The sequence below is a fragment of the Lepisma saccharinum genome, chromosome 7, assembly GCF_977018435.1.
Source record: "Lepisma saccharinum chromosome 7, izLepSacc3.1, whole genome shotgun sequence".
Taxonomy (NCBI): Eukaryota; Metazoa; Arthropoda; class Insecta; order Zygentoma; family Lepismatidae; genus Lepisma; species Lepisma saccharinum.
In genome coordinates this window covers 36,017,477-36,089,565 of record NC_139235.1, presented here as the reverse complement: position 1 = coordinate 36,089,565, position 72,089 = coordinate 36,017,477, and the positions used below count along the sequence as shown (strand labels likewise).

Sequence of the window (72,089 nt, the reverse complement as noted above, 5' to 3'; positions counted from 1 at the left end):
ACAACTATGTAGTAACCTTGGTAAATTGTAAACAAAATTATGATATAAAAGAGCTAGACTTTTGTAAGCCTACGGGACATTCTCCTGGTTGCCGAAAGGCTGATGGTTCAGGGGACGTTGGGTAATATCTTGCTTCAATCTTCGGATTGGCTGGTGTACTTGTACTCCATTTGGCAGATATTCCACAAACCCAACTCTGAATAAGGCGTTCTCCTGCATCATCAAAAGACCAGGGTTATAAACTTCCGTACAACTAATAGGTTTAGGCCTACAAGTTGCATCGGGTGAATTGTCTGTTTGAAAAAGTGTTTGTATAACATCAGAAGTTTAAATAAATCTTCGAGTAAAAGGTCTTAATGATCTTTCATTTCAAACCTACATAGGTGATAATTAAAAATAAATCCTGCACCACAGACCTCGCAAGGGCTTGGTCCTACTAACCCTTAGAAGCCTTTGAGAAGTCCGATAAAAGGGTTATAACTAGACTAACATAAAGCCCTAAAGGCAGAAGGTGCGTGTCAAATAATAATTACAACATCCAAGACTCATGCACATCACTCTTCTCTCACACACGCACATGAAAACAAACACAAATTGTATTTGCAAACGAATGTTCCACGAACATTAAATGGAAAGTACAGTATGTAAAACATGGGAATGCATCTATTTTTAATATACGTGATTTATGTAAATAGACAAGACATGAGAGAAATTAATATGCATTTTCTTCTTCAGGTATTGAGAATATATTTGAAGAAGAAAATGGCTGACTGAAAGAAAGAGAGTGTAGCGTTATTGGCAGAGTGTTGGTTAGTGTGCAGAGTAAAGTGCTGCAGTGAGAGGATTTCGTTCGAGTGCCAAATAGTTCGCATGGACGACGCTAGACAGCGCACGGAATTGAGAGCTTCATCTCTCGAGCGAATAACATTCGAACAGGCAAAACGAGCGGTATACGCTCGAAGCCCAGTAGTACACGTCATTTGTCTGTGGTGGTGGAACCTCAAATATGGATCGTGAAGTGAAAGACGCAGTGAAATATAAATTTAAGTGGACTTAGCCATCATCGCCTTGTTAAAATGTAGTCTAGTCTATCTTACCAATACACAGTGATATATTTTGTGGGTTAAAACTACCAAGGTGGATATTTTACATACCGGGTGGCCAGAATTAAAGTTACCCAACTCAGAGCCCTCTGTAGCCTGTTTGAGGCATCGTAGAACTCTGAACTTTGGTGAATCCACTATGCAGACCACGGGGAAGAGAATGGCGATAAAACAAGTTCAATTTTCCGCCACCAGGTTGAAATGTGGCGCTGTAGCCATGATGGGTTGTACAAATAATCACGTTAAGTGATTTAGCTGAGTTATTAATTAGAAAGACATTTGTTAGTGGCTGGAAGTTGCGAGAAAATAATCTCTCGTTTATTGCAAGATTGCAAGGTAAAGGCAAATCCATAACCAATTGGAGCAGTTTACGTCATTATTACAACCCATCATGGAAGTACAGCGCCACATTTCAACCTGGTGGCAGAAAATTGAACTTTTTTCGTATCGCCATCCTCTTCCCCATGGTCTGCATAGTGGATTCACCAAATTTCAGAGTTCTACGATGCCTCAAACAGGCTACAGAGGGCTCTGAGTTGGGTAACTTTAATTCTGGCCACCTGGTATATGTGTCTACGATTATTGTCATATTAAAATGATATTCCATTGTATAAGCTCGGGCGATCGAAAGTAGTCCCATGCAGTACTTTAGTACAGAGCTTCCATCAGCGAGACCTAGGTTCAATCCCAACCAAGGGCAAAGTTTTTTTTCTTTTCCATCAGCGAAGAAGTGTGTAATCTTTATTTCCAGGCATATTGAAAGGAGGACACACGTCAAATTTGATCTTTTAATCTGTCCTTTCATTATTTTAATAGGCACTCTATCACAAGAGGCATTTAGATTCTCTATCTAAAGATATATTCTCGAGAGGTCCCGTAGCTACGATTCTCCAATCCCTTTCACCCGTCTGCTTTATTTACTTTGTCTGTTCAAAGTATAGTATTCATAACAAATCATCTCCATTGCATAATAGACTTAAGCTCCGCTTTGAGTTCAGCACCCGAAACACCAGATCGTCTTTACATAGAGACCTAGTAATCCCCAAACCTAACAAAAGCAGATTTGGCCAGAAGTCCTTCTCGTACCTAGCAGCGGTAACCTGGAATTCACTCCCGACGAAGGTCAAACTCAGTACCAGCAAATCGCAGTTCTGTCGTCTTCTACGTTCACATGCCTATAAATTCTAACTCGCAGTAATGTTATTTTCAGTGCTTACCCCCCCCCCCCCCACGCACATAAGATTTAAATTTTCATCCCTACCCTTTTCAAACAGTAATTCCATACACACCCATATCGAAACCCACACACCCATACATCTTCTTTTCTTATAAATTACACTTAAACATTCTTTATTTCATTGCCACTATGTAACACTCTACATACTCATGCAAATTCATATCATTTTCCTTACATGTAGCTTTTCTATATTTTCTGACTACATAGGGCATCAAGTCATTATTTGTATTAATATTGTTCTAAATGAAATGTTGTATTGTTTAATTGTAACCCTATTGAGATAATAATCGTTTATTTTAAGTGTTGAGCACAGTATGAAACCTAATACAGCACTAAGTCAAATACAGAAGTACAAAGTTACACGAATAAAATACGTAAGCTGTAGAATAACATAACATAACAAGTTATCATATTTACACTTCAAGTTACAGTTTTCAACGAGATCTATTATATCTCTGATACTAATAATTGTTTATTGTTATATAATATTGTGCAATTAACTGTGTATTGACCTAATAATAATAATAATAATATTTATTTAAGTGATGATAACGATTAAACAACCAGGTATATCACTACTTTTTAAAGGTGACTGTTTGCAGTCAGAAACCATAATTCATTTGCATATTCAAGAATAGGACGAACTATCGTTTTATACAGGAATATTAAGGTATCTTCCTTTTTAAAAACTTTCCATGAGAAAAATATTTAACCAAGCATTCTCTTTGCTCTTTTGCAAATTTCTGAAATGTGCTCATCAAATATGAGAGAGGAGTCGTCTATTAATATTCCTAAGTCTTTATGACTGTCGCACACTTGAATTTTATTTTCATAAATAAAATAGTTGGAGACTATATAATGAACTTTCTTAGTACATCTTAAAACTTTACACTTTTTCAAGTTAATTTCCATTTCATTAATCTTGCACCAATATGTCATTCTATCGATAGCAACCTGAAGTTGAGCGACATCATTATTTTTTTAAAATACTCTTAAATTTTTTTATATCATCTGCATATAGTAAACATGTGCTAGATTTAAAACATAATGTAACATCATTGATAAAAGCAGCGAACAGAATTGGTCCAAGTGGCGACCCTTGAGGTACTCCACAAAGTATTTCTTTTTTAGAAGAAGTTGTTTCACCAATCTTAACAGAGAAACTTCTATTTACTAAAAAGTTGGAAAACCATTTCAGAAATTGTGGTGATAATCCCATTTGGTCGAGTTTGTAAATTAATAGCTGATGGCTGACACTATCAAAGGCTTTAGCCAAGTCAATAAATAAAATATCGGTCTGGGATTGCTTCCTAATGTTAGATTTAAGAGAGTCTATTAAAACGAATAAATTTGTAATAGTAGACCTTTTTCTAAAAAATCCATGCTGATTTCCATCAATATATTGTTTAAAAGAAAATGATTGATTGATTGATTGATTTGGTGCATTAAGTCCACTTTGTGCATTGTAAGGCTAATCGGGACTGGACCTACAGTTTAAAGTGGGATCCGAACCACTATGTGCCTCCACCGGGTATCGAACCCGGGATCCCTTAATTACAAGGCTGCGACGCTACCACTGCGCCATCGGGGAGGCCTAAAAAAGAAAAATACAAATAGTCAGCAATTATGTGTTCAAAAAGCTTTGGCTTTTCCATCTTTGTTTTTAGTTACAGGTACAATAAACACATTTTTCCAGATATCTGGAAATATTTCAGAATATTTAACAATATATAATAATAATAATAATAATAATAATAATAATAATAATAATAACCAACTCACGAAACACCATGAATCTAACGAAAACACACAAGCAAACGGGAACTTTATCCCTCTGATAGTAAGAACAATAAAAATAACTCGCACTAAAGGTTCCAGGCTCGAGTTCTGACTTTTCAGCGTGGATGATTATTTTTGTGCATCCCTTCATCATCTTCATCCGAAAATTATTCTTCATCGTCGTCGAGATTAACCTCAGGAGAAACCAAAGCGACTCAAAAATATGAACAGTGAAAATGCAAGACAAACCTGTCCATACATTTTGCCCCATGTTGTTGGAATTGCCAATCTTCACAGCAGCAAACAGATGAAGATTATTACACTTACGATAGATTGTTGGACGTATAAACAGACAAACAGACATAAGGAATGAGAAAGAATAAAACGTAAGAACATAAACATCAGAATACCTTCGATTTCTGGTATTCTTTCTGCTAAGAAGAATTAAAACTTGCAATCAGTGAATAATGCCATGCTGTAAACTGTGGAGTCCAGTATTATTTCTTCTAGAGGAATGCAAATTTGCAACCAGTGGTAATATTATTCTTTCTGCTAGCAGTACTAGCAAGTGTGCGTACTGCGGTCTGGGGCGCTGTGGTTTGCTTACAGGGGCGCCACGAAATGTTCCAATATTTAATTTAATTCCAGTATTTATTGATTCAATGATATGATTGTTCCAAATATGTGATCATTTAGTACTTTTTACACATAAAATGTTTCTAAATTTGAAATATGTGTTTATTTTTTAACTTAAGGCAAGCAACCTAACCATACTAACTGAACTTTTGCAAGTGTTAGATAGGCCTACATTCTGACTTGAGCGCCGCGGAAAAAATCTTGAAACGCTAAGGGCACCGTGGAACGAAAACGTTTGGGAACGTCTGTGCTAGAGGAATGATGATGTAAGGTAAAGGAACAAATACAGTTTCATCATATCATCACTTATCCTCATCTTTGCGATTAGCCAGAAGTGACAGAAAAGCGAAGTAAAACCAATCAATCATATAAATATATACATACAAGTCGAGTAAATTTGCAATCTTGCTTACTGTGAGTGCCCCTAATCAATTTTGGGTTCCTTAATCTGGCACTCTGCTCCTCCCTCCCATTCTTCTATTTTTTTCTGGAGTCGCTACTGCTATCTCATATGGTGGTGGGCCTACAAATTTAGAAGGACGTTGACCTTATTTTCTTAAAGTATATTCTACATTTTACAACAGGAGTTCAAGCAAAATTTTCCATCTGGGGGATAAGGGTGAATTTAGCACCAAAATAAAAATAAATTGAGCTTCTGGGGGTGTTCAGGATGTGTGAATAAATCACCGTTTTGCAATCTTTTTTTCATTGTAGGAAACAAGGCCAAAGAGGGTCATGACCCCACCAACCCCTCCTCCTGGGCACCAGACGCTTTCGCCCTTGAAAAGGGTTGATCCAGGAGGAACGACAAGAGGCTTGTTTTTCCAGTCGTTATCGCACAGCGTTTCAATCTCATTAGGGTGGATCACAGCGGATAGGATCTAAGAGAACAACCACTTCCCGCGCTGATAAGCTCCCTGTCCGTAGGTGTTCCTACATACCGCTGCACTGCAGCACTCGGGGCCTGCTACTAGTACGAACCGGCTTGTTTCCAGGCAAAAGAACCAGAAATACCTCAAACGGATCAATATGAGGCTACCGGAAGTACGGTTGCGCGCGCTTTCGTCTTTCACCAGCTGACTGGAAACGAAACTCCGTTCAGTATTGCCAGATAGAGTGAAATTGAGCCAGAATATTTGGGATGGTCGTAGGGTATAAATTAACCGGGGGAGGGGGAAGTTCAAGGTAGAGGATAACCAGGATATCTTTTCGGGTGGGGACCAATTTTCGATAAAATAAAAAGTGTTTTGGAAAATTGTTTGGTGAAAGTAATGTACCTGTCGCTCTATGTATACCACTGCAACTAGTCTTAAAATAATACTTCCGCCTGACTGTCACAGAACACATCAAACTCTCAAAGCAGAAAAGGTTCGATATGCTCAGTGTTTTCCACAGAATATGTGTAAAATGTTGTAACGTGAGTAATTCGACACTTAATTAAAACTTACATTTAAGAACAGAATACTTTTCTTATGACATCAATACAATTATGACGTAAATGTGTAATCGTACCAAATGGGCCGCCCTATGTAGTAGAGGGGTTAGGACAGCGCGCTACGACGCCAGGGGTCCCGGGTTCGAATCCCGGTCTGGGCATGGGTGTTCTTTGTGAATGTCCACTCATCATATCGTCACTCATCCTCATCTTTCCATTCCTAGTCAAACTGTGTGCATGTATTCATATACAATATTAATGCGTAATTAATAAGAGAGAAGGGAGAAAATATTTAGCTTCCCATTTTTATGCTCGTTTTTGCCTAATCTAGTGTTTCTTTCTTATCCCGTATCTTTAACCGTGATTTACGAGCTTTGGCAGTCTTCCCCTTCCAGCAAGTGTCCCTTGTCTCTGCATGGGGACTGTAAAAACAAGCTCGCAATATCCGTCTCACGATTTTATTTGTAACTCTCTTCTTTTCTCTCCTATTATTATTATTATTATTATTATTATTATTAAAACCGTGGCGAAGTGGTTAGCACATCGCGCTACGACGTCAGGAGTCCCGGGTTCGAATCCTGGCCTGGGCATGAATGTTTGTGAGTGTCCATTCCTCAATTTCATCATATCATCACTCATCCCCATCTTCGCAAATTAGCCAAAAGTGGCTCAAAAGGCGAAGTAAAATAAAGCAAACCAATCAATCTCTCCTTATGTTTCTAGTCTTCCTTCCTCATATCTCATTCTAATATCTCCTTTTTCCTTCTATCTGATTACTCTATCTCTCTCTACTTTTCGTCTTTCTCTTTATATCCCTCTCTCTTTCTATCCCATCTTTCTTTCTCTCTTACTACCCCCTTCTACTATTACAATTAATATTAGAAATAAAACATCCACTATCAATAGAAGTTATATTAATGAACCAAACTATTATAGCTTGTTTCATTACATTAACATTCTTAAATTTTCTGCATGACTTGTTATGTATTATTCCTAGTATTTTGGGGAGGAATACGTGGCTCTATTTATTAATACAACAAGACTTAAAACAAATGAAATATTTGAACTAAGAATGAAAATATTAACAACAACCATAACCTAATTCCAACTTGTCTACCTCTTCATTTCTATCCCCCTCTCTCTTTAAACCCCACCTGTCTCTTTCTATCCCATTCTTATAATTTATTTTCTTCTTTTCTCTTTCTGTCTATCACTCTCTCTCTCTCTCTCTTTCTTTCCTCTTCTTGCATGTTTCTAGTTTTCATTCCTCCTTACTCTACAACCTCTATTTTCCTTCTTCAATCTCATTTTCTGTATTACTCTTCTTCTCTATATCCCATCTTACTTATTATCCCCTCTCTTTTTCTATGCCCTTTCTCTTTCTATCCACCCCTTCATCTCTATCTCCTCTCTCTTTCTATCCCATTCCTTCACTTACTTTCCTCCTTCCTCCCTCCATCCCTTCTCTCTCGCTAGCCTCATCTATCATTCATTTTATCACCCTCTGCCTTCCTATCCCTCTGTGTGTGTCTCCCTGTCTTGATAGAGGCGTTGCCACTGATCGAGGGAGGGGGGGCACCAGCTCACCATGAAGTATCCCTCCCAAATAGAGCCGGCTGAGTGGTTAGCACACCGCGCTACTACACCAGCCTAACACAACCACGAAAGCGTTCCGCGCTTGTGTCAGAAAACGACATACGGCGCTCGACCAAGAAGGCTTTTGAGTCAGGTGCGATGAGTCATACCCCACCGTGCCCCGAGCTGAAAGGGCAGAGGGGAAGATTCGCGAAGGCTTCTGGCCGAAGGTTCTTCTCTTTGTGGTCGATCTATAGTCAGACACCCTACCCATTGGACCTCCGGCTCTTATTTAAATGTATTAAGCGCTAAAATATGCCTCCAGTAGAGGAAATCCCAGCTCCAATAGAGTATTGTTTTTCTTTGATTGCGTTGCGAGTTGTCTTGCTAAAGAATCTTGAATTCATCCTTCGATTATCGCTCTAGTGCGCAAGTCAAACCTCTTTGGCCGAATGCCACAGTCTGCCTGGCGGGTTGAGAGACACCCGAAGTGACCTTCACCTTACGGCACAGGCGCCAAAAATGGGGGGAAAGTTGCTGCATTGCCGTGAGAAGCATGCATGATGTGCTGGGACTCAAACACGACTTATTTTTGCTCCCGTCTGCTTTGATTCCAATTACTTCCCCTCCCCCAATTCTTGTGCGAGCACACGTGATATTAGAATTGAGACAAAGCCACTTGGTAACACTCTCGTTTTGTGATCAAGGGGTCCCTGGTCGAGGCACATTGCACAGTGGTTCGGATCACACTATACAAAGAATCTGCAGGTCTCCAGTCTGCATTATTTAAATAAATAAGATGATATGACTTTTTAAAAATATACAGGGTGTACCAAAAGTCCCTTTACCCCCGCCCTTTGAATTGTAGACACACCTGCAAAATGTTATTTTAACAGCATGCGTATGATGAGAGGATGGTATACAATTTAATCAGACCAATGACCACTATTTACGCCAGAGGATCTGCGTTCACACCGCCATTTTCATGGCACAGTATTATTTGCCTCCAGGTGCGATGTGAAATCCTCCGTAACATAAAATGTCAGATCTGGATTTCGGGGTGGCCATTTTAAGAGAATTCCTCAATGATGTGTTCAGAGACAAACGGGTTGGACGAGGATCGCCAAATTTACTAGCGCCTTTAAAATGGCCACCCCGAAGTATAAATCTGACATCTTGTGATAATGCGCTACGGGGGCACATCAAACAGAAAGTCGCCCATAGTCGTTATCAGACAACTGAGGAACTTCAAGAAGCTGTTCGCAGTGCGTTTGCTTCCTTCACGCCAGCCATGTTACGGAGGATTTTACATCGCACCTGGAGGCGAATAATACTGTGCCATGAAAATGGCGGTGTGCACACAGAGTAAATGGTGGCCATTGGTCTGATTTAATGGTATACCATCCTCTCATCATACGCATGCTGTTAAAATAACATTTTGCAGGTTTGTCTACAATTCAAAGAGGGGGTAACGGGACTTTTGGTACACCCGTATATCGTGTATGCTTTAAGTCAACCAGCCGTATTTGTGAAAGGCATTCTCCTATGCACGTGTGGACTGCAGACCCTTCCAGATTGCGTAGTGGTGACGTGTAGTCTCACTATACCGCAGGGGAGATCCAGGTTTGATTCCCGGAATGGGCAATTTTTGGTGGGAATTTTACGATCAATGTCACCCACGCCCATTCAATAAAGGCGATCTTATTCTAACACCTGTGGGCTATCCTTTCGGGCAGGGGCGTCGGAACCGGGGAGGCAGGGGACGACTTGCCCCCCCCCCCCCCGGTCGCATGCTAAATATGAGACCTTATTTTTCCAACTTATCTCTGGTTTTGAAAAATAAATGGAAAAAAATAATTTTGTGCTAGTTGGATCAACGTAGCCTCAAGTTTTCGCTACCAGCAAGAAGTACGTGACACAAGGATTGACGTGCAGATTAGAATGCAGCCACGTCTCCACAAATAGTGTAACGTGGATTTATCCCCTTAGGAATTCGCTGCTTCCGTTTCCAGGTTTCCATTGAATCTACCAGGTTTTGTACGTACAGGCGAGGTCGGTGTGAAACAGTAAACGCAGTGTACACCGGTGGGAAAGGAGTGGGAGACGAGGGGCAGAGGACAGTTTAATTTTAAACCTCTTCTTTTTCATCTACAACTACATGGCAAGGGCTCCGAATAAGGAGGGGCACATGGAGCTCGAGCCTTTTAAGTTAAAAATTCAAGATGGAAAATATTCGAGACGACCTTTTAACAATAACAATAAGATGAGACTAAATCATCCAAGAATTGTCGAAACGAGACCCAAGAATGAGACAGACCTCTGTAAAATCTAGGAGAAGTGAACAGAACGGGTATTTACACTTCAAGACGAGGCCCAGTACAAGAGAAGCATTTACAACTGGAGACGACCGAGAACAAGGTAAACCTCTCCTTCCAGGCAAAACGAGAGACTGACAAGTACCGTCTCGACAGAGTTGGCAAAATTTGTGTTTTTTTCGAAAAGAACAAGACCCTAAAAACATGGTTTAAACAAATAAAACGTTTAAAACATAATGCCAAGAAGACTTATTTTCTAAGAATAAAGATTAATAAGGAATATGTTAATAATCCAGGGAAGGACTATGTTCCTAGTTATAAAGGAAACGCTTGACTAACTTCTTAAAATACTTATTTTTGTTAATCTTAAAAGTTAAATTTCGCATGTAGGCTGTTCAGGAACCTTCAACTAATGCACAGTTGTCAGGTCCCATCCCCGTGGTAGCTACTCTGTTTCACGGAATACGACATTTTTTCGTGAATGCAACAAAATATTGACATTAACAACTGTGTGCAGTGTAATAAGTGTGGAACGAAACTCTTTCTTCCATATAGTATTCAATTTTAATTTTTTTAAACGCTTGTAAAAAAAACAACAGGCGTTTTAAAAGGGCCCGTGGGTACACATCACAATATGTTTCTTTGTTAACTGATTATGCATTTTCAGCCACTCAACAGATTTTTGTGCAGAATAAACAAAATGACAGGGAATGAATGAAAATACAAAGTTAAAAAAAACACAAATAACCACAAGCTATCAAACATCAAGTATCAAAATGTGTTTTAAACAAGTCTGAAAAAAACAACATGTTTTAACACGTCTGAAAAACATGTTTAAAACACATTGTTTTAAATGTTTTAAACATTTGTAAAAAAACAAAACCGTGTGTTTTAAACGTTTAAAACAAGTTGTTTTAAACACTTTTGTTTTAAACATGCCAACCCTGCGTCTTGATCATATCGGTGCTGTTCCCTCAGTGCCATGTTTAATACATCCTTGTTAGTGTTGCCCACGAGACGAGACTTTGGCCTGTCTCGTCTCGTGGAAATGCTGTCTCGTCTCGAAAATATTCGTTTGTCTTATGGCACATGGTCAATCTCGTCTCGTCTCGAATTTTTAAAAGGCTGTCCCGTCTCGTCCCGTGGGCAACACTAATCCTTGTATGTGTCCTAAAAGGTTATAATGTTTCATTTCATTCCCCGTGCGTGTAACACGTTCCATGTAGGCACATTTAGGGGGTATCTGCCATTTTGGAGGTGATGTGATCAGCCCCGGTCGTCTTTACCCCCCCCCCCCATCCTCCCTTTCCAGCGCACGGTTGTCTGTAGGTATCAGTTTATTTGTGGTTGGACGAGCACCGGAGCCACTTTATGCGGAAACAAGACCGGAAAAATTCCTAATTTTATCTAAAATTATGGCAGTTGAGGTCTTCAGACACTTTGTGATAAAAAGAATTGATTGATTGATTTAGTTTATTTTACTTCGCTTTTATGCCACTTTTGGCTAATCGGGAAGATGAGATTGATGAAAGGGCATTCACAAAGAACACCTATGCCCAGGTCGGGATTCAAACCCGGGACCCCAGGATTCGTAGCATGATGCGATAATCACTATGCCACAGAGGTCGGCATGATGAAAAGAAGTAAGATATCTTAGGGGCGGGTGAAATTTCTTCCTCTACAGCCTACCCCTTGCTACGAAAATGTATGATCAACATGGGCACTTTCTTGACACAGTTATAGTACCTGCGGAAGGAGAGATTTATTTATCCTCCCCTCGGTCTCACCTCCCCGTTTAGCTAAATGTAAAAATAAACGACATTAAAAAATCAACCGAGCATCGAATAGTGGGTTATTTATGGTGGTTTGTCAAACACATATCTAATAAATAGCTATATAAAAATAAATGACAATATATTAACAATTATATATATGCTTATGTACATAAATATGTGCATAATTATGTAATTATGTGAATATGTAATACACATTGCCCATTTATGTATGAATACACACACACACACACACAGATATATATATATATATATATATAGGGGAGGAGGAGATTGTATAAATTGGTTGGTACGAGGCACATCCAGAAAGTAAGATTCCCTATTTTTTTTAAAAAAAAAACCAACACAGTTTCAGGAAACCATTTATTGGCAACAGGTAGAGCAAAGGTTCAGCTATTTTTCAACATAGCAACCACCAGAATTGAGACACTTGTCGTATCGTGGTATCAACTTTTGGATCCCACTGTCGTAGAACTCTGCCGCCTGTGAATGGAACCAGCGTGTGACAGACGTCTTCAGCTCTTCGTCGTTGCCAAAACGCTCACCGAAGGACAGGAATTTCTTGAGGTGCAATAAAACGTGAAAATCGCTGGGAGCCAGATCAGGACTGTAAGGTGGATGATCAAACAACTCCCAGCCAAATTCCGTCCAAACAGCTGCTGTGCGCCGAGCCGTATGTGGACGAGCATTGTCATGGAGGAGCACAACACCTGCAGTAAGCATGCCACGCCTCTTGTTTTGAATGGCACCTCGCAATTTCCTTAGTGTTTCACAGTAATGGTCAGCGTTCACAGTTTCACCTCTGGGGAGGAAGTCAATGAGCAGAATGCCCTTCCTGTCCCAAAACACGGTGCACATCACTTTCTGTACCGACAGCGTCTGTTTGAATTTCTTCTTGACCGGAGATCCACTATGCCGCCAATGCATTGACTGCTGCTTGGTTTCCAGGGTGAAGTGCGAAATCCACGTCTCATCGCCCGTGACGATCCTGTCGAGGAAATCATCGCCGTCATCATGGTACTGTTGCAGGAATGTCAGTGCTGCTCCTGAACGTTTCATTTTGTGTTCGGGTGTCAGGTTTTTCGGCACACAATTTTTTGAACAGCAGGCGCTGCGTGACAATCTCATGCAACACGGATCGCAATATCTGCGGAAAAAGACTACTCAACTCCGTAATCGTAACCTATGATGTATGAGCAGGTTTACTTTACATTAAATATTACAAAAATAAACTATAGCTAGATTTACTTACATGTAAAATGTAATTTCCTCAGCTTACCCGTCACTTCTGTACGCAAAATTACATACTTCTTTATGGAAGACGAATGTTTTGGTCTGACTTTACCCTTGCTGTCACGTGACCCAGCTTCAGAAAAAATGCACAGGGGTTGCTTCTTCCCGTTCTTACCTCCATGAAATTTCTTCTTGGTGAGAAGGGCCATGCAAGTCATTGCTACTTGAGCTACAGAAGTGATACAATGTTTGTGTTTAGCTTCCATGATTAAATGGGGCGAAAACCGTGTGGCTGTTATAGCTTCTCATTAGGAAGGGAAGTCAGGGAGAGAAATTTTCAAGCTTCGAAAAGATCCATGTATCGTACTATCCAGCATTTCAGTGACACTGGAACAGTGAACGACAGGACTATGCAGGGACAGCAACACACCATTAACTAGTGTGCAACTGGTGAAATCCGTGGCAGCCTGTGTGTACAGAAATCTTGTATGGAAGCAATCAGTGATGGATGGCCAGTGGCGGCGATTAGGGGGCAGTTGCCCTCAGCCCCATCCACCTTTTTGCCTAGCACTATGGCCCTTTAATGCTAAACCTTATCTACCAAGAGAAAGTAACTGAAGGTGTAGGTAACACAAACTCAAACAGGGGTGGAACGTCCTGAATTGGGGAGATTTGAATGGTGAAATACAATTTCTTTTTCTACGGGAAAAATTGCCACACTTTCCATGTCAGCACTGGGGACATACAATGCCCCAACCTTACCAACTGGCTCTACAGCTCTGGGTGAGCTTTGGCCTCCTGTACTATCAGCCTCCAAGCATCTCGGTCCAAAATCTTCTCCCTCCATCCATGGACTCCCATTCTTTGTAGATCTTGTACGACACTATCCCGCCATCTTAGTTTAGGTCTGCCTCTTCTTCTTGTGGAGTACATTCTCTCATACATGATTCTTCGTGGCATTCTATCCTTATTCATACGTTCTATGTGACCCATCCAACTAATTCTTCTGGCTTTACTAAATCTTGAAGTTTGTTACTGCTTCAAATTTCATATCATCTATTGTAAATTGGTGACAACATTTTTGACCTTGTTTTGGTGTCAGTAGTATGAATTTAGTTTTGTTCATGTTTGTCTGTAACCCAATTTTATTTGCTTCTTCTTCTAATATTCTATATGTTCTCTCTAATTCTTCTTCTGTTCTGGATATTATAACTACGTCGTCGACATATGCGTTAATTTGGCTAAGTTTGGTAAATAATGTTCCTCTTTTGTCTATTTTGCTTATTATTCCATGTAGCGCTATGTGACATAGCACATAACATAACAATGCCCCAACATTGGTATATATAAAGTTATTGATGCGGATTGAACAAGCAGGAAAGCCTAAACCCAATTTTCTATTGGTTTCCTAAACGTATTCTACACCACCACCACTAACATCATGCGAATTTCCCACAGAGCAAAGAAACAAGCCTTTCCAAAAACACTGAATAAGAAGCAAAGACTAGGCTCTGGAAGAGAAGAAAGTGTGTGGTACTGGGAGAGAGTAAATCGGGCCTGGTGCTTTTCTCTCTCCCTGCAAAGTAAGGTACTTTGTTTTACCTCACCACAAACTGCTCCCCAACCCTTTGCTGCTTACCCTGGCAGGTGGTGTCCCGGCAAGCTCACACTGCACAAGTACTCATGAGGTCTCAAGTCTGAAGTAAATCTATCACTATAGTAAAAATACTCCGATATTAATATTAATAACAACCTGTGTCATAACAGCCCGTGGAGGGTCAGGGCCTATCTACCAACATCTGGCCTCACTCCACCTTTGGCAGATCATCCAACCAGTTTAGGGGTGATGTGTGGTAATCCCCAGTTGTTGTAGGTTTTCTATGACCGGATTACGTTACTCACTTGTAGCTGTCCAAGTTCCTCAAGATGCTGGGTGGCCTCCGGTCCCATGCACAGGCCAAAATCTTAGGAAAATAGACACCCGTTTTTCAAAGAATAGATGATCACTAGTGTGTAAAAACTCCTAAGCCTAGTTGTGATAGAAAATCCCCTATAAGTTTGATGAATATAGCGCTAACCAAAAATCTAAAAGTCGGTGAGGTGTCCGTAAGTAGGCCTACATTAACTAACTCTCTCTCTAGCCTTCTTAAACGTGAAGGTTCATACCTGCAGCAATACAGGCCTTCCATCTGTCCCTATCCTGAGCAAGATCTATATACTCTTTTCCATCCCTACCGATTTCCCTTAGGTGAATCTCAACGTTGTCCCTCCATCTTCGTCTTGGCCTTCCTACAGGTCTCTTACCATCAGGTTTCCCAACAAGAATCCTGTAAACTCCTCTTTCCTCTCCCATTCGTGCCACATGGCCTGCCCACCTAAGTCTTCTTGATTTAATTATTCTAATAATATCTGGACATGAATTCAAATTATGTAGTTCTAAATTATGTAACCTTCTCCACTCACCTGTCTCCTCATCCCTTTTAGGCCCAAATATTTTCCTAAGGATCTTATTTTCAAATACTCTCAATTTATGTTCCTCTTTCAATGTAAGGGACAAAGTTTCACATCCATATAATACTACATGCAAAATTACTGTTTTGTATATTTTAACTTTTAGTTTCTTAGATACTAAACGAGAAGACAAAAGTTTATGAAGAGAGAAGTAACATGCATTTCCTGAATTAAGCCTACTTTTTATTTCCTCTTTAATATAATTTTCATTTCTTAATATTACTCCTAAGTATTCCTAAGTATTTGAATTTGGAAACTGGTTCAAACGAGTTGTTATCAATAATTAGATGTTGATTATTACCTAACACTTGGTTTCGGCCTGTAAGCATATATTTAGTTTTCTCTTTGTTAACTTCCAAACCTATCTCTTTAGCAGTTTTGAAAAATATTTTAGCATTATTTTTAATTGTATTTATATCATCCCCTAATAAGTCTACATCATCTGCATATGCTAACAACTGAGTCATACCATTTAATTTTAGTCCTTCGTTAGTTTCTTTTACCTTCCTAACAGCATATTCTAAGGCAAAATTAAAGGGCAATGGAGACAATGCATCTCCTTGTTTTAACCCATCATGAATTGTAAATTTGTCAGACACATTAATACCCACACGAATTTTACAATCTGTTCTTAGGTATTCCAAACTCTACTAATATATTATATAATTTATCTCTTTTGACCAAATCATATGCTTTTTTGAAATCAATGAATAGCTGATGGACATTTTGATTATATTCCCACTTTTTTCAAGTGTCTGTCTAATGTGAAAAATCTGATCTGTAGTTGATCTGTTACGTTTAAATCCACATTGATAATCACCTTTAATTTCATTAGCATATGGGGTTAGTCTTGTTAAAAGAATGTTAGATAATATTTTATATGTCGTTGAGAGTAGAGAAATTCCACGGTAATTATTACAGTTCATTTTATCACCTTTTTTTAAACAGGCCTACATGTTAATCTGTTCAATATTGCTTGCTTTCCTATCGCCAAGATAATTCAAAGTACTGGTGTTGATTTTTTGTATTGGGTTTTCTCATGTTAATCAAGAACCACTGGGAAAACCTTTATTTTTTAGTGAAATTGTTTCTTAGTTTTCTACCGTAATTAAAAGTAAGGAAAGATAACCTGTTATTGTTTTCTGTCATACATTAAAATTATAATAATACTAGATATTAGTTTATCTTGATCAAACTGTAATTAGAAACAAAGCTAAGAATAATAAACTAAAATCACGTCAAATCGTTATAAGCTTGCACCTTAGACCGCATGGCTACAGTTCGGGACCTGGTATTAATATTACATATCCACAACTTTATAGAGTACGTATTTTTGGAAGAACCTACTTTAGTTATGGGATTAATGGTAAATTTACTATTTTCTAAAAATGAGAAATTTTATTTACACTATTTACAAAATTTATTCACAAAATGTTGTGCAAGTAATTGCACTTGCAAGCCATTTACCAGTTACATTTGCCATTGGTGTGTCATATATATGAAATTAAGTTCATTACCATAATTTATTTTCCTGCATTCCAGGTCAGAGAAGAGTAAATAGACTTCTCTGCCCAGCCAAGTACCTGCATGAACAATTGGTGAAAAATGTGACATTTAGAAAACACTGGGTTTCACTTTTGCCTCTTGCACATTCGAATTTTCACCTAATGATTATATGTGTACACAACCCCACCAGTGTCTCTGTGATCATCATCATCTTCTTCATGATCTAAAGCATCTTCATCTGAGTTGCTATCAGAATCCCCATGATCAGCATCACGATAATTCATCAATTGCTGAGCCCTGGGCAAATGGTCACCGATTTGTACACCCATCTGCATGGCTAATTTTTCAGCTGCATGTTTCACCTGCACTTCCTAGAAGGAAAAAAATGGAAAAAATATAGAGTAATTTGTGCAATTTGTATTAATTTCACTTTTTAATTATTGCTTTCTTTTTGGAAACACAGGACCAGTCGCCAGAGCCTTGTTAGTCTGCAAAATGTAGTCCAGGGTGCACTACGTGGATATCTCACATTGCAAACATAGTGATGCACCTGGACATATTTCATACATCAGATATACAAGATATGCAGATTACACCAAAGTGATATACAAAAAACAGAAGAAATCAGATTTTCTGATGGGGACACTTGGAAACATCCACACCAGACACAAATTCACAATAGAACTAGAAAACCAAAGCAATATCAACTTCTTGATTCTCAATATCAGACAGAAAAGCAACAAATTCATAACCAGTGTATAGAAAACCAGAAAAAGATAACCAATGCATTCATGCAATCTACAACCATCCACCCAAAATGAGGTGATCGTGTGGCTAAACTTTATCTTCCTTCTCTTACTGCTCCAGGGAGGAGTATCTGAGAGAAGACATAGCCAACATACCAGATAAGTCATAAAACACAGAACATAAACTACACATGGTGTAGCAAAACAAACTCAAGTCAGTCCACTAAAATTACCAACAAATGGTGTTCACCCCCCTTCAAAAAGCAGACATGTACAGTGCACAATGTGAGTGCATGGCACAATACAATGACCAGAAAATTCAGCATGCCTTAGACACTAGGAAATCCCACCTCACCACTGAACTTGCGAAGCATACTAAATTCAATAACCATATAATATGAAAAGTATACACAAGACATGTAGCTAATATACACAAAATAAAAAGAAATGGAAGGTAAACTATCAGCTTTGCTTTTATTTGCAGCTATGGCTTTTATTTTTTTCTATTTCTGTCTTTATATATGACCAAGTGCAAGAAGATGTAGAATATGACTAAAATAAGAGTAATTCAGCCCTGACATAGTTTTACATAACTATTAAATACCTTAAGAACATGCCGAGAAGCATATTTGCAGCATTATTTGCACACAATCACAACATTTGTATACGGGTTGTTCAGTTCACCTAACATACCCACAGGGGTGTATGCTCTGTACATAGCCACTACACAGATTTACATCATTTAATGAGGTGACAATTTTTATTGAAAGTCATGATTTTAGTTTGAGTTTCCATGGAAATGGTTTTGGGGGGAAAATAAGTGATGGTTCAAGACTGGGAGAGAGGCAGGATTGGGTAGTATAAGGTCTGAATTTTTTACTGTGTCGTTCCCGCATAAAGTGGCTTCAGCACTCACCCAGCCTCAAATTAATGGGTACCTAAGGGCAACCCTGAGGGGTAAAGGTGGCCGAAATATGGTGCTGATCACATCACCTCCAAAATGGCCAAGATCTAGAATATGTGTGGTCCTACCCCTACATCCTCAAAATTGCCTTCATGACATGGTGCTCGCAAGGGGAGAATCTTTACCTTTACATGTAATATTCTTTCTCGTATAATGCTATCTTTCATAAAATGGAAACAAGCATGTTTCAGACAGGATTGACCGAAGATAGTATTTTTATTAGCCTTAATTTAAAAAAAAAATATTTTGCCACTTGCCACGATTACCGACAAAGTTAATAAATTCAAAGTTCTACACTCACATTAAGTGTAAAATCATGACCTTTTATCAGTTTCAGGTCTCCATTGATGTAATTGTTTTATTATAGCCGAAAGCATTTGTAGTTTATCTTTTAAATCTGTAGCCTTCATGTGTTAACATACCTGTATGTTTTCTACACTTTTCAGACAAAAGATCAGATGGCATGTCTTTATGCTTACTAATATCATAAAAGAAATTTTAAAATTTACTGACACGTATTTAGCTGCTCAAATCTTTCTCTTAGAGCTAAAATAATCATCTAGGACCTGGTAATAAAAATCAACTTTGTACCATCTTTCTGGATCTTCAACAGTTCCATCATACTGAAACTGCTGTTTCTTTTTATTTCGGCCCTATGCAGTGTTGCCATCTTTGGATCATCTATATTTAAATTCGATGCCAATTCTTTCTCATCAACCGGAACTTACAGGTTGCCACCCCCCGACACCTCCACGAGTAAAGAAAACGAGGTACTGCCAGGCTGCCAAGTGGCGTCTTAAGAAACTTTTAAATTTTTCATCACTCCTGCTGTTTTCAAAGCGCTGATATGTTTGCAAGAAATCTAACAGCATCTAACACATCGTAGATTAATGTTTTGAAGACATTTGCTTATTTTATTACATTATATGGAGTAAAACGTCATACCAGATAACTAGTGAGCAAAGAAATGTAAAGTCACGCAACTGGTTCGCAATACAATGAGCCTCATGTGCGACCATTGGACAGTTTTATTGTCGCCACTTATTTGATGGAGCGTATCATAGACATCTCCCACTTGATATCTCAAGGCATCAAATCTGCTTTTCCCTCTTGTGGTGGCACTCAGTGGTTTTAAAGTGAGACTACTTATATGCTTCTTCAAAACGGTGGGTTGGCATATATTAACTTCCAAAAAATATTATATAATATAATATTATAACTTACAAGTTTTCAATAGGTTTACATTTTCTTCTCTTCCAATTCTGCCATCCTAAAAATTTGCCACTCTGGGCAGTGGCACGGTTCGACCCCCTCTTCCGCCAGCCCTGATCCTGTCAACACGTGAAAGCAGTTCAGGATGATTCTTTATTGAACTACCCTCGTAGCCTTATGGGAGTTACTTTAAGAAACAAATCCTCTTACCTTTAGTTTCTCGGCCTGTACTTTCTGTAACTCAAGTGATTCCTGTATGCTTATTGGCTTCACATCTCCAAAAACAGGTATCGGTGGGGTAGCTGCTGTCACTTCCCAGCTACTCTTCATGTGCACATTGCTTGGTGGTTTTTCATCTCGTCTTTTATCCGATTTCAGTGTCCTAATGTAAATACAATGGAAGCAAAAAAGTAAGATTTAAAAGTGCTGTAGAAATTAAGAATGGACTGATATGAATTTTTTGCCAATCCAAATATTCTACTAATCTGATATAAAATTGTAAATCTTCTATAAACAAACTGGTTCATTCAGCTTCGTAATTAATTCAGGTAACTGCAATAGATTTTGCATTATAACAACTTTTACATAAAACTAAGGCTGATTTGATGCCAATACCATGGAAAGTATTGTTGAAAATTAGGCACTCACAGGAGACGTACTACGTAGAAATTTTGTATTGGTTGGAATTTTTGTATGATACCTAGGTACATGCCGATACTTTCCTAGCATTTTACTCTTTAACAGCATTTTCAAGAATTCTAATTATCCTGGAAATTCAAAAATTGTAGTTTCCATTTACAGTGGAACCCCGATTTTACATTTTCCCACAATATATATTCAATTTTCATGGTCCCAGAATAGTAAAATGTTATTAAATTTACCTTCAAATTAACATTTTCCAATACTTTAATTTTTTCCCAGCTTGAAAATCGAGGTTCCACTGTATATTACACCGGTATTGTGTAAAAAATAGGAATGGCCACAAAATCCAAATTTCAAATTATCTGATATCTTGATAATTTGAGAATATAGACAGTACAGATTTGAAGAATGATTTTTAGAAAATCTGTACAGTGAAATACGAACATGACAAATAAAAGGATATGTAGATAGCCTGTAAAACAGATAAACGATAAAACTGTCCGGATAATGCATAACTAAGTAACTAACTTTCTAGCCTTCTTGAACACAAAGGTTCATGGCTGCAGCAACACAGGCCTTCCATCTGCCCTATCTTGAGCAAGATCTATATACTCTTTTACATCCCTACCGATTTCCTTTAGGTCCATCTCAACATTATCCCTCCATCTTCGTCTTGGTCTTCCTACTGGTCTCTTACCATCAGGTTTCCCAACAAAAATCCTGTAAACTCCTCTTTCCTCTCCCATTCATGCCACATGGCCTGCCCACCTAAGTCTTCTTGATTTAATCATTCTAATAATATCTGGACATGAATACAAATTATGTAACCTTCTCCACTCACCTGTCTCCTCATCCCTTTTAGGTCCAAATATTTTCCTAAGGATCTTATTTTCAAATACTCTCAATTTATGTTCATCTTTCAATGTAAGGGACCAAGTTTCACATCCATATAATATTACAGTCATTATTACTGTTTTGTATATTTTAACTTTTAGTTTCTTAGATATTAAACGAGAAGACAAAAGTTTCACTTGTTAATATTACTCCTAAGTACTTGAATTTGGAAACTGGTTCAAACGAGTTGTTATCAATAATTAGATTTTGATTATTACCTCACACTTGGTTTCCGCCTGTAAGCATATATTTAGTTTTCTCTTTGCTAACTTCCAAACCTCTCTCTTTAGCTGCTTTGAAAAATACATAATGCATACATTCGGATATCCAGACATTTTCGATAATCCAAATATCTAGATATCAGAATATCCAGTATCTGGATATTGGAGATCCGGATAAAAAATTATCAGATATCCAGATAAAATCTCATCTGGATTGGGCCATACCTAGTGTAGTGGAAAATTCGACTTTATGATTACATAACAGGTGATTATATTCTGATATAATTCTTTTATATTTTCAAGTAAAATTCTTTGAAAATTGATGAATGTAATTGAAGCAGTACTTATGCACTATTTTTTTTTTTTTTAATCTCTTTTTAATTGTTACAATTTTGAAGCATCAGAATCATTATCAGAGTATCTGGTAAGGGTATTGGCATTGCTATGGGTACAGGTGCTATTGGCTCAACCCATAATTCAAATCCTTGTGTGTGTGTTCACATATTCATTAAAAACAACAAGACTGCATTATATCATATGTTATTCATAGAAATAGGAGATCAATTTCAATCAGAAAAGAAGTTGCATTCGTGATTGTGCATGACTGCAATGTGGTGTACAGCTCAAAAAATATGGGGTGTAAGGGGTGATCTTCCACGTAGTACACCCAAATGTCAACCTCACTTCCACGTTAGTACACCCTGGACTGAAGACTAACGAGGCTCTGGCGACTGGCCCTATGGCCAGTATAATTTTGTTTGTATTGTCCTGTTCTTTTGTCCTTATGTGTGCTGAGTGTTCTTTGCAGCCTCAGCTTTTAACGAAAGTCAGAACATTTTAATATTTTATGATTTTAATTAAGCAATGTTAGAGTTGTTGTGTAAAGATAAGGGGCTGGACCCCATATAGTGTGACGGGTGCAAAATAGCCTTAGTGCTGACGCACCCAAAATTTTAAAATCAAATCAAATCAAAATCAAAGCTCAACCAATATGAGAAGAACCGCAACGAACTTGTGAACTAAAGTGGATAGTCATTTGTTTACTCCTCTCATTTCCCCTTTGCTTGTGTCTGAGTGGCTCTCTGTTGCCTAATATACACCCTGTGTCTAAAATGTTCGGTGAATGGTATGAGAAAACAAAAGATACAAACAAATTACCTTCATTGGTCTTTCACCACAACACACTTTTGGCAAAGTTCATAAAGCTTCTGGAAACTATCAGGAAAGACCTCTTTAGGAATCGATCGCAGAACTGCTGTCACACGTTCTTGGATTGCTGCCACGTCCACAAAACATGCGCCTTCCATGACGTTCTTCAGGTGCTAGATCAGGGGGGTATGGTGAATGATCCAGAACAAGTATGCCGCATAGAGCCAAGAATTGGCGCACACGGATCGCGCAGTGTGCAGGTGAATTATCGTGCAGCAACATCCACTGCCCAGTTCTGTACAACTCTGGCCAAACATGGCGGATGAGTCTTAGCAACAGTTCCAAAACCTCCTCATAGAATGCAGCATTCATGGTTTGACCTGTAGGAACGAATTTCGTATAGATAATGCCATCGCTGTCGAAGGTGATCAACATTGCCTTGACCTTGGAAGAGTCACAGGGAAGATAGTGAACGCCACTTAATCGATTGCCCCTTGGAATCCAGATCGAACTGGTAGTACCAGGTCTCATCCCCTGTGACAATTGTTCTCAGAAAGGATGGATCCTGGTCATACATGCTAATGAAATCTCCAGAGGTTTCCATCAGTTTTTCTTTCAGCTCAAGTGTCAGCTTGTGCAGTACAAACCGGGAACAGACAGCTCCTCGGCTTACGTAAATCTTCGCGGATGATGGTGCGCACTGTGTCCTTGCTAATGTCCAATTCCTTTGCCATCAATCGTAGAGTCAGTCTTCCATCTCGTGCCAGCATGTGTCACGATCACTCAATCATATCTGGGGTTCTGCTTGTCGACGGTGAACCCAAACGTGGCTCATACTCAGTCGTTTCCTTCCTGTCGCGAAAGCGTTTGAACCAGTCATAATTATCCAGCTGTATTAATCAATTTTCGATTTGCATAACTAGCAAGATAATTCAAACATCAAAAACTGTTGTGGCGGTAAGTAAACTCTAAATTTCACGAATAAGAGTTTATTTCGCATTTTGAGTTATTTCGTGACAAAACTGGTAGGAAAATGCACCTCAGTCCTTTCAAAAACAAGAAAAATGAACATTACATTGTGTTATTTAATATTTCGTGTTTGTCAATTCCTCTCTCAATGTCTGGATATTTTATTTTATTCAGGATAGTCCAAAATGTTGTTTAAGTAAAATGGACTTGTTAAAAATTTAGAATGGATGAGCTTTTAGTGCAAGGGTGTCTACAATTTCATACAAAAAAAAATCCCTGAATTTTCCAGGTTTTCTAGTCCAAATCATTAGAGTAATTAGTGTACATGAACATGTCAAGAAGACGGGCGCTATATTTTAGCAAACACTTACACTTAGAATCCTAGTGTAACCAAGTTTTAGAATATTACATTTATTTTTCCAGAAAATGAGTAAATTTCCATGGCATTTCTACGACTTTCCCAGGCAAGACAAATTCACTGACTTTTCCATGATTTCAAGGTTTTACAGACTGGTAGGCACACTGGGTGTTCTTTCAATCCATGATCATATTTACTTTTATTTATTTATTTCTAGTAGAAATCATCTATGCATTAATTATAGAGTTATTTAAAAGTCTTATAACTGAGAGTAAAAGTACTATATTACAAGATCACAATATACAACATATTTAATTGAATTAATATGTGAATTAATCAATGATCATTACAGAGAAGTCAATACATAGGGTAATGCCTGCAGAGGCATCTTAAATAGATCTTCAAAGAATTGTGAGACTCACTTGTATGGCAGGAATGGATCTTTTTTGGAAACTTTAGAAGCAGATTCAATTTTTTCCAATAAAGGTTTCACATAAGGGTCTTCTTTGGTTTTATTTTCTCCCTGGCGCACTGTTGTCTCTGCTACATCCTCGGGATTAATAAGGCTTTCATCCTTGCTCTTCTTTAAAATCCTTTAATTAAAAGAAAAGCGATGAAATTAAAGCACATGTGGCACACACACTTTTATTATAAATAACTACATTTTAGCATTTTGTATTTAAATGGGACTGTCTAGAGAACAAAACAATTTTTTGTTTTTATTATTTAGCTTCACATTTCTGCCACTTTTGGCTAGCCACAACGATGAGTTACGAATAGACAAAATTGATGAAACGACAATAACAAATAACATTGGAACCTGGAAACTTCAGTGGTAACATTAAAAGTTGATGAATGTTCTCCATGAAGAAAAATAACCATACTGTTGAAAAAATGCTTTTGGGATATAAATCAAATGAGTACTGTCCAAATTCTAGATCTGATATTCAAATATTCAAAGATGTATCTGCCCATCCCCACTTTCACAAGCTAACATAACACTCTCAGTTTGAAAAACCCAAGCTGATCAGGTAAGATAAAGTTCCCCCTTGCACCACTCCATGAAGGCAAAAAATGGGGTCCCACACATTGTTGATCTTGGCCATTTCTTTCGGGTAATAAGAACAGCACTATGTTCCAGTTGCCTCTTAACTGTGGAGCATGAGTGTCGAGAGAGAGGGACTCAAATTCCAACCTTGGATCATAATCGAACCTTGGTATCCCACTTGGCAGTGACATGCCTTATCCTTCTGGACTATTGAAGCTCACCACCACTAGGAAAGCTTCAAAATATATTTCAGCAAATGGTTACTGCTTTTTCCTTTGCTGTGAGTGGTACCTGATGCAACCTCCAGCATTTAAAATTCCAGGGGTTACAGAACATCAACCAATAATAGTCTGTTCAAAATAATTAGCAAACAATACTATTTTACAATTGCGCAATACATTTTAATAATTATTTACAATTAACTATGGGATAATTTGCAACTATACTTAGCAAGATTGTAGGTACATAATAGAGCTACATTTTGGACATAATTCAGACAGTACAAATCATTCTGAATAAGATACAAATCTAGACTGAAGATCATTCTGTCCATAGAAGAAAATATATATTTAAGTACCTGTTCTGTTTCTGACGGGAACCAGGAGCATTCTGAGATGCGAGGATCTTCAATGGATCATTATCGGTATCATTTTCATCATCACTGTCTACCATGTGTTTTTTCTTCTGCTTTGAAACCTCGCCTTTCCATTCAATCTCATCAACATCTATTTTGCCATTTAAATTCAAACTGGAAAGCAGATCACTTGCTCTATCCACTTGACTCTTCTTCTTCAATGCTTCTTCCACTTTACACTTAAATTCTGATATCTTCTTCCCCTTATCTGGTAACTGAGCAATAAATTTTCTGTAAAATGAGAAAGAAAATTAAGAAATCATTCTGAATTTACTCAATAAATAAAAAGAACATTTGTAAGTGTGAACTTGTATTTATTGATCTTTTTCTGCCTCCTTTAGCAAATCAAGTTAATGAGGATGAATAGTAACATTAAATTAAAAAAAGGGCCTTTGGTGCTGAGGTTTATTTCATGTCAAACTCGAGTACTTCAACCAGACTTGAAAATCAGGTTTTGTTGCATGTAGGGAGGTGATGAATGTGAAGTCAAGTCTGTGTGGAAATTTTCAGAGCTCTGTAAATCCATAGGCTTCGAGCAACAAGGTTGCCAAACTTGCAACAGAAAAAATCATGATTGTAATGTTTGTTCTGCAATTTTGGAAGCAAAAAAAAATACTCTTTTCATTAAAAATTTAGCAATTATCAAAACATCGAAAGTTAGATTTCAAGTTCATGTGATGCAACTTTTGACATTGAATTTTACATAAAGTGTAATATTATCCAGGTTCAGGGTGATGATTGACTTGTCCCACTTCCATTAAAACATGCTTAGAGCCCTTGCACACGTGCTGATCTTTTGTCGGAGCCATTATAGGTGATGACATCGACAACGAATTTCGCACATATACCAACGGGAGCTCTAGCTGCATACCGACCCTTCGGTGGTCCTTCCAGGAAATTTGTTGTGTAGGACCACGTGTTCAGCTGTGCCATTAACCACTGTTGGTTTGGGGTGCTGACTATATCAAGGTAGGAGACGCCGTCATTTTTATCAATGCGTGTGCAAATGCACTTACAATTGCCAATGATGATACTTGATAGGAAGGGTGCCACTTGACCAGTTGAGTTATCTGGAAAAATCTCATATAATTCAATTGATGAAAACATGTAGTATGAAAATGTGGAAGAGGGATATCTTGAAAGAGAGTGGATTATGTGGTATCTCATATCGGTGCATTGTTAAAATGTAAAAAAGACAAAAAACTGTTCATCAACAAAGTGATAGATGCTTATGGAAAGGAAGCAAGGCGAATCCAGTTTCTATTTATATAGTGGGCTCAGGTCTGAACTTGAGAACAATGCCACAGTATGATCAAATTCAATGATTTGTAAAACAATAATAATAACATCAGGTAAAATATGAGTTTGTATGACTGAGTGGTAAGATAAAAAATCCTTCTAAAATAAAAAGGTATTGTTGCTTTATCTGCAAAACTCTTAATGTTCAATATAAAATTAATAAAAAAGTAATGGTGCTACCGTAAAGTGAAACTAATCTACAATGGAATACCTTATAGAACAGTCTTGCTGTTTATGTGGACAAAATGGGAGTGTGATGAAGATTGCACCACAAGAAAGTACAATATATTACATGATGGTATAACTTGCACTGTCAGATGTAGATATGTTGGCCAGAACAGTGACAGCAGAAATTGTTGTCTCAATTTTTTTTTTTTTAATTTGAAAGAACACCTCATGAGAAGTAGTACTTACACAACACACTACTGCTCCAACATAATGGAAAGAAAAACATATTTACCACAAAAGAGGCTAAAAAATCTTTCTCCTATCTGCAAGGATACAAAAATTCCTAGAACCACGATAGTGATATGAATACCACCAGACACATTTTAAAGAGACATGCTAGGTCATGCAAATTGAATATCGTGGAACCTCATGTTAGGTTTTTCAGGGGACCATTATGAAAGAACTTAAATGAGGGAAAATGAAAATCCAAAGAACATAAAATTGGGGTTCCACTGTAATTTGTTTTAGAAAATGTTTTGATCCTCGAATTGAAAAATAATACTAAGCTTGTGTGATGTTAATAATAAAGTTTTAAATTCATATAGAATGTTTAAAAATGAGTTCCAAATAGATCAGGAGAGCAATTTTTTTGACCTTTCATATATTTTTTACAGCACAAAACAATTTAATATTTCTGTTTATATGCATGGGAATAGCTAGGGACCACATGTACATGAGCGTAAGAAATTGTACGGTAAAATTAATCTAACAATCATAATCTATTAGATTATATCACTGCAGGCATGTAGCAGCATGTTTATAATGATAAGAGCACAAAACGTGACCTACTCGCATATGCATATAGGAGATTACACAATTGGAAGGTGGGCAACCTAAAACAGAATAGTCTAAAGAGAGCATGAAGTGAACAAATGAAACACATTCAAATCTGCTTTATGAAATGGAAATATTTCCCAGTCCTATGACTTTAGATCTGAAAAACATGTTAAATTCCCTGGATTAAATGGAAATGGAAATTTAAAGACTTCATACTGAAGGATTTGGAATAACTGTGTGTGTATCCGAATACATTGTACAGTTAATCTTTATTATACAGTGAAAACCACCTTAAATGGAATGATTTTTAAATTTTTTTTTTATTTTACTTTGCGTTTTGTGCCTCTTGGCTGATTTGCAAAGATGGGGATGAGTGAGGAAATGATGAAAGCGATGAATGGACATTCACAAACAACCAAGCCCGAGCGGGATTCGAACCCGGGACCCTTGGCATCGCAGCGCGATGTGCTAACCACTCGGCCACAGGGTCCGGCTTAAATGGAATGAGAAGGGACCACATTAGTCCCATCTAATTTTCTGCACTTCTTGATTCTTTGAACTCACATGTCTGGCTGGGTGCAAAGTACAACACCGAGCCGTCTACTTCGTTGATTTGGTGTCATGTAGAGCATTTGGTGTATGCACCATTTGCACTGTTGTTTCTTTGTATCTTATAAAACTTTAGTTTGAAGTACAGGTAAAGGTAAGTATATTTGATATCTGCATGGAATCGAATTTGATAATTTCTTAAATGAATATTGAGAGCTTATCTATCATGAAGAAAGGAAAATATTGTGGTTTAAAAAGATGCAAAAGATATTGAAAATAGGAATGGTATATTGTACATTTCATCTTCCATGAGAACACATACTCCTTGTATTTAAAAACATCAGAAGTTCATAGCCCCATCTAGTTCGCTGCACTTTTTGACACCTTGCACTCAACAGCACCATCTAGTTTGCTGCAGTTTCTTCCTCTCATTGCACTGAATGGTCTAGATGGTTACATTACATTCTGGAGCGGTGTAGTGTGCTAACTAATCAAATCAATGTTTTAAAACAGCAGACATGCATTTGTTGAATTTTCTGAACTTGAATACAGCTATTCGTCTAGTTGGTTGAATGTCATTTCCTTGCACCAGCTGACACCAGGGTACACCTGCAATACACAGAGTATCAAAAAGTGCAGCGAACTAGACGGGGCTAATGTACTGCAAATGGTGCAGATTAAATACATGACAGGACACCAAATCCACAAAGTAGACTAGCTACTCGGTTCTTGCACCTTGTAACCAAGTAGATGCGTGCGTGCAAAGGGAGTCAAACAGTGCAGCAAACTAGATAGGGTTATGGACTTTTGATGTTTTTATTACCCGTCTCCTCTTGGCCGAACACCGTTCACTCGTTTATTTCGTCACTTTTTACATTCATACTTACCTATTGTGAAACATTCTTCAAGGTGTAATTTTGCTTTGGTACTAGTTCACTATGGGGTGACACCTATAAATCATATATTTCGCACTTTTTTACATTGCTAACGTACTATTTTGGAATGCGGAACATTTCCTAAGGTGAAATAATGCATTTCTAACGAAGATAATGTCTATTTCTTACATTTACGAGTACTTACTGTTACTTGTTATTTCAATTCTGTAACACACATTATGGTTCATCGCGCATTGTGCGAGTGTTTTGTCGATTTATGGAGTGTTGCAACCTTGTTCACCGGAAAATACTTACTTTTGTGCCCGGATTTGAAATTATGCTAATACCTCGCAAACCATTGACGTTAGCCTCAAAAACCATTGACATTAGGTCCCACAAACCATTGGCGTTAGCCCCACAAACCATTGATGATAACCCCAAAAACCATTCACGTTGGCCCCAAAAACCATTTTCCCATAAGGTTAGGTTAGATTAAGTTAGGTTAGGCAAGGATAGTTAAAAAAAATTAAAAAAATAAAAATACTCGACAAGTCATGTTCCAGTGAAAACACGGCGAGTTTGAAACACTGACTACAGGTTACATCATCTAACACACGGAACATTGTGCTCTCGTGCAGAAAGCAAATGGCGGCAGCAGAAACAGCATGTCGGATAGATATTTTCGCAGAAAACAACATGTATTCGCATTAAAATGGATCAAAACTACATTCACGAACATCAACAACGCTACAGAAAATGATTTCCGTAAGTACTTTCTCCTGTAAATTTGAAGAAATCCGTCACCCCCATAGTGAACTGTTACCTTTGCTTTCCTCTTGAAAATAATGTCAATAACTGTAATTATTATTCTTTTTTCGCTTCCTTTAAGACACAATATGGCGGGCACAGCTTCTGTAGCGTCGTGGATCAGTGGGTATACAGTGTTTCCAACTTTCCTTACCAACAAATGCCCCACGAACCATTGACGCATAGCACCCAAGACCATTCACGCATAGCCCCACAAACCCTTCATGGTAAGGTAAGGTATGGTTAGGTTAGAGTAACGGTTCTGATTGTTTTATGATTTCTCCTAGCACAAAGACTAATTATCGTAAAATTTTGGAAATGGGAATGAATGTAGAAGTAAATCGGGATCTTAGTAGAATGCATTTAGGGACGTTATTTTAATGCTAAGGGAACCAAACCTAACCTGCCTAACCTAACATATATTGAACAAAACCTTAAGTAATCGCTAAAACTCTGCAGTATGTGTTAACAGGCGTACATCGAAATTGAACCATGTAAAAATTGGGTAACACTTTACTATAACGGAGATCGATTTCTTTCAATTTACAGGAGAAAGTACTTACGCAAATCATTTTCTGTAGCGTTGTTGATGTTCGGGAATGTAGTTTTGATACATTTTAATGCGAATGCATTTGGTTTTCTACGAAAATCTATTTCCGACGCGCTATTACTGCTGCTGCCATTTGCTTTCTGCACGAGAGCACAATACGCGCTATTGCTGCTGCTACAAGATAACAGGTCGAGGATGCATCATGAAGTTGTTGCCGGGTGTGGAAGGTGCTGTGAAATTTGTAATTCGACATGGAATCTTGAAGAAAAAAGTGGAATGCAGGATGTGTAAGGTTAAAATTAAAAGAATTCCGTGTATTTTCTTTCATCGAGAAAAACCGATGTTGTCCGTATATGCTAAATTGAAGGAAAGGAGTGTTAATGGAACCTAACCTAACAGGCCTAACCTAACCTAGTAGGCATAACTCGTTCCCGTGATGGTTCGTGGTGCTATCGTGAATTTTTGGGGCTACCCGTGGATGGTTTGTGGGAAATAAGGAACAACAGTAAGTACTCGTTAAGAAATAGACATTATTTTCGTTACAAATTCATTATTTCACCTAAAGAAATGTTCCGCAATGCAGAATAGTATGTTAGCAAAGTAAAAAAATTGCGAAATAAATCATTGATAGGTGTCTCCGGTATAGTAAAGTAGTACCAAAAATTGTATTCGTAGCATGATGAAATCGAAATAAAACGAAAGGAACTTGGGCCAACCACTACCTAGACATTCCCCATAATATTTTCTTTTCTTCGTGATAGATAAACCTCTCAATATTAATGTAAGAAATTGTCAAATTCGATTCTATGCAGTCATCAAATACACATACCTTAACTGCACTTCAACTACAGTTTTGTAAAGTACAAAGAAACAAACCAGAATAAAGTTCACAGAGTACATGAAACACACTACTAATTACCGCTCCAAACACACGTCAGAGAACCAACAAGAATTAAACATTCAAAATGACAACAGACTCGAACAACTTACTTATTTGATAGAATCTTGTTTTGTCTTTCCAGTAGTTCTAGTAACTCAACTTTGGACTTCGAATTCAAATCGCTAATATAACCTTGTTTTTCTGTCTCGGGAACACCAGGAGCTCCTGGTAACCTCTTTATAAATCTGTCAGGAAACATATTTGTAAACTTGACGAATTCGTGAAAACATGTTCATTATGTATTATGACGATTCCGTGAAAACGTCTCTTATTTCGTACACCTACTGTACATCAAGGACTGTACATAATCATGCATTGTGAGCCCTGTCCAGTGAAATAACAAACAAACAATATTAAAAGTCAAAATATTTTCGCTGGGCAGCGCAGCAGCAAACTGAAGAAGAAATTTCGATTCGAGTTCATTCGAAACATTGTTGCCAGATGCAAAGTACCCAATTTTCTCAAAAACAAATGAAAATGTCACGGAATGTTACCATAGAATAGTTAGGGTATAGAAGCTTACCCTACATTAAAACATCGCTGCGCTTTGAAATTGCATTTTCATCGGTGGCTAATAGATGGCGCGGCCGTCTTCTTTTGCTGTTTCCAGCACAAATTGGGGGGGAGAACTCTTTCGGTGACTTCAGAACGAAGTCCAGAGCTATATATGTTTCAGAATTGTTATCTGGTTTTAAAATCTGTTTAAAAAAACATAAATTCTAAGAAAAACAAAGAAAAAAATAGTTATGCTAATTTTGCATTAAATAACAGGACATTCGTGTGTGCTGTTCTAAAATAGAATATTTCCCATTCCTTCACATTATACCTAAGTATCAAGGACGTATTGAGGAGGGGCTCCGGACACTTCCCCAAAAGACTTACCAACAAATAAAAGTAAATAATCAAAATATAATTGTTTAGCATTGTTGTAGGTGACAACTTTCGGGTTATTCTTTTGGGAATAACATTGTCGCTATTGTCATTTTTGAATTCATTCCCAAAGATACTTTTTGCAGGTTTATGTTGCTTGCAGTGAGAATCAGTCTTTCCTCTTGAAGTAATCTTTATACTTGATTCATGTTCACCTACTTTTTTGTCTATTTTTGCCTGTACTGTGTAACTGTTAGTCAAAGGATTTCTCTTGGGAATAGAGAAACGATTGTCAAATGTATATATTAGACTTAAGGAAAAAGATATCGTAAGTGTTTCTGTGTAATGGTGGTTCAGTGGCCTCTTGCCATAGGGAACTGTTAATTTCAAAACATGTTTTTGTCACCTTGACCTGTAACCATCAGGTGTCGGGAAAATATTGTTTTTCATATATTGTTAAATGACCAGGCTCTCCTCACGTAGACCCACGGAAATGGAAAATAGAAAGTAATTAACAAACCACAAATACAGCCTCAGCTTTGGTATAAAAAGACCAAATTTCAGTACCAGGGCACAGTCGTTCTTCTATTCTCCAATCGGGCCTACTGTGGAGCTGCCGGGTAACTAACTAACTATACCTGGTAAACGGCCGGGTACATGGTAATTATCGTCTTAAATACATATGGATAATATTGCTTGTGTTTAGTCTGAAAGACTAATTGTAGAACTTGGTGTCGGTAAAGACTTGTAAAATTCTACATGTGACTGAGTGTAAGTGTAATTTGGGATGTCCCCAAATCTACATGTGACTGACTGTAAGTGTAATTGTAGTGTCTCCAGTGATTTCGTTCAATACATATATATATTTAAAACCTCAAGTATGAACTTTATTTATTTGAAGTTAACTACTAAGTTTTCACCGGACCAACGAACACGTACTTCGAAAGATTGTATTCTCCACCCCTCCTCTCCGAGGATACAACATGAAAATTGGTGGCAGCGACGGGATGTGTCCGGACTTCAAGTAAATTACTCTCACGACAGAATTCATCCCCTTCATTGGAAACCAACCCCCATTGGTGAAGAACTTTCCAGACAAGAGCCGACAAAACAATGGAGCATATTCAAGTAGGACATCAAGTGCAAATCTTGTGGCAGAGAAGTGATGCCGCGAACGTTTTATCGAAGATCTTTTCGCAATTGCAAGAAGTAGTGAGTGCAAGAGGGGAAACTCCGGGATGAAAGTGTGCAAGAGTTATCGAATGCTGCATATGGGAGTTCCACCTTTGATGTCGTTATGATCAGATAGTTAACACTCGACATGACTCCAAACGCGACCAAAATTGTGATGGAAATTGTAGGAATTCTTATAACAGAGCCTTCGGCTAAAAATCCATAGTGCAGATTCAAACGTAAGTGATTCCAGTATAGTAAACGTAAACCCGACAGCTCCACGGTAGCATGCCCTCCACAGTGACAGTGCCCCCCCCCCCCCCCCCCCAAGCCACAGCTCCACAAGACGTCGACCGTCAGTGTTCCACACGGCAAGATCAGTGCCTCCAGCAAGTCTCGTCAGGATATCCGTCAGGCCGTTAGATTAAGATATCGCTGATACAACTGCCGTAGCCCTAACAGTGATAGAATATTTCTTTGTTATCACATCGAGAAGTGAAGAAGCTTCCTACTACTAGACGCAGTGGTGGTTGAAGGTGGAATTCAACACACAAAGACGACAACGGGACATTCAGCTTCAGTTTTTGGTGAACGACTACAGTTTCACGCCATTGTCCAGACAGGACTTCAAACTCAGGCAAGGCCAGCCTGAAGCCAACTAACCGCCAACTTGGTGACCAGAGGGTGACCGGGCCCCCTTTTTGAAAACATCAACAGTCGCCGCAGTTGCCAACTTGGAGGACCGCAACGAAAGTGCAAGGAAGTAAGCTAACCAATAATTTTAACAAAAACTTATGTCTCTTTGTGATTGTTGGGAAGAAAGCCAAGATTACATCTATAACTTTCGAAATTAAGTGCCAGTTAAGATGTAGATGGATAAGGACCGAAGCAGTAGATTATATCCGTGTCCCGAGGGAGGAGTTGTTACCCTTGTCACGCTCAAAGGAGAAAGTGTTCCATAACTTAGTTTATGGGGGGAGTTACTCTTACGCTTTAGTTTACGAATTAGAAGGTAGTGTTAACAAAGAAAGTAAGTAAATATATTTATATTTTTTAGCAGTCTGTAAGATATACAAAGGTTTAAAGTGTCCAGCAATATGCCAAGGAATAGGGAAGGAAGAGAAGCCCAACTCCTAAAGATCTTTCCGATTATTGCAGAATTCCTGAGGTGTTAAACTGATTACGACTCAGTTTTCTGGAAAAAGATAAAATTTGCAGGAGTCACTATCAAATTGTGACTCAGGTTTCGAACTAGTTCACACTAGTAAGCATGACCAACTAAAATTTGTGAAGGCGAGAATTACAGGAAATGCTAAATCTAAATTATTAGTTAGTAGTGGTAAAAGATATTCTGATAGAAAATTACTCGGATTACCCAAGACTATAGATTTTTATGCCTGTCAACTCTTTAGCACTAGACAGGGTAAGGCAGAAACTGTTGCTGATTGGGCTAGCAAAGTAGATAACTTACTATCAGAATTCAGATCAGCAATAGTAAGAATTTTATAACCTGCAAAATTACAAGGAGCAATGTCCTTAATGGAAATTCTCGCCAAAGCAAGTTTTATGCAAGGGCTCTGCAGTGGCCGAATCCAGATGATGGTACGGAGTAAAGCGGAAGATTATACATCGCTAGGATCAATTGTAGAACTGGCTCTTCAAGAAGAAATATGAGACAAAGGATGTCAAAGGAAACAAACTCGATGAAACTGGGTACGAGGCCCAAAGGTAGAAGAAAAGATCTCCGTCCGAAGGAACCAATGAGATAGCATCTGCTACAACGTTAAACTTAAAAGGACAAATTAGCATAGTCTGCCAACACTGGTTGTTATGTAGCAAACCCAAACAAACAGATTAGTTTTGTTTGCACGTTAATGAAATTACTAATTTTAAGGTGGATAAGTGATGATGTTGTTCCAGTAAACGCCTTGATTCAAGTAAGATCAGTGACGGCAACTGAAGCCGAACAAAAAGGGGATCCTTTAAAATCAAGCAGCGGCAGAGTGAAGAAAACTCAGAAAGGCTCCGGAAATAAGTGGTCACCTTATTCATCAAAAGAGGACTCCGAAAATAGCTTATCTAATTACAAGACTATGAGATATTTCAATAAGAATATATGTACATGTAGGGACCATGGTGGAGATTATCAGGAAATCGTACCATTAACGACATGTAACTCGTTAACACAGTTATGCTTTAAGTGCTCAATGAAATTTAATAACATTAACTCAATCTATTTTTAAAAAAAGGAACAAAAAGGGTGATAATATATTTATTTTTGGGTATTAGAATCCCCTTCGATACTTTCAAAATATAGAACCTATTAGTAAGGAACAGTGCAGCGATTTCTAGTCAGAATATGATGCATTTATATCGAAATGCAGAACCTCAAATCTCGGAGTCAGGACGTTGGATCCATTACCAGAAGAAGAAAGAAGAAGAAAAAGGATTAGGACTAGAATGTTGTATTATGAAATATCAGTTCGACTCACAAACCGACGATTCGAGTGACTTCAGGACATCTACAAAGTATCACCGTGTAAAAAGCATGTAAAGTGGAAAAGGAAACGCTTGGAAAAGGACATGTGACAGCAGAGTTATATCAAATACAAAACTAGAGATAAATAGTAAAATATCACCCCAAGTTGAACCCAAGAAAAGTTAGAACGAAACATCAGACGACAGTGAAAGTGAGTGTGTTAAGCTAAATTTAAGAGTAATAATGATCGAAGCGGGTGCAAAGTCTATAAATGCAGTTATTTTCAAAGTGAACACAACTTTCTCACATTTTCTGAAATTCTCACAGGGAGAGAAAAGAAAATGGGACGTTTTAGGACTCCTTTACACAAAATAATTCCCATCTTTCAACTGTAACAACCATGCAAAGACACCTAGAACCATCCAAAAGAACAACAAACAAGGATAATAAGGGTAAGTGTCAAATGAAATGAGTGAAAAGAAGCTTTTATTGTCTGATCGTTTGCAGATATCCATAGTCAATCATGTGCTCAAGGTAGAAGATTCCTGATGACATATTTTGCAGAGAAGGAAGATCAGGAAGGTGCATTGTCTAATACAAGCGGCAAGCGAACAAAAACAGCCTATGAAAAAGGGGAACAACAACCAGGAAGAAGCAGATATTAAGAAGAAAAAATATCAAATTGTGACGCCACAATTACGAAGATAATGTGATGAAGCTATTCGACAAGATCGAAGAAACGAGACTCTCAGAGTAGAGATCCTTTTAAGGTGGTAGCAGTCAAAGATGTAAAATGTTGGCATATAGGTAAAAGAGTTACCGCAGGATATGCAAAATGGTTCAAGTTGTACTAACGATGAGTGTCACGTAGGATACTTAAAGTGTTTCTTTCTATTACAGAAAGATGTGGTTGCACATAGTGCAAATAGTTTGTTTCACGAGAGCAGTTAATGGTTTGGGAGTTCAAATAGAACACTTCCAGGATACTTCAGGACTGCACTATGATCATATAGGAGAAATTCAATTATATTCCTGAGAATGGGAATTGCTGACCTTTGTAAAACTTACGGAGTTAAAGTGTAAAATACTGTAGAACGGACAAAAGAGTTGTTCAAGAATCCAATTGTCCGAAGTAATGAAACTCCATGTTCAATATTTGTAAACCACGTATTAGTCCGAGTCGATAGAATCAAGGAAAGAAACAGTTAAATTTAAAGGTAACTCATATGTCAAAACCATGAAAGAAAAAAAAGGGGTAAATGACATCCTAACTTCAATTGACGTATATATAAAAATAGGATCACTTCTAGTTTAGAGAATTTAAATTGAGAATATTCATAGTAATTTAAGAGAATTGGAAGCTAGATATTAAAATGTATTATTACAAAACTTTCTCGATGCTCAAAAGCGTATGGTACTTTACAGGTACATAACGCAATATAATATCGTTTAAAATAAAATATTTACGGCAAGTAAAAATGCAAAAAGGAAATTATCAATACCTACATGTTTAACTAAATCACATCAGTATAAAGGATTGAAAGATAATATCATGTAATTGTTAAACAATGGAATTCTGGCTTACATAACTAAGCTGCTAATGACTAATAACCTACAATATAAACCTTATAACGTAGTAAAATTCCATATACTACCATGGAAGCTTATGTTCGGTTAGAAAATAAATACATTGACAAGAGTACAGGTTTGAGTTGTTTAGGATACTACACATGACAAACAGCTATCATTGTTTCTTTTACATTGCTCTCGGAGAAGTGGACAACAAAAAAATTTATTCCGGTACCAAACGAATGAATTCAGTGTACAACAATAAATGTTAGCTTGTTAATATGGCATACGAATATAAATATATATAGCTATTCTACATCAACACAACCATGTGGAATACGAAAAATTAATCCAAACATCACAGAGTTTTAATGGATTATAACCAACATATTGTAAACTGACTAAGGCAGATTTGTGTCACTAATGATTGGATATAGTATATAACCTCAAAACAACGGTAATCAGGATACTTATGAGTTGTATGAAAAGGTTCAAGTATTCAAAAAAAAAAAAAAAAATGGGTGGCAAATAAGTGCAAAGTGTACACTTCAATTCAAGTGCACACAGAGTATGCAAGCAAACAAAAAGTAATTATTCAAAATGAATATATAGACGAACTGTTAAGATATTAAAATTGTATCATTTATCTTTAGATAAAATAGTGGTATATTGTTGTTACTAGAAATATAAATGAGTGTAAAATGTTGTATAACAATGATAGTTTACGATATCCACGAATCTATATTTTAGCGAGATAACACAAAAGAATAATGGCTCTGACATGTAAATGAGTAAATTAAATAATAAGAAAAGAAAAAGATAAAATTTCCCTAATGTTGAATTTTGCATTACAAAGGCATGAAAAATTCATCAAAAAGGAGGGAGGTGTTGTAGGTGACAACTTTCGGGTTATTCTTTTGGGAATAACATTGTCGCTATCGTCATTTTTGAATTCATTCCCAAAGATACTTTTTGCAGGTTTATGTTGCTTGCAGTGAGAATCAGTCTTTCCTCTTGAAGTAATCTTTATACTTGATTCATGTTCACCTACTTTTTTGTCTATTTTTGCCTGTACTGTGTAACTGTTAGTCAAAGGATTTCTCTTGGGAATAGAGAAACGATTGTCAAATGTATATATTAGACTTAAGGAAAAGGTATCGTAAGTGTTTCTGTGTAATGGTGGTTCAGTGGCCTCTTGCCATAGGGAACTGTTAATTTCAAAACATGTTTTTGTCACCTTGACCTGTAACCATCAGGTGTCGGGAAAATATTGTTTTTCATATATTGTTAAATGACCAGGCTCTCCTCACGTAGACCCACGGAAATGGAAAATAGAAAGTAATTAACAAACCACAAATACAGCCTCAGCTTTGGTATAAAAAGACCAAATTTCAGTACCAGGGCACAGTCGTTCTTCTATTCTCCAATCGGGCCTACTGTGGAGCTGCCGGGTAACTAACTAACTATACCTGGTAAACGGCCGGGTACATGGTAATTATCGTCTTAAATACATATGGATAATATTGCTTGTGTTTAGTCTGAAAGACTAATTGTAGAACTTGGTGTCGGTAAAGACTTGTAAAATTCTACATGTGACTGAGTGTAAGTGTAATTTGGGATGTCCCCAAATCTACATGTGACTGACTGTAAGTGTAATTGTAGTGTCTCCAGTGATTTCGTTCAATACATATATATATTTAAAACCTCAAGTATGAACTTTATTTATTTGAAGTTAACTACTAAGTTTTCACCGGACCAACGAACATGTACTTCGAAAGATTGTATTCTCCAACCCTCCTCTCCGAGGATACAACAGCATTTGTTATATAATCGATGGTTATTTCCGCTGAACTTATTGGAAGGCAAGGAATTTGGCTCATACGGCTTTGAAAGGTTCCAAAGATTTATGCACACAACTAATGATAATATCCATAAAATATTAATCAGAAACTTTACTTTTCGTTAATTGGATTGCATTGTTTGTTATTCAATAAATATTCAATTATTTTTCTATTTGACATTAAATTCCTTGCAAGGGCAGTTGTTTTTATGCAAATCTTGGCTATCTTAACTACATGCAAGCTAGATGCTGTTATATCTATATTCTTTTACTATATTTTACCTATTCACGAATTAACAACAATACAATATTAATTAACTTACATATTTAATTAATATTTTAATTTAATTAAATATAATTATTTATTATTATTATTATTATTATTATTATTATTATTATTATTATTATTATTATTATTATTATTATTATTATTATTATTATTATTATTATTATTATTATTGCAACACTTGGTTGGACCCCCGAAATGTATTTCTAGGTGAGTAGTATGTGTGTTGTATATGGCCATATACAGCCTCCCGGGAGGCTGAATTTTGTACCCCCCAAATGAAAAACGTTCCTGCGCCATTGCTATAGCCTATAGAATACTACTGAAGCCTTTATGTTGAAATGCAATCATACGCGTTTCAATTTTCTTTTATTATTTAAAAATAAAACGCTCAAAATGATGACCAAGGCAAAGTTTATTGTAAAATAAGACACTATAAACATTTATTTTTACTTCAAAATATGAATTACAGTATAACCTCGTTAATCCAGACTAATGGGGGGATAAGTTGACCGGTTTAACGAAAGTCCGGACTGAAATAACCTAAAAGAACAGCAGAAAGTGCATTAAATTCCGTTTATAGCAACAAAACACGTTTACTATGGTGTATTTAAAGGGCATAGATCTAAATACATTATACAGTACAGTACAAAGTCTGCGGGAAACAGAATTTCATCAGTGGTTGACTGCCTTTTCTTTGGGAAGTTCTCTTGTTGACTTCCAGCCGCATTTAAAACCTTGCATTCTGCTTTTTTTTTTTTTTTTTGCCTGTCCGAATTAAGCAAAGTCCGGCTTATCGGGGTCCGGATTAACGAGGTTTTACTGTATTTGTCCAAAATGGTGAACAGAACGTGTTTAAGTAGAATGTGAAGCACGGATACATTAATTTGCACTGATAATATTGCATCCAAAATATAGGGGAGACCGGGGTGAATTGAGCATGTTTTTATGTTTAAATTTCTGCAGTTCTTAAAAATTACTATCTACTATTGATGAAATGCTACGAGCAATACCTGTAGTTTTCTTGACCACTGTGAATTTTTATTACACCATGATGCTAAAACTTGTAAAGTTATTGTTTGCGTGTCAGCATTGTCAATTCACCCCGTATATGGGGTGAGTTTGACTATATGTGCGGTGTCAGTTAGTTGACAATATGTGTAATTCTACATGGTTTGGAATATTTTATATCAAACAATATACTGCCTTAAAAATTACGGATTACAAAAATGTTTTCAAATGAACAGTATAACATGAGACATAAATGTTCCAAACTTTTAAAAGAAGGTTTACAAAAGTGTTTACTGAATTCTTTACCCAGTGTTCATTTTTATTGTTATATCACAAATATAAATGCAATATACTGTCCTATAATCCTAATCTAATATATATTATATTACAACAATGTGTCTATATGCTATAATGCTAAGATGTTCCTGATGACAATCCATAGGATTATTCTTTATTTTATTTTAACTTTCTCTAGAAGCTTCAATTCACCAAGGTTCATTCACTTGTTTATTCTAACTGTCCACACCTCTCAGGTATTTGAATTATGCACAGTCGAGTGTTAAGCAGACTTCCACTTCCTGATATATTGAGGCTACAAGGTTTACAACAGGTAAACAAGGAGTAAGCAGCTGACAATAATAGGAAGGTAAAAAGTCCGTATCAGCGTATAGGAAGTCTCCTGAGACAGGAGTTTAGAGGAGCGAACAGACTGGCAGGGGACTCACTTTTCGATTTGGTCAGAGACAGGCAAGAGGATTTTGGGAAGGAGAGAAGGACAGCAGCCTGCCTGACTTAGGTGAACTACCTACCAAGCCTGGAGAAAGGATAGTTTCATTTTACTCATCAATATTAACTTCATCATCATTCTTCTAAGTCTAGACAGTAGACAGGTATTTATCCTAATCCTTATCATGTATGATTCGGGTTCAAGGTTCTAACATCCAACGAGTGACTATTTGCCATTTCTAGTTGTTTAAGGTATTTTATTTCAGTTGTGCCTTTTGCTGCCAAGCATTTAACTTGTCGTTATGACAAGTGCTCTCATCATTTATGAGGATGAATGATGATTAGCTACATCGCCCATTGGAAGTGGCAGGTTCGATCCCATTATTGAGTAGAAGGATACGAATTGAAGAACAATTTTCTCAATAGGCCTGCTACAGTATTGTCAACTAGCCCCTTACTTCCTATTGTCAACTCTCCCCGCTGCTAAATATTGAAGTTTAACACAAGTATCCGAATGTAGTATCGGTACAATTTACCATAGTCTTCTGGATAGCCTTAGCATAAACTATGTGCTTACTTACTTTGAAAACATAAGAAAGAATATAGAGTTCAGAAAATTTACTTCGCAAGTAAGAATTGATGTTATTTGTCATGCACTAGAAACTTTGTGAACAAGACTCAACTTCTTAGTTGTGAGTTGGTTCTAGAGATGACACATATTCACAGTTACGTGCAATGTTGTCAACTCTTGACTGGTGGGAATAAAATGCACTGTCAACTCGCTCCTATGGGCAACTCCCCCCCCCCCCGGTCTCCCCTGCTCTAATATACTTTTAGAGATCGGTTAGTTCATCGAACTCTCCAGCCTAACCGTTGCCTATTTTGGTGCGAGCAGGAAAAGTTTTATCAACTGCAAAGAAAAACTGTGATGTTACAAGCATGGGTGTTTGCTGTTAATTAGTTCCAATTGTTTTTAGTTTTGCTGTTATGCATATATACGATGAACATTACAGACATGCTTATTGTTTATACAGATATATATATAAATTTAGATGAAGATACACATTATGGCTTACTTGGAGCATTGCATTCTGTAAGCTTACAGCTAGTTATGAAAAGCTTGATGCAAGGATGCCTTGGCAAGCTTGTTGCAACTTCCACTTCTGGTAACTAGATTGCTTCATGCAAGCTTGCATCCAGCTAATAGCTTGCCATGGCAAGCTTACTGCTAGCTGCTTAGCTTGCCATGGTAAGCTTGCTTGATGCTTGCAGCAAGCTGACTGTGCTATCTGAGTTATTATTGTAAAATAACAATAATTATTATTGTGATAAATATTTGTACTAATCAAGTTTTATCTATGGCCTGAACCGCTCTACAAATATTTCTGGCGACGCCCGTGCTGATAAGTGATGACCCCCCCCCCCGAAATAAAATTCTGGCTGCGGGCCTGATCAAAGCCCTTTTTGTACGTACACCGTTTAATGATTTCATCTACATACGAGTATCTTGTTGAAAAACGTTACGTCGAAGTTAAATATAAAATGGGGTCCTCTTTGCGTTTCACGAAAATCAGCGCTAGTTTATACACTGTGAAAATGTTGTGACAACAGCACTCCTTGAAACTCGTTCAAGTTATTTTCTTTGAATAGTCAATATGGAGGTGTTACCGTATGCTGATATACATGATACAAACTCGGCATGAAGTGACAAATTTTTGTCCGAGAATCCTTGTTTATCTAGCTTAGTTACCATGCAGATAAAAACGACATTCGTTATCTCTTGTCAGCATTATCTTATCTTCACGACTTTCGTAGAAGCATGAGTCAAGAAAAAGGTGTGTAACTCTGTGTGGAATCACTGCTTTGTTCGATCGTTTAACCTGTGGATTTAACAACCGATTATAATATACTGGGCAAGTCAAGATCATGTTCCCGATTTGAGACATATATAGGGTGTACATAAAGTCCGGTAACACTTTCAGAAATCTATTTTGGACAAAATCTCCACACGATAATCCAACTCTTCGCACACATAACATGTCATCTGTGATTGTCGCTTGCTGCAACAAATTTCCGTAAATTGCCTTACTGATTGGTGCTTCTTTCCCGTATTTGCTCTTAAATTTCCATTGGCCAACTGTAGCAATTTTTTGATTTATCAAAAATGTAGCACACAAGACATCTTTTCAGCTCCAGAAAGCGCCATCTTGAATTTGCCACCGTCTAGCGGCAAGAAATAGAACTAGAAGCAACGTATTTCATTTGGGTGGGGGTACAAAATCCAGCCTCGTATATACACACTAGTGTTGCCCACGAGACGAGACGAGACGAGACTTTGGTCTGTCCCGTCCCGTCTCGTCTCGTGTCTCGTCTCGAAAATATTCGTTTGTCCCGTCTCGTGTCCCGTCTCGAAGGGTTCTGTCTCGTCTCGTCTCGTCCCGTCTCGTTTTGTCTCGTCTCGTCTCGTAAAAGTGATCCGGGATATCATGCCAACAAAAGTCAAAAGTAGCAGAAACACAATATTTTTCCGGAAAGTGGGATAAAGCTCCAAATATTTTACCCATTGCGTGGTGAGAATAAATAAGGTTCGTTAATCATGAGGACATTAATATTAAAAATGCAGTTTGTTGGTCACTGATTGCTAGGTATCTTATGAAATCTACCTTGTGTTTTTTCTCACTTCCATACAACTGTCTATGCATCGTACATAAGTGAGTGCTCTTTTTCATTACTACTATACCTTTTGGAAGTCTTCAAGTGTTTTCCACTAGACCTTCTTTCTTTCTGAATGTCGAACTTCCGTGCACTATAAAAATGTACATTTTTTCTTTAAATTCTAAGCTTGGCGCTTTGAGCAACAAAAAAGTTTTTAAATGTGTAGTACGAACACAAAAGACTATTTAAAATTTCAATACTTAGTATATTACAAATAGAAAGCATTTATTGTTCTTAATATTGTTAAACATCTTCTATGAAATAAGTTTCAAAAAGTGTTTCTTTGTGATATTGTGCTGTTTCTTACGCTCAGCTTATGACGCCATACTTCTTTGTTTTCCCTTTAGCCTCTAAGTCCGGTACCACCACCGCTTGATCTAATTTATCCTTCGGCAGGCACGCATCTAGAAACATATGTCGGGGAAGGTGTCCGAGCCAAGCGTTTCAGAAAAAATGATAATAATAACATTAACGACAACATTTAAGCAAATGTTTAAATTACTACATTAATATAATTCATAGGTCTATTCACTTGAATATGTAAATTAATTAATTATATTATTGTTATTACATGCAATGTTACAAAGTTGGTACAAGGATAGTAATATAACAGCACGAATATTAGCTAATATCTAGCTTACGTGTAGTTAAGATCGCCAAAATTTGCATAAAAACAGCTGTCCTGGCTAGGAAATTAATGTGAAAAAAGGTAATGAATTGAAGATTTACTGAATAACAAACAAGGATGTTAAATCCAGTTTACGAAAAAAAAGATGTTCCTAATTAATATTTCTGTACATAAATCTTCATTGATACTGTCATGCAAAGCCGTATGATCCCAATAGAATCCTTGTTTTCTAGTAAGTTCGGCAGGAATAAGTAACCCTCGATTATGCTAAACAAATATATTTTTTTGTTTAGCTAGAGCAAGGCCCCAGGAGGATGCAATAAGCCGTTCCTGCAAAAGTGTATGTTTTAAGAAGCGAAGAAATGTGACAAAACCACCACGTATGGAAGGCAAACCTGCATTTAGTTTATATCGCATATTTACAGAGCCGTGCCTCCTGAAGTTATAAAAATCCGAACTTGATTGATTCTTTTAGACATGCTATAGTTGAAAAAAATATGTTTAGATGCACCAAAAGTGCATCATTATCAGATTATGCATATAACGTGTTATTGGAATCAACATATTTGCGTAAATTGGGTGCCTCCCCGATGGCGTAGTAATAACGTCGAGGTCTTGTAATGAACGGTCCTTGCGTTCGATACCCAATGGAGTCAAAAAGGGGATCGGATCGCACTTTAAACTGTAGGTCGGTTCGCGATTTAGCCTATTTGTGAATCAAGTGGACTTAAAAAAAATTAAAAAAATTATCAACCTTAAGAATATTCCAATCCACTAATTCACCCGCAGGTAAGTCAAATTTCACGTATCCCTCTTCATCCTCGTTCATAGACTTCCTGCAATACCTTGTGAATGTGTGTTATATCCCACCAGGTGCGAGAAATGTGCAGAGTTATTCTTTCCCTGTACTGCGTTACTTCTTTTCATAACAGTAAGGCTAAATTCTCGTTTTATCTGAACTTTTAAAAAATGTGCAAAATACGTCTCTATCTTTAAACAACCACCCTTTCTCATGTATGTGTAAAATTATCCCACTCTGTCTCAGAAAACCTCTTCCTACAATCAAATGGCGGAAACAACTCTCAAGTCTCAACAATTATAAATTTATGCTTAAATTTCCTATCATTTATACAAACAGTAGCACATATCACGTCCTTTGGTGCAACACTGTCAACAGCTAATGTTACTTTCCTCGTCCTAATCAATTTACTTCCAACCAGTGACGGCGCCAGGGAAATGTGACTGGGGGGCGGGGGGCGGAAGGCTGGCAACAAAATATTGTAAGGGGGCAGTCACATTAAAACGTCCGAAAACACTACACATATATACATATATAAGAATACTTATAATAATAATAATAATGATTATTATTATTATTATTATTATTATTATTATTATTATTATTAGTATATTCATGTATGGTGTTTTGTGTTTGTCTTTTATTTAGAGTGGACGTTTACTGCCTAAATTTACTTCTTGATTACGAGTTTATCTCCACATGATTCGTTTTAATAAAGACATTAATTCTTTTTTATTGGTAAGTTGCGTTGTCTCTAGTGGCCTATTTCAGTATTCGAAGACATTCATAATTTTATAATTCATCGTCTTTCTTGAGATGAAACTACTGATATAAATATTTTCGTTATAAGATAATAATATAAATGACGAAAAAATTCTTCGAAGAGTTCAATTTTCTTGGAAAATAAACGTTACGTTGGAAGAAATTAATCTTCTTAAGTATTAGAAACAATGTGAGACACTTAGTGAAGTGCAATTCTCCCGTAGGAGAATTCTGCTCTATGTGCTTTGGAGAACACATTGCCCACCCTTGGTACGTCCAGGACTTGACATTTCTTCTCAATGGCAAGAACAGCCAAATGAGGCAGTTTGCATCCAGCATCCTGTTTCGAGCAAGCCTTTCCAAAGATTTTAAGGACAACCATCTTCGTAACGCTGAAGAGTTTTGGGCAAAATTTGTGTTTCACCTTTCAGGGAAATGTTATCACAGGATAAAAAATCAGACAAAGGTTTCAGTTATCTCATAATTCAAGAAATATTCTGACCCTGGCATTACTTACTCATACTCTACCATTCCAACGTATGTCTGTGCTATCCAATTACAGGCACTTATGGAGTTCGTGGGAAGAAGTTCTTCGATTTTGATATGTACGAGAAAGAGCGAACCTGCATCTAATGATTGAAGAGTGGCAAATCCTAATATGCGTCCTTTTACCTGCCCGCGATATGTTTTGAATCGCATTTTAAGTGTAATTTGCATTTTAAGGTTCAAGTTCAATACATTTCCAAATAATATCCCCTCATTAGCTTCAAGAGTATCGAAGAAATTCCCTTTGTTAAGGTTTCCTCAGACTCATCATCTCGAAATTCAAGTCCCTGAATAGTAAGAAACCGCGATGAAACCACAACAACTGACATGTAGTGTTGGGTTTTCTTCGATCAACTTTGGTCCTGGGTTCGATACCCAGTGGAGGCACTTTAAACTATAAGTCCAGTCCCGATTAGCCTTACTGTGCATAAAGTGGACTTAAAACATTGAATCAACTAACCAACCAAAACTTGAATCAACTTTGAATGTCTTTTAATAATTACCGTTGTCACTAACGACCACGATTACAATAATTTGGCCGTACTACAGATGATGTCTTGTGGTCCTGAAAATATTCGTGATGTTTTAAAACCATCCACATTCAACACTTTTCCCAGTTCTTAAGACTGGTTAAAACTTAGGTTAATCTCGGCTATTACAGGACATAATGAATGAGAAATCACCTATGCCCAGGTCGGCGCTCGAATCTTGAAAGAAATTCACACACACATAGCTATATACGTATATACTAAAACAAATCAATATTTGTTAATCAAGTTGGTATTATAAGCAGGAAAGTGATATCATGCAGAATACACCACTTTGAAAAGGTGAAAATCGTCATACTCTTATAATTCGATATTTCATTAACTTCAGTTGGGGGGCCGGGGGGCGAAGTGTCTGACATGGGGTGTCCCCCTGCCCCCCTCTGGCGTCGTTACTGCTTCCAACCCTCTAATAACTTCGCTGCTCACCTTCGAAATGGAAGCTTGTGTGTCGGTGAATAATACAAAGAACTTGTGTTCACTGTCCCTCTTCCATTCAAAGTCTGCCGTTTTCTTTTTCAGCTTTTCCTGCAAAACTTCCTGTCAGCAAGCAAACCAAATTACAGAATTTTTATTGCCCCTCCCTTGCATCAACCTTCATTCCTACTTCAGACTTGGATTTATGGCAGTTACCCGCTCCTGCAGGTAAACATCGCCCCTATGTTTGGTGATTGCCCCCTGAAGCAACGGTGTCCATTGTTCAAAGCGAAACCTCTGTCAGTGGGGAACGGCGAAAAATAGTCTCGGAATACACCCTGGCCATAAACAGGTTCCCGCCACCCTGACATTGCTGTCAGCTTCCCTCTGAAATTTGATAAAACTACTTTGTGAAATTTGTTTTGAAGGCTAAATTCACAGAATTAAAATAACAGCTACACATTCCTTCATCTGATTTACAGAAAGGCTAATCGGGACTGGACCCACAGTTTAAAGTGGGATTCAAATCACTATGTGCCTTCACCGGGTATCACACCCGGGACCCCTTGATTACAAGGCGACGACGCTAACACTGCACCATCGAGGAGTCCCCTCGTAGAACAACGTTTCCTTCTACGGCGATTATACAGAACTCTGTGCCCTTCTTCATTTGAAATCTATTCTATATCAGACTCGGCATTTCGTTATTATAATCCAAGGAATAGTATTCTCCTTAAGAAATAAATAAATAAAAAAAAAAGCATTGGAAATAATCTTCAAACGGACGTAAAAAAATCGAATCCAACCACCTGTAGATTGCCTGAGGGAAACAACAAGAATTTTCTGAACAAAGACATTTCCGAAATTTCCATAACGTTCTAATAATTTCGCATCCCGTGCAAATAATCACGTGGTAAAATCTTGTCATGGTTCCCTGTAAACACTAAAATCACCAAATTAGTTATTTCCATATTTCCCGTATTTTCTCCTCCTCTTTAGCTCTCAGCTGTTCGGAGTGGGATAATGCAAGATTATTTGTCCCTAATTATCTCCTTCTCTTAGTCTTGCTAATATCTTGGATTCCTTAAAAACTTTCCCAACAACTCCTTATCAATTTGTACTGCCATGTTTCCTACAATGTTTTTCCTACATCCTAATAACTTCACTTCTGTACACCCTTTGATGTAAAAATTAAATAATAATAATAATAAACCCTATTCGTCGGTCCGTTTATCTTTCCAACCTATAAAGCTGAGACTATTTTTACAAGATAAATCTCGGACGCAGACATTCCACGATGTTTTGTTCCCTCCTTCCACCTTCTCTACCTGCCCTTTTACTTGATGTTATTCAGAATTGTATTAGTATCTGGAGTACTATCGTAACATAAAGTTATTAACCTGGAATAAATTGAAAAAATGGGGAGTAACGTTGTGATTCGAAAGAGTATAGAAAATAAGTTTAGGTATTCAATTCATTCATTACTCTCTCTAGAATATTCTTATTTTGACTTAATACACGCTTATCAACGTTTCTAATTGAAATACTTTATTCCAAGCAAACAAGTATTTGCAACTGATCAAATATTTTGCTTTTATTTTTTCGAGACATTCGAGACGAGACGAGACTTTTCAAAAGCCGTCCCGTCCCGTCTCGTGTCTCGTCTCGAAAACGAGACGAGAAAGGCATTCCGTCTCGTCCCGTCTCGAATTTCAAAAGACTTGTCCCGTCTCGTGTCTCGTCTCGAAAACGAGACGAGACACGAGACGAGACGGGACATGTCCCGTCCCGTGAGCAACACTAATACACACACACACACATATATACTACTTCGCCAATACCTATACCTAGTAGGCACGTATCTAGAGATAATTTCGAGGGCAGTCCAACCAAGTGTCTCAATAATGATAATAATAATAATAATAATAATAATAAATATAATTATATTTATTTTAAATTAAAATATTAATTAAATATGTAAATTAATTAATATTGTATTGTTATTATTTCATGAATAGGTGGCCTCCCCGATGGCGCAGTGGTAGCGTCGTCGCCTTGTAATCAAGAGGTCCCGGGTTCGATACCCGGTGGAGGCACAAGTGGTTCGGAACCCACTTTAAACTGTAGGTCCAGTCCCGATTAGCCTTACAGTGCATAAAGTGGACTTAAAACAACAAATAAAAAAAAAAATCATGAATAGGTAAAAGACTAAAAAGGGTTGAGATATTACAGCACGTATTCATTATCTAGCTTACGTGTAGTTAAGCAGTGACGTGCACTGAGGAGTAGCTAGTCTAGCTAGTCTATTTCCTCATTCATCATTTTGCAATCTTTTCCTTTTATTGACATTCTTTTCTTTAGGAATACTGGGCCCTAAAGAGGGGAGGTGTATGGCCCACACCAACCCCAATCCCCCTTTGTTATTATTATTATTGAGACACTTGGTTCGAACCCCCTCAGAAATATATATCTAGACTCTTCCCTAGTTCTGTGGTGTGGAACTACTAGCTGAGATTGTTCTGCATGTACTTGCATTCAAGTCAAAGGGGGAGCAAGGGACGAAAAACACGTTAACAGAACATTGATTGAGTTGGTGTTTTAAGTCCACTTTATGTACAGTAAGGCTAATCGGGACGACCTACAGTCAGAGGTGCAACCTCGAATTTTTGTCTGGGGGCAAGTACAAGGATAAACGTACCAATAATAATATTATTTTAATAATAATAATGTTAATGATAATGTAACTAATAATGTTATTATAACATTATTATTATTGATATTGTCATTATTGATTTACTTTATTTTACTTCGTTTCTTGTGCCACTTTTGCCTAATTTGCGAAGATGAGGATGAGTGATGGCATGATGAAAATGATGAATGGATACTCGCAAACATCCATGTCCAACCCGGGATTCGAACCCAGGACCAACAATATTATTATTAGTAGTAGTACAAGAAAAAAATAAGCCTATTGAAAACTGTGGTCGAGCGAGATATTCTTTTGCGCTTAATAGTATTGAAATAGCATAAGAAGTCTGTTTTACTTAGGAATATATTGATTTTCAATTTCCCGTTCCTGCGTAATGACGGGGGGGGGGGGGGTTCTAAATGGAGCGGCATCTGCCGCCACCGCCCAGGGAGGCAAAATGACTAGCGCCGGCCCTGGTTCATAGCAAAAGAAAAAGCCGCGTAGCTTATCGTCTAGTGGCAGTATATGTACTTGTTATTGTTGTGGAAGCCGGCATCGTTTGTAAATGTATAACAAAGGCAACCGACTGTCGCGGATCACAGAGAGGAAATAATAATACTGCTTGAGGCGGAGTGTTGTGGTCCAATTGTCGCGGTTTAACACGTTGACATGTTATTATCTGCCGTTGCAGTTCCGTACCAGTGTATACGGGTTTTGGGAGTGAACAGTTAGAACGCCATCAGTGCAATAATGCAATGGAAAATAATATATTTTTTTTATTTTGTTTGAAGTCACTCAATTAAGGAATCGTATAAAGAAGTCTTCTTTGCAGCATTTTTGGTAATTTTACGTATGTGTTAGTTCATATTTTGCGAATTTTTAGTCCATATGTATGTAGCTACATACAAAGCCACTTGTTAGTACATATTAATCCTAGTCCTGGTATAATGCATGACGTTTAAAACTCAACGTTAGATAGACCTGAATTCTTTAATTTTCTTGTTGTACGTAACAGCTGTGCATCGGCGCACTGCAGCGATTTTTCTATCTGCTCCATTAGCAACACTGCTTCTTGAGTTGTGTCGCGCATCGCACGGCAGAAATATCTGTGCTGGACTCTATTTCCTGTAGAATTGCGGAAATATGTTTTTAAGCGGCGCAATGTTGAGAAAGATCGTTCGTTTGTGCATGTGGACACGGGCAGCACAGCTAATATTTCTAGCAATGCAAATATATTTGGCATTATGTTTAGATTGCAAATGACTAATCCATCTATAGCAGTTTTTGGTTGGTCTACCTTCTCATGACGTGCAATTTTTCTGTACCATAATTTTAATTCAATGTTCAGGTCTTCTTGGCAATCGCTTCTTACGTCGCTGGCATAGAACTCCGTGAGCGAAGTGAAAGCAGCAACTTGAGGGACTTGGTTGCTAGGTAAAATACACTGAAAACTCTTTAAAATGTCCTTATGTTTCAAGAAACGAGAATCCAATTGGAACATAAAGGTATCCAGAAATGGGATAAAAGTAGAGACGCGAAAGTAAATTTCTGGAGTCGCAGATGGTAAGTCCAAGTTCACACGGTTTCTCTGTCGTGCTGCCATGCGGGGGATTTGAATGGAGGACCCCAACCTATCTAAGACTTCGGAAGCACAAGTGAAGATTTTTAGAAATTCTTCATTGACATTTTCGCGCAAGGATTTCATTTCATTGTTAATATCTTCAGCGAGGTTTACGGCTTCCAATAGATCAATGGTCGAATTCTGCAGGAATTTACACAAAGGCAGATTTAAAGAAAACAGCTTTTGAATACAAAACAGAGATATCACAAATTGACAATCACTCAGAGCACATAAAATTGAATTTGCCTGTGTCGACGAGTCTTTGTCTTTCCATTCTGATATGTTTTGGAGCGTTGCAATAATAGGGTCATACAATTCCATTACCGCGGCCATTGAGTCATACCTTTCCAACCAACGCGTTGCGCAGAGTTCAATTAATTTTTCACGCCGTGAAGTTGTAGTTTCCAATTCATTTATCGCCGATTTTAAAACATGTTGCCTTTTAGGTGTAGCTATTAAGAAATTCATACAGTCTCGATATTGTGCCCATGCAGTTTCTAATAGCAGCAACTTCACAAGCACTGGATACAGTTAAGTTGAGACTGTGAGCAGAGCATTGAACATACAAGGCTGATGGAATTATTTCCTTTACATGTGCCTGGACTCCGTTCAGTTGTCCTGACATTGACGCAACTCTGTCATATCCTTGTCCACGAATTTTATTTAAGTCTATATTTAATGAACGCAACTTGTCCAACATAGCCTTTGCGATTCCCTTTCCGGTCACATCATACAATGGTATGAATTGTAAAAAGTTTTTTTCTCGCAACGATTTTTTTTGTGTCAACATAACGAACGCACAGTGATAATTGTTCTATGCCTGCTACATCTGACGTCTCATCGGCAAGGATAGAGAAGAAGCTGGAGGAATTAAGTTCGTTAACAAGATCTCGAACAATCAGGTCGTTGCATGCTTCAATTATTTCGTTCTGTATTCTAGGACTTATATATTGAGCATTTCCGGCACTACTAGTCAATGTACTTTTTAATGCGGAATCAGTCTTACTTCGAAAGCGAAGAAGTGCCCTGAAGTTGCCGTCATTCTCTTCTGGTTCTTGATCAACTTCTATTCGCCCAGAATCCCTGTGGACTCGCAGTGCGAGACACTGTTTGCCGCAGAACTGAACAGTTTCAATTATAGGAACAACTTTTTCCCTGTTTTCAAGTTTTTTATGCATAGCTGCAGTATCTATTAAAACATCGATAAACTGTTTCTTACCACACGAGATATCGCCCAAAGTACTTGCAACCTCCAAACTTTCCTTGTGATAGAGACACTTTTCATGTTCTGAAAACCGCTCGACGGCGTCCTTCCAATTTTCAAACTTCACACTACACAGTTGACCTAAGGGCTGCTTACCTGATCCAGCACCATCACTTGGAGCAAAGAGGGCGCAAAATTTACAAAAACTTCCTCCCTTAAATTCGGAATATGCAAGCCACTTCCAAATTTCGCTTTCCTTTTGGTGGAAACACAAATCCTGGATCTGGTTCCCAGACATTGTTCAAGACGTCCAATTTATTTTCATTGGACAAGTTTCTTCCTACGTAAAGTCCAATGTCATAAGCGTGTGGTTCATTAGAACGTGGAAATGTAGATGATTCCTGAACAAAAACAACACATTTATCATTTCCAGGCGATTCACGAAGCACTTCGACATTATTTAGCGATGTAGATGTAGGTTCAGCATCACTTGATAGTTCACATGGGGATGCGAAATCGTTACCGGGAAGAATGTTCGCAATAACGTCACCACACGAAGTACTCTCCGATGGCGTGGAATTTTCTCAATTCTCGCGAGAGTCACTACGCGACTTTTTGCAAAAAAAATAATCAAAATTGAACTTTGCGATCGCTTAGACATATCGTCGGATCCCAAACGACACGACACTGTAAAGGGTTTATGTTCAAATGAGAAACGCGCCAAGCCCGTTCTCAAAATCTACTATGCACGTGCACGGTAATTCACATCTGGATTGTCTCGCTGTTCTTACCAACAAAAGTTCCAGGGCCGCAATAAGGGAAGACAAACATAATTGCTGTGAAAAGAAAAATTTCGCTATAACAAAGTTGAATTTCTCGTAACGGACAACTGTGTGTTCACTCTTGTGAAGCCACCAGTGAAAGGTCGCCGACAAGGAACAGCGATGCATTTGTGAATCCAGCTTTCCTTGATTTCCTGTCGTATAGAATAGCTCGACAGACGACAGGCGTCATAAAATGGTCATTTGTCTACTCTTGAAGCCGAGTCACAACAAATTTGAGGGTGTGTCGCTCCGCGCTCTTGGAATTTACGATGTTGCTAAATTGAGAAAATATGAAAACAAGGTCTTGAAAGTCCGCTGGGTTATTTTCAAGCCTCCGTGTTTACAACCTCAGCAGGGGTTCTCTGACGGCAAGATGAAACTGTCTTCAGAGTGTCTGATACCCCACCCCATTGGTGCAAGGAATGAAAGAAAGGTTCGTTGACATGTGTTTGCCGCCTGCTTCGGAGCGAGAAAAACTAGCGGTCGATGGACTTTGGTGCAAAGCACGTAACGCTCCTGTTTAGAAGGAAAGTAAGTAAGTAAGTATTTTTTGCTCGTCTCATGTGCGAGCCATAGGCTGTGCGCACTACATCTATTCGTATTACACAACTATGATTTTCCTTACAGACTACACTTTCCATTACATTCCGTATAGGTGTTAAATAGCAGTTCTGGTCGTTTTAACTGTTCTCACTTAAACTAACACTTATTCCTCTTCTTTATCCTGTCTCTGTACCGCACTTCTTTTCCCCCTAACTGTAAATATACCCCCACTTTTTCCAATAGTTCCATGTTCCTTTGCACTACGATTGATTCGAGCACTCTTTCCAAGCTTATGTTGCGTAGCTTCTCCTCCTGCGGAACTCGCGTGTCCTGACATAAGAATAAATGTTCTAGCCCATCATCACCATTGCATAATAGGCATTTATATCTCCCTTCCTCATTTTTTTTACTGAATTGTGTCTCCATTCCCCAGCCTCATCCATGCCAACCCCTTTCTTGCCACCATGCTCACTTTCTTGATGTACGCTACTTGTCCCCATTCCCGCGGTCCCCTTCTTTGGAGCTCGAGCGATCTCTTAGTTTCACATTCCGGTATTATTTCCTGCCTATCTATATCCTCTAATCTTTGTTTTACAAATTGGAATGTCCCCTGGTTGACGTGTTCCCCCTCCCAGATCCATCCCAGTCCAATTTCGTATAGTTTACCTCTGATCTCCGACTAATATCCATCACTAGCTGTAACGCATCAGCGCATTGTTTGGCGGCTCTGCGGAACGTGACACGCGGACCACTCTTCCACATGATCTCCGCGTGGTCGGAGAATAAACCGGGCAGCAGGCGATGGGAAATAGAACTGTGTGGCTTTTTGTTTTGATCTTCTCGCCCGCTTCGAATCCCCCCCGCCTGGTAGTAAGCGGCGTCGGCCTGGGACAGTTACAGCGTTCCCACAGCCGTCGAGGTGATCCCGGGGTAGTCGACTCCATCGATGACGGTGCCGTGCTTCCTGAGTTCCACCTACGACGGCACGAAGTTGTCCACGAGCCTCAGGTTCGCGCTGGTCGGGAAAGCATCGCCGCTATACTTCTTCACCGTGTCGAATTTAACGTACAGGTTGGCCCTGTGAGGGTGGATGAAGATATCCCCGACGTCCACGTCGAACTCGATCTCTCGATTCTGTTCGTTGAGATTCGCGAACGTGCGACGGTTGGGAGGGAAGGACTGCAGTTCGTAACTCTCTCTTTGCTCCATGATGGTTATTTATTACACGTTGACCTCACCCTTCTCGTTGGTCACCACCGATGCGATCTGGTCGATGCGGTCGCGGCACACGGGGAAGTAGACTGGCGAAGAGAGTGTGAAGATGATCGGTTGCAGGAACTCCGAATTAGGTTTGAAAGTTGCGATGATGCCCGTCGGCTTGCGACTGCCGATGCCGTCGGCCTTGGTGATCATGCCTTCCGCCACGTTGCAGTGCACGTTCAAAGTCTCGATGGCCAGACATTTTGGAATGTTGGTGTCGATGCGTTTGATACCTGCCTCGAGCTTGGTGTGATTCTCGAAGCCCAGGAGCTCGCCGACGGTACCCAGGTCCACGTTTCTTCTGCGGACACCAACTCCACCCTGTGGGTTACGGAGTTTTGCGAGAGCAGCACCCCCACTCGGCAACTGAGCTTGCAAGGTGGACAGGTTGTACTGGCCGTGCGTGAGGCTGATCTTGTCGTTGCCGACCTTGATTTTGTTGTGCTCGGTCACGTTGGGAAGAAGGTACATGCTGTAGAAAACACGCAGTGCTATGGATTTAGGATAGATGATGTCGTCGTGCAAGCTGAGTTTCAAGACCGAAGTCTCGCTGGTGAGATGGAACACTCCTACGGTGCTTCAGGTGCCGCAGCGCTTTCTGGAAATCTTGGAACGTTGGGCTATTTATTTGAGACAGGAACGCGAGCATGGAAACGCAAAGGTGGCCGCAATTCGCTTCCTCCAAACCCTGGATGCGTTTGTCGGTGTAGAAGAGGTAGGGAGTACAGAGATACTCGACCAAGCCTGCGGGTGGCACGCCGCCGAAAGAAGCTTGCTCAAGATGGCACGATGCTTTTGCTGCTTAAAAAAAAACCGCTGTCCAACCACGACATTAAAGCTTTGATCGAGTCGTTAGGCATCAAACACTTCAGGGGGGGTTTTCATGTCCGACTCTCTAACAGAGTGCGGAGTCGTCAACTCGGACAGTTTAAAAAATCCACGGATGCATTGGATCAGCTACCACAAGCGAGCCAACGACGCTTTCGTTTTCGATTCTTTCACTGCGGTCACCTTTGCGTTTTCATGCTCGCGTTCCCTTCTCCACCCCCATACTTCTATGGCATAACTGAGATTCAGACTCTCAACCCTATTGCCATAATGCACTCTCCACTCTACCATGGAGGCTGACTGTAAAATTCTCACCTGATTCCACCTCTGTGAAGAGAACAAGGGGGAGGCGGGTTAGAAGTCGTTCCACTGCACAAAGAAACTATTTTTTACATTTTATTTAATAATTTACTGCAATAAAGATGAAATAAAATACTCACTTGTAATGTTTCAAATTTTATTAAACAAATTATTTTTCACGATTTTCTTTAAACAAAAATTCGCACCATTTTATAAACATTTGTAAACTAAATTATCCACGTGGTATATTGGACAAAATATTTTGTATAAGGAAAAGTATGCATTTTCTTTTTCGAGAAAATTGTCAAGAAACAAAGCACAATAATATGAAATCAATGCTTTCATTCACATTTATCTTTGGACCCGATCCAGAGAAAGCTTGGATAAGAAAATATTTCTCGGGGTGCAAGCGGTAACCCTTTACGAGGACACCTTGCTACGACGTAGTGAGCCACAAACTTGCTACCACGTTGGTCGCCAAAAATTAGCTACATCCCGTAGCGATGCACTTCACAAGTACACTTACCTTGTAAGCTCAGCAGAACATGATATGGACATCTCCGGGTTCGGGCTGAGTTACTATGTCCCTTCCCCTTTGATCCACTGGTGAAGTTCCGTGACGGCCTCGTGGATGTTCTCCTATTCCTGCTCTGAACTAAGTATAACGGCTTTCAAATAAAGAAAACCGCAGTCTATTCTAATCTGGCTTTATTAGAATATTAAACACACTCGTATACTACGTAATACAAACTAAACAGACAATTCCGACCGTTATCCGTGCGAGATACGTACGCGAAAACACCCGCGATGCGAAGCAGCTCTTTCTTCGCGAGATCTCACCGAAAAACTGTTAGGCGTTCTCTGGAAGACGGTTACACCTTCCCACTGCTACAGTGGTACCAGACACAACAACTTTTATATTACCAGAAATTGGAATGGTTTGAACAGTAAAATATTAGAAGTATACATTCATCTGGCACAGTGAATTTTTATATGCCGTGGCAACAATGCAAGCAGGAACGCGTGATCTTCTACTCGACAAAAGAATTTAAAGAAATCAACAATGCAATTTGAAATAATGCGGAATAGAATAGCGTCTGCCAAAAACATGAACTACAAATGAATATAAGGAATTTAACTCAGAAATTAATAACTTCGGCTTGAATTCACTGATCAAAATTAAACTTATAATACTCCTTAGAACATTTAAAGACAAATCAAACGATTAATGTTGAATCTATGTAAATTGCTTAAATTTGCCGCTATTCATACTTGTAGATATATCAGTGTATAATGTTAACGATTAAAAAAGCGGCCATATTGGAAAATTGGCTGAAGGCATTTATATATATATATATATATATATATATATATATATACAGGGAGGTTATTTCAGTCGTTCACCGCCAGCGTGACGGCCGTTCCGCGGACTCTTCATGCAACAGGTCCCGGCAAATTGCGTTCAGGAAGTCCGTAACAGAAACCGCTTGTTTTGTAATGTTTCCACTTTTCACAATTACAGTTACAATTACAATTGAAATAAGCACGTACCTTGTCGCACGGATGCAGGAAAAGGTGTCCTCCCAAATACAAATATTTCCGGCACCTTATTTCTGACATCTAATCTTAGATTAGACATCGCTACTTTATCCTCAGTTGACAGAAAGGGAAGACAGCATCCCGGCGCATAAAGCAAACCGAAAGCGTAAAATGATATTTAAAAGTAATAATAATGATGATCACTAACCTCCTGTGTTATAAGAGATGTTGAAAATGACTTCCTTCAACAGCAATACAACACGTTTCTTAGGTTCAAGAGATCCTGTCTATCGTAATCCCTGACCACTTTTCTGCAAGAATTCGTTTTCACGTAATTATCGTACATAAAAACTCTATGTTCAAGACTATATTTGTTTAACGACATAAGTAATGAATGAATAACAATTAACACACAATAAAGCACTGGCCACGAGTAAGCACATTACAATAACACAGTATAAGCAACCCGCGTACTGTTGAACGCAAACAGAATTGAACATGAACGAACACTGACGTCTGGTAGCCGACAGTGTTGCTAACCATTTTTCGGCAATGTCCCTACAGACGTAGTCAAAATGTCCCTACAACTGACCAAATGTCCCTACGCCAAGTAAAGTGACTAAAAAAAAACACCTCATGAGCATGCAAACAGAAGATAAAATATACACATTTACTTACCAAATCTTTCTGCTCGGTGCTTCCACAATTAATGAAGGAGCGAATTTACAATACAGGACCTCTCCCCGATTTTTTGTAATATTTCGCATACTCACTAATTGAGGCCTCCTAATCACGAATTTGAAGTTAAAATTTGGGGGGTCACGTGTAGAAATTGCAAAATAAGTGACATTGAGTGGTCCGCGATCGGCACGATTGCTTATTATTTACCGGAAGATTTTGTGTTTCCAATACTTAAAAAACGAAATATACATTCCTGATATTACTACGACCCCAAATTTTAACTATGTTTGCCTGTCCTATCCTAACCTAACCTAACCGTACCTGAATGGTTCGTGGGGCTATCCGTCAATGGTTTGTTGGGCTACCCGTGCATGTTTTTTTCGAGCCCAAATTTTAACTATGTTTGCCTAACCTAACTTAACCTAAACTTACCGAGAATGGTCAGTGGGGCTATTCCTGAATGGTTTTGCGGTAATTGTGATTACGAACCGATAAAAAATATTATTTTCGTAGCACTTTAACGGCAAACGTTCATCATCGAAGACGCCATTTTCGTATCCTGCAATTTTATGATTGATGTACTGTTGCCAAATTTACCTGTAATCAAATCAGTTCTTCTACATCGTGATTGTCGCTGTCACATGTAAGCACGTTCTTTGGGCAATATACTGAAATCCATAAGTTTATTAATTAGCCCACAGCCATCCTCCTGCACACTCCACCTAACAATCTGTACAACATTAACAACTTTTTTACTGTTCTCTTCCGCCATTCTTACACGATCCATGCTCTCCAAGTATGAAATCAACAGTGTGGCAACGCTGTAGACAGCGTAACTAATTTTAATTTGTTCATATCAACAAATATGGCTACCATACTTGTATACGGAGAATCATTGCGAGAATTGAAAAGCTTATTTTACAACTTCTACACGTTAATGAACATTTTTCCCCCCTCACCCCAACATGTTAACTTGAGATAAATAATCACGAATAATTATTTCGTGAGTATAAGACGTAGCATAGAAATTACAGAAGGGTCCGGTATTGTAAATTCTTGCCTTAATGAATAATAGGGGTGTGCTGGACAGGATTTTTTGGGTCGGGACGGGATCGGGACGGTAAATTTTTTAAATCCCGACATTCGGGACTGAAAAATTTGCAATTTCCCGACCAAGTCGGAAAATTTTCTGGACGGGAAATGTTCGAAATTTCCCGAAGCACTGGAAATCTCGAATTTTACAAGTCATTTTCACTTTAAGTGATTGTTTTTGCATTTCTAGAATAAAAACTTACAACTTTCGATAAGTTCCAGAAACTTACAAGGCAGAAAACGTCGAGAATTAACGACTTTTTAAAGTAAAGAATCCAGCACACCCCTAATGAATAACGTTGAGTCGTTTACTGTTGATTATGTTATTTGAAGTCATACATGCTGCTGCTGTGAAGAGATAGATGTTGGTTGGTGATGCTGTATTTCCTGCATTCTTTAACAATTTTGGTCCCATTTTATTTCCCTTTTTTGTTTTTGTATCACTTAACATTGAAAATATTCTTTCCGTTTCCGCGTTAGAATGCGGCAATGTTAGCACTATTTTCGCGAGAGTGGAAATGTTTTCAAAAAGTAACTTGCCTTGAAAGTTTTTGGTAACCGATAACATGTTCCAAAATTCTGATGGAGATCTGTTAGTTAGTTCTTTTTTCTCCTCCTCGCTAAAGTATCCAGATAAACTAATTCATAAAATGTAATTTACCAAGATTGAAAAAAGTACCTACGTTTTCCCTCATTTGGCAAAATCTGTCCCTACGTTCCTACGCGGGCGAAATTTAGTGAAAAGTCCCTATGCGTAGGGACATGTCCCTACGGTTGGCATCACTGCCGACACGTGCAGTATGAAGCGCCCTCTCGCGGCTGACAACTCACCCAACCCCCGATAAGCTGCAGGCGCTGTCGCGACAACTGAGAATAAAGTAGCGATGACTAATCTAAGATTAGATGTCAGAAATAAGGTGCCAGAAATATTTGTATTTGGGAGGACACCTTTTCCTGCATCCGTGCGACAAGGTACGTGCTTATTTCAATTGTAATTGTAACTGTAATTGTGAAAAGTGGAAACATTACAAAACAAGCGGTTTCTGTTACGGACTTCCTGAACGCAATTTGCCGGGACCTGTTGCATGAAGAGTCCGCGGAACGGCCGTCACTCTGGCGGTGAACGACTGAAATAACCTCCCTGTATATATATATATATATATATATATATATTCACACACACACGAGGTTTGACACAAAAAAAAACAGACTGTTCCAAAAAAGTGAGTGTACTTACAGAATCAGTTCTCCGTGATATTATCACCTTCAAAGTAGTCCCCTTCAGCATTCACACACTTCTGCATTCGGTGCTGCCATTGCTGGTTAACAATGCTGGAACGAGGTTTGTGGAAGGCCCTTCAGGAGATTCTCCGTTTTAGCCTGAACCTCTTGAACTGAGGTAAAATGGGTTTACTTTAAGCAAGATTTAACTTTAGGAAATAAAGAAATGTCGCAGGGGACCACATCAGCTGAATAAGGTGGATGCCCCATCACAGTAATGTTTTTGCTGGTCAGAAACTGCTTTACAGATAGGGCCATGTGAGCGGGTGCATTGTCCTGGTGCAACAGCCATCCATCACTCCTCAACTGTGGCCTCTTTTTCCTAATTTTTTCACGAAGTCTCGTTAGTACTTCAATGTAATAGTGTTGATTAACAGTCTGACCACTGGGAATAAACTCACTCATTATAATTCCCTTAATGTCGAAGAAGACAATTAACATTGCCTTGAATTTTGATTTTGACATGCGTGATTTTTTGGTCTTGGGGATCCTGGAGACTTCCACCGCATCGACTGGCGCTTACTTTCAGGGTCATAGGTAAATATCCATGGTTCATCACAAGTTACAACAGATTCCAACAAATTTGGCTCGTTTACAATGCGTTCTAACATGTCCACACACACTCTTTACGGCACCGTTTTTGGTCATCGGACAGAACTTTTGGAACAACCTTCGCACAAATCTTTCTCATGTGTAATTCCTGAGTTAAAATGCGTCGAACAGATTCCTATCCAAGTTCACCAACTCCGCCACTGCATGAACACTCAATCTTCGGTCCCCCCGGATCACATCACGAACTTTGTCAATGTTTTGGTCTGTAATTGCTGACCTTGGACGCCCAGCACGTTCATCATCTTCCACACTGTCCCTTCCTCCGAAAACCGCTTATGCCATTCAAACTAGGGATGGCCAAACGGATCCGGATCCGGATCCAAAAGTTACGGATCTGGATCCGGATCCGAAAATTCCGGATCCGGATCCGGGTCTAAAAGTTTCGGTTCTGATCCGGATCCGAGAGTTTCGTATCTCAATCCCATTATAATATTACCACACCTTAAAAGGTATTATGATCTTCGATTACAAAGAAATTTTTCGTTAGTCCTAGAAGAATTTTTTTCAAGTGTTGTTCCTAAAATACTTTGCTACGCATCGGCTAACACACTCGTGCACAAATGTCAGAGGTGTAAATGCCTTTGAAACGAATATGTATTCATTCGAATGTATTGGAAATGAAAACACACATAAATGTGAGACATTCCATTCCAGGATGAAACCTTTAACATATATAACAAGATAGAAATGTTATACAAAAATTATACAATTGTTCTACAGTTACAGTTTTACAAACTAAAATAAAACATTATAATATATGCAGTGTTGAATAATTACAAAGTGTAAGACTAACAAGGGAGGTTATCTAAGTGTCCCCCTCCGATTTCCATGAAATTTGGCAGTATAGTGGGGCCCAAAGGAAGAATTACGTGTTTTTTTTTTGTTTCAGCTAAAATACGGTTTTAGGGGGCAAAATCCCCTCAAATGTCAAGATGAGGACAAATTGAAGTGTGCATTTGACTTATGTGTCCCCCTCCGATTTCCATGAAACTTGGCAGATGTATAGTGGGGCCCAAATGAAGAAATATGTGTTTTATTTTTTCAGCTAAAAAAAAACTGTTTTAGGGGGCAAAATCCCCTCAAATGTCAAGATGAGGACAAATTGAAGTAAGAATCGGACCCCTGTGTCCCCCTCCGATTTACATGATACTTGGCAGGTGTGTGTATAAACGGGCCCAAATGAAGATACACGTGTTTTTTTGTTTCAGCTAAAAAACGGTTTTAGGGGGCAACCCCCCCCTCCCCAAATGTCAATATGAGGACAAATTTAAGTGTGCATTTGACTTATGTGTCCCCCTCCGATTTCCATGAAACTTGGCAGATGTATAGTGGGGCCCAAATGAAGAAATATGTGTTTCTTTGTTTCGGCAAAAAATTTGTTCTAGGGGCAACCTCCTCTCAAATGTCAAGATGAGGACAAATTGAAGTGGGGATCTGACCCCTGTATTCAACTCCGATTTCCATGAAACGTGGCAGGTGTATAGAGGGGCCCAAAGGAAGAATTACATGTTTTTTTGTTTCAGCTAAAAACTGTTTTAGGGGCAAAATCCCCTCAAATGTCAAGATGAGGACAAATTGAAGTAAGAATCTGATCCCTGTGTCCTCATCCGATTTTCATGAAACTTGGCAGGTGTATAGAGAGGCCCTATGCCCCCTGTTTCTTCCTATGCCATATTTACGTAGTTTCGGGGTCAGATCCCCACTTCAATTTCTCCTCATCTTGACATTTGAGGGTTGGGGCCTCTATACACCTGCCAAGTTTCATGGAAATCGGAGGGGGAGACTTAAGACCTCCCTTGTAAGTGTATTAATTAATTACAAATCGCGCACACGCGCACACACACTATATATATATGTGTGTATGTATATTTTATATATATATATATATATATATATATATATATATTAGCAGGTAACAATAGGCCTATGTTATAAGCACATTCTTAATTTCCAAAGAAGCGCATGTGGGATGGCAAAACGGATCCGGATCCGGATCCAAAAGTAATGGATCCGGATCCGAAAGTTTTGGATACGGATCCGAAAGTTCTGGATCCGGATCCGAAAGTACCGGATCCGGATCCGGATCTGAAAATTCCGGATCCGCGGATCCGGATCCCTAGGATCCGGAACCAACCGGATCCGGATCCCTAGGATCCGGAACCAACCGGATCCGGATTTCGGATCCGCCAAAATCCGGATCTGGCCATCCCTAATTCAAACACACGTGCACGAGACGAAGTTTCATCTCCATAAGCTTCGGTTAACATTTGAAATGTTTCCGTGGCTGATTTCTTCAGTTTCACAATAAAATTGATGTTGACTCGCTGTTCGGTTTTTACATTGGACATTTTTCCGGCAGAATGCAGTTGCACGTGTTCACTCAGTGACGCAGTATTCCCAATTGGCGTGACCGATTGAGTCAAAACTGGCCGCATGGATAGAGGAAGTGTGTGGGATGACGTCACCAAAACAGTTGTTGCCAACCCCACTCCTTTTTTAAGTTACACACTTAGTCTCGTTTTTTTGTGTCACTCCTCGTATGTATGTATGTATATATATATATATATATATATATATATATATATATATATATATATATATTATCTCATGCTTATTATGGTTGCACGTATTATACAGTTAACAATTTATATATATATATATATATATATATATATATATATATATATATAAATTGTTACACACTTAGTCTCGTTTTTTTGTGTCACTCCTCGTATGTATGTGTATATATATATATATATATATATATATATATATATATATATATATATATATATATATATATATATATATAAAAATTGTTAACTGTATAATACGTGCAACCATAATAAGCATGAGATAATAATATAAGATATAATAATAATAATAATAATAATATAAAACCACGAAGTAATGCCCAACTCGGGGTCATTACAATATCCCCCCTCTTACAAATAAAAAACATCTTTACTGAGAAAAATGAAGAAAAGTATTTTCTTTATATATAAAACAAATATAAAAACTTGTCTGTGCCAGAAAACGTGCTAACAACGAAGTATCTTAAACATTGATTACACAAATGTTTTGCAACGTCTTCACAATAAACAGAAAATGGAGATAACAAACAAAAGTTAGTGTACTTTTTCATTCTTGTACACAAAAATTTTTTCCATCTTTAAATATCTTGTTGTTTCACTCAAAGCATTGTTACAAAATACGCTTGCAAAAGAATTTACAGGTGTGCACAGAGCTTAACATTTAGTCTGCAATACGTAATTCGTGTTTTCTTTCACAATCAAAATATTATCTTTTAATTTACATTGGAAATCTATAAGATTGGTAAATACAAGCGGCTCAACAAACACAGAAAACAATTACGAATGAAAGATTGTCCGTTCTTTTGACAACCATAGCCGAACATAAGAAAAAGTTACCAATCTAAGCATTTTTAGAAGTCATGCTTCTCCACCAAAGAAAACAAAACAAAAAGAAAACATTCAATTATTTATAAAAAAATTACAGTCGCAAGCTTCATTCATTGTTCCAGGCTTTTACAGAAAAAGCGCGTTCTTGCTTCGAAGAGAAATAAACAGATCTCTTTCTTATACTCTCAGTTCTTTCTTTCTTCCATTTCAACCTAAGATTTAACAGAACAATGGATTCTTTTGTTCGACAGTTTTGAATAATGAAAAGAACAACTATTGCAGGGGCGCCGACTTGTCAAAATTATTGGGGGGGGGGGGCTCTGATCACTGAAATAAATTAATGAATTAAGTTTTGGCCTCAGTGTTCGGAATCTCATAAAAGCCCATGAATTCCTCAAATATATTAAAATTTTTATTCACAGTTCGAATGCAGAATATTAATTGTCCACGGATGGATATGCCACAAGTTTCGTCAACCATAATAGCAAAATATTCCCGACTTTTAATATCTGCTACCACGGAGCGCAAAACAGATCTCTCTAATATATCAATTATCTCGTTCTGAATGTCATGTGAGAGCCATTTGTAGCCCAAACGTCCCATCCACTAACCTAGTTCATGCACATCGTCTTTTGAAACTCTTTTTAGTAAAAATTTTAACAATATTCATAATTACATACTTAGTATATATTAATAAGTCATGTGTTTTGCTGTCTCTAGTCATAGCCCCTCCAAAGTTGATGGTTTAGCCGTCTCAGCCCCCCAAAATTGATGGTCTAGAACATTTCAAGTGTGTATTTAAAGTTACGTTCATGTGGCACAATTTAGAATAAACTTTACAAGAGAAGCAAAATAATACATTAGATCCTCTTAAGCAAAATTATTAGGGGGGGGCTCTGAACCACATCGTTAACATTGGGGGGGCTCGAGCCCCCCAAGCCCCATGGAGACGGCGCCTATGTCTCTGGTCATAGCCCCCCCAAAGTTGATGGTTTAGCGGTCTCAGCCCCCCAAAGATGATGGTCTAGTCTAGAACATTTCAAATGTGTATTTAAAGTTAAGTTCATGTGGCACAATTCAGAGTAAATTTTACAAGAGAAGCAAAATAATACATTAGATTCTCTTAAGCAAAATTATTTGGGGGGCTCTGCCCCCACATCATTAACATTGGGGGGGCTAGAGCCCCCCCAAGCCCCATGGAGTCGGCGCCTATGAACTATTGAATAAATAGGTTTACTTGCACTCGGAGGGTTCTTGCGGAACGATAAGTTTTCTCCGTTCCGATGAACAATTAAAAAGTTTTAAATTATCCAAATTTACCTTCGCAAATTCTGTCAGGTTGTCTGGGTGTAGAAGAACAGCTGTGTTGTGTTTAAGTTCGGTGGCAATGTATGGACCAATATAGGTTTCAAATAGCGTATGGATTTGTTTCCGAAATGCAGAGCTGTGCTTGTGAATTTTCATAAAGACCAGATCTCCGGACTTCAACGGTCTTGCATTCTTGGAGTTTGACTTCAGATTTTTCCGGGAAGTTTGCCGCTGTGAGACTATGATTAATTTGGATTTCCATATGTTCTGGTCTGCCGGTTCCTCTTCTGGCCAAAATGCAGCAATGCGCGCGTCGTTGGGTAACGGCCGGTTGAAGAATAGTTCAGACGGTGCATAGCCGGTTACTTCTGAGATCTCATTGTTTAGGAGCCAAACAATATCAGTAATGAATTTCGCCCACAATTGGTGATCTCTATGACAATAAAGGCTCGTTAATCGCACTATCTCCTGATTAGTACGTTCAACAAGATTGCTGCTCGGATGATAAGGTGTAGTAAAGACAGAGGAAATCAATCATGATTAACAGGTAATTGTACCCTTGTGAAACTGGTAATTTTCCAATTATGTCTGTGGACATAGCTTCGGTGCGATATGTAATTCTTCCTTGAGTAACTTCAACTTATCTACTTTAGTACGCACACACGTGACACAATCTCTGATATATTTTACAGTGTCGGATTTCAACTTAGGCCAGTAATATCTGTATTTAATATGTCTATACGTTTTACTGATTCCAAAATGTCATTTGTGGTCATGATTTTGTTCCAGGATTTTCGTTTTCAAACTAACTGGTACACAAAGTTTCCATTGTACTTCTTCCACTGCAATCTTTTTAAATAACAAGCCACCATCCATTTTATATAACTGTTGCACTTTCGTTTCTCCGCGACTTAGATTCTCAGAAGTTTTCTGCAAAACTGTCATGATTTGGGAGCAGAACGTATCTAGATTTTGAGCGTTAGCCCAAGTTTCCATTTCTCCTTCTTCTTCTCGAACATGCCAGATATAATTAATGTGAAAAGTAGTGGATTCGGGTGATGTGACAGTATTTTCTTCATCGATAGGATAACGACTCAGGGTGTCTGCAATGTGATTAGACTTGCCCGTGACGTACACGATCTGGAACTGGTACGCTTCTAGCTCTAATGACCATCTGGTCAGACGGCTGTTCAAGTCCTGTGAATTTCTTAACCAGACAAGCCCGCGGTGGTCAGTATAGATGGTAAAAGGTCGTCCCTTGAGATAAATAGAGAATTTATCCACACCCTACACAATCGCAAGACACTCCAGTTCATGAATTGAATAGTGGCGTTCACTGTGTCTAAGTTTCCTGCTAGCGTAATGAATCACACGAGTGTCATCGCCTCATTTTTGAAATAGCATACATCCCAGACCTTTCGTGCAAGCGTCGCAATGAAGAGAAAAGTCAATGTTAAAGTCGAGTTGCGCTAAAGCAGCCGGATTCACTAGGTCATATTTCAGCTGTTCGAAACTCAGCTGATGTTCCTTTAACCACTTCCACTTCACGGTTTTCGAGAACAGAGAATATATCCTGAAATAAATTTACTACGCCAGTTGGGAAGTCCTCGAAACTTTCGGAGGTCGTTCCGACACATAGGCACAGGAAACTTCATAATTGCATCATTCTTTTTCGGATCAGGCCTTACTCCATCTCCGGATACTATATGTCCGAGGTAACACGCCTCACTCTTTGCAAATTCGCACTTTTTCAGTTTGATTGTCATCCCAACTTCGGTTAACCGATTTAACACAAAGTCCAATTGAAATAAATGCGTTTTGAAATCAGGGCTATGGATCAGAATATCGTCGAGGTACACCGTGAGAAAGTTAGAAGTTTCTGGTCCAAATATTTTATGCATAATGTACACAAAGACACTAGGGGCATTGCAAATCCATAGGGCATCTTCAGAAATTCGAATAAGCGTCCACGATCAAAAAAGGCTGTATATTTTCGACACTCTGGCTTAATGTTTACCTGTAGGTATCCACAGGGAAGATCTGCACTAGTGAAATATTTAGAACCATTAAATTGACAGATTGCTTCATCAATCGGATGTACGTTAATTCGAGGCACAATGATCTTAGAGTTCAAAAACCTTAGATCTAATACTGGTCTAACTGATCCGTCAGGCTTGTCTACTACATGTACAGGATTTAAATATGGTGAGATAGTTTCTTGAATAACTCCCCACTGCTTCCATTGATTGTGCTAATTCTTTGTTGAGTGCAGCACGTTTAGAGATGTGAATCGGATAAGGCTTCCGAAATACAGGAATTTGATCAATTACATTTATTTCACATTCCAGTCCTTTGACCGTTCCTGGTCTGTCAGAAAACGTCGGTTGATATTTTAAAAGTAAATCTAACAGTTCCGTTCGTTCTGATAAACTCAAAGTAATACCTTCCTCGACCTTGCACTTCAAATCCTCCTCACTAGCCATCCACTTGTTATACTGAACGTGGTGCACAGCCTTCCTTTGCTCATTTGCCCCACGTTAAAAACTACATTCTCAGACAAGGATAATTCATCATCGAGGCGAAGTATCGGCTGATTGGTTTGAAAGTCCACATTAGCCTTGTAGTCACGCAGGATCGGAACTCCTAAAACATATCTGCCGGAATGTTTTTAATCACAAAAATGTCCACTTCAACTTCCTGTCCATCAAATGATATTGTAAGTTTTCGTTTTCCACACACACGTACGTGCTGTTTTCCTGTAAAGTCTGTCAGCCTAACTTGTGGTTTCTTTCTAAGTGTCATACCACTAAATTTCTACAATAAACGTTCCCAAATTTCATAATTCAACAAGGATACCTCGCTTCCGGTGTCGATGACACAAGATACTGGAAGTCCAGCGATGCTACTATGCACAATCGGAGTGGTGCTATTTGAAGATAAATTTTGAATTTTAAATACGGCAGCTCGGATCACAGCCTTTTCAGTTTCAGTTAAATCAATCGTCGTGGTCACTCCAAAAGATCTCGAATCTCTAACGTAGGATAGCTCCTCAAGATAGCCTCGCCCAACACGGAGCTGATCAATTAAGCAAGGTGAGAGTTTTCCGCAGAATTCCCACCTGCCTGATTCATGTTCCAGTAGTAGTTTCGAGTGTCATTTATGGCCTGTTGCTGTTCGTGACTTAACGGCGGCTCGTCAGTGTTTGTTTCAGCGTTCACCATCGGGTTATGACGGGGAGAGTCCGATCTTGACCGTTGGTAGCTCGGCCTGTATCGCTGTCGTCGACGAGCAGGTGGTGTCCATTGCCTCGTTCTTTCTGACCGCTCATCTGTTTGAGACGTCCGATTCTGTTGATTCTGCCGTCGAGAAGTATTGTACGGATGAAATGAATTCTGGTCTTGATTGTTAGGACGGTTATTTTGCCTTACCATCCTTACTTGTGGAATTCGGTTATTTTGTGTACGACGAAAGTTAGAGTCTTCCTGTCTCTCCATCACGGCCTTTATCCAATCCGGGATCACTGACACGGTGCCTAGCACAGGTTCCACCGGCCGCATTCTCTCTTCGAAGCACGTTTGACACAGCAACTCCTTGTCATTCTCGCCGACCACAGTCTCTGCTCGTGCCACACACCCAGTGTGGAATAAACTGTCACAATGTTGACATCGGTATCCAGATTCTTCTGTCCAGGTAGTGCTGCAACACGCCGCTGTCGTCTCCTGTACTCCGCTGCGTGATTGGCTCCTTAGGTTCTTCCTATCAATCTTCTGGGAAAGTGGCTTGAATTTTGGGAGGACACAAAACACTCGGGACCACTGGGAAGCACTTCACACAATGGGATAAAGGACAATCTTCACTCTTCACGAGCCACACGTTGGGCGCAAAAAAATTGCTACGACGTAGTGAGCCACAAACTTGCTACCACGTTGGTCGCCAAAAATTTGCTACATCCCGTAGCGATGCACTTCACAAGTACACTTACCTTGTAAGCTCAGCAGAACATGATATGGACATCTCTGGGTTCGGGCTGAGTTACTACGTTCTTTCCCCTTTGATCCACTGGTGAAGTTCCGTGACGGCCTCGTGTTCTCCTATTCCTGCTCTGAACTAAGTATAACGGCTTTCAAATAAAGAAAACCGCAGTCTATTCTAATCTGGCTTTATTAGAATATTAAACACACTCGTATACTACGTAATACAAACTAAACAGACAATTCCGACCGTTATCCGTGCGAGATACGTACGCCAAAACGCCCGCGATAAGAAGCAGCTCTTTCTTCGCAAGATCTCACCGAAAAACTGTTAGGCGTTCTCTGGAAGACGGTTACACCTTCCCACTGCTACAGTGGTACCAGACACAACAACTTTTATATTACCAGAAATTGGAATGGTTTGAACAGTCAAATATTAGAAGTATACATTCATCTGTCACTGTGAATTTTTATATGCCGTGGCAACAGTGCAAGCAGGAACGCGTGATCTTCTACTCGACAAAAGAATTTAAAGAAATCAACAATGCAGTTTGAAATAATGC

General features: G+C 38.5%; 1 protein-coding gene across 1 annotated transcript; it reads right to left on the bottom strand.

The window, feature by feature from the left end:
* Positions 1-16,967: 16,967 nt before the first annotated feature.
* Positions 16,968-32,423, bottom strand: Polr2M (RNA polymerase II subunit M). Its single transcript, XM_083125862.1, has 5 exons — positions 32,036-32,423; positions 25,904-26,191; positions 24,701-24,871; positions 20,256-20,427; positions 16,968-17,494 (listed from the first exon to the last, which is right to left on the bottom strand). The coding sequence occupies exons 1-5, from the start codon at positions 32,182-32,184 to the stop codon at positions 17,282-17,284; spliced, it is 993 nt and encodes a 330-aa protein (XP_082981988.1). The 5' UTR covers positions 32,185-32,423; the 3' UTR covers positions 16,968-17,281.
* Between the last annotated feature and the right edge of the window lie 39,666 nt (positions 32,424-72,089).

Excerpts from the sequence above, each read along its gene's own strand:
- Polr2M (XM_083125862.1), bottom strand. The coding sequence starts at position 32,184 with ATGTTTCCTGACAGATTTATAAAGAGGTTACCAGGAGCTCCTGGTGTT. Across the intron at positions 24,872-25,903 it reads TCCCGTCAGAAACAGAACAG|GATTTTAAAGAAGAGCAAGG; the intron begins GTACTTAAATAT and ends TTTTAATTAAAG. Across the intron at positions 20,428-24,700 it reads GATCCATTCCTGCCATACAA|GACACTGAAATCGGATAAAA; the intron begins GTGAGTCTCACA and ends TATTTACATTAG.